The sequence below is a fragment of the Lissotriton helveticus genome, chromosome 1_1 (genome assembly GCF_964261635.1).
Source record: "Lissotriton helveticus chromosome 1_1, aLisHel1.1, whole genome shotgun sequence".
NCBI classification, from domain to species: domain Eukaryota; kingdom Metazoa; phylum Chordata; class Amphibia; order Caudata; family Salamandridae; genus Lissotriton; species Lissotriton helveticus.
The window spans coordinates 275,591,292-275,663,380 of record NC_136057.1 but is presented as its reverse complement, the minus strand read 5'-3'; the positions used below and the strand labels follow the sequence as shown (position 1 = coordinate 275,663,380).

At 41.0% G+C, this 72,089-nt stretch overlaps 1 protein-coding gene across 1 annotated transcript; it reads left to right on the top strand.

Moving 5' to 3' along the window:
• Positions 1–33,840: 33,840 nt before the first annotated feature.
• LOC144792578 (interferon-induced protein with tetratricopeptide repeats 5-like) lies at positions 33,841–64,444 on the top strand. The gene is made up of 3 exons (XM_078667719.1): positions 33,841–33,879; positions 60,358–61,692; positions 63,054–64,444. Exon 2 carries the CDS (start codon positions 60,362–60,364, stop codon positions 61,685–61,687), a length of 1,326 nt encoding a protein of 441 aa, XP_078523845.1. The 5' UTR covers positions 33,841–33,879; positions 60,358–60,361; the 3' UTR covers positions 61,688–61,692; positions 63,054–64,444.
• The last annotated feature ends 7,645 nt before the right edge of the window (positions 64,445–72,089 follow it).

Genomic DNA, 72,089 nt, shown 5'->3' with positions numbered 1-72,089 from the left:
TGGTAGGATTCTACTTCAGAAGGTGAAATTTCCGTGACTCCAGTAAGAATCACTACATAAGGGCAGGCATCAGGGGGAAGATGGATGTTTCTTCGGGCCGCTGCCTTGACTCTTGGGGCCGGGTCCGGGTTTGGAGTCGGGGGTGTGGGATCATTAGATTTGACTTGGGGAGTTGTCTTAGGTTGAGTTGAGTTCACTGTTTGTTTAAGATCAGGGATCTTTATTTTAGCGTCTCCCAAGTTTGAGGTATTGCTAGGGTTCTTGGGAACGTTATTATTAACCACAGTGACGCTTTTACCAGCCAAAGATGGCTTATTAGCTGTATTTGCCCGATGTGGTGCCTTGGTGTTCAGGTTAAAGCTTGGGGCACTTATATCCTTGTGAATGTTTTTCAATACAGTTTCTAAGCAACGTAGCCTAACCTCTATGGGTTAAAGATGTTATTATTTACCATTCTTAGCCCACTCCTATCCTGGCTACATTTGGCTAAATATTGACTTCCCCACTTAGTTCCAGAATTTCCTCCAGACTATTGTCTATGATGGTATCATCTGGGAGACTTAGTGGCAAGCCAATTTGTGTCGAATGCACCCCCCCCCCCATGTCATTTGCACAGACTGCTAAGTTATTATTCACAGTTACCGGTTCTAAGATGGTTTCGTCCCGGGTGTGAGCAGTTTGTGCTTTCTTCTCTTTATCGGTGGTGGATTTACTAGCCCTTTGTTTAGGGATTGCCCCCTCTTTCAAACCCCTTTGATTTGTGGCACTGACCAGAGATTGATTATCTAGCTCATTACTATCTGAGCCACTCTCTATCATAAGGTTAAGATTAGGGGTGGCCTCCAAGTCCTGTTGTAAGTTTGAGACGTCAAGATCCCCAGCATTATGTATCATCGCAAGAGTATTGGGACGGGACTCGCTATTGGGCATACGTGCCTGGGCAATGAGACCTAAAGAAGATCTCTTAGCCCTTGCTAGGTCTTGGGACACCCTCCTGTCCATTAATACAATCCCCTCGTCAATTAAAGCATTTGTGCGAACGATAAAATCGTCCAGAGTACCAGTTAATTTTTTCGCTCCTGCAACAGCCATGCTTCTGGTCTCCCAACGATTCATAACAGACCCCACTGGTAATCACAAATAACAGTTACAAACAGTTACAAATATTAACACTGTGATAACAGGCCCACAGAATGCACAGAGATTATCAATGGGCTCCAGTGAGCCGCCACTCCTGCAGAGGGAGACGCATGCCTCTCTCCTCCATCGGGTGAGCGTAGGAGCCGTCCCACAGACACAAACGGCTACTGCATCCAATGGAGCTCAAAACATCGCTACAATCTTGGTTGACACTGAAACCACGCCCCAAGGCTGATTTTTTTACGATATGTCTTATGACAAGCTTTTTGAGCACTGATGATACCTCGTCAGCACTAATTGAGGTGCTCATGATTTACCTAGCTATAGTAGTAGCACATCCAGTGGAGAAACAGAGGGCCTGCTGATTGTTCCAAGATTGTAACCTTCCTCTTCAGAAATGGGAGCAAATTAGAAAAGACTATCTCTTTATGTAATGAGTGGTTCTGATCAACATCCCTGTTGTGCCATAAGGGCAATCACAGTGCAGGCCATCCTTTACATTTATAATATTTTCATGGCAATAATTAGACAAGGAATCCCCCAGTTGTGTATGGGGTAAAGCTGCTGGTTTATAAAGAGTCTCACCAATATTGAATAATTCATGAAAATTATGCCTACGATGCAGGATTTTGTGGGAATAGTACCTTTTCTTTTCTTTTTTTTCTTATATATTTGCCCTCTTTATAATTGATGGACTTAGGCTGTTGATGTTCATTTTCTTAATACGCTTTGGGAGTTGGAGAAGAATACGGCTGCTCCGCCTGTCGCAGGTATGTTATGGCTCTGATTATACTACGAGAAACCAACGCGGTGCCCGTTTATACATTATAACTGACACGTTCGTTGTTGTCAACTTTTTGTTTTAGAGCTAAATTTACGTGATTGAGATCACAGCACTCGTAAGGGAGCTGCGTCTTCACGAAAGGCTCCATGGCGTTCACTCATAAGTAAGTAGGATGTGGTTCAATGTGCATTTTTAGAAAGAGATATTCGGGTGCTAGATTGACTTATAGCGATTTCTCATTTGTTTTGTGAACAGATATTACAAATAAAAGGTTTTCCGGATATTGTGGAGAATCTGAGTGGTTACGAGTAAGTGTCTTCAAAAGGCTAGCAATGTTGTACAGGCAGTGGCCACCTTTAAGGAAAGTTGATTAAGCATTCTATAAAATTTGTCTTTGCAGCCCCCGTACAAAGCCCACAATAGTGAAATAGATTGGCTGATCTATTTTGAATTAAACGAGGTAAGTGGGACATCCGTGGTGGTGGCTAAAGAGAGGGATGGGTGGTTTTTGTTCAATTTATATGGAGAGTAATCACAATTTTTTCCTTTTGTTGATGTCATTACAGCTTTTAGGTCCTGAGGAGAACACCATATATATTGAAGGTGTTCGAAACGCATCGACCTTCTTTTTTTTTTACCTATTGAGTGTTTTCAATTATCGGAATAGTTCTTTGAATTGGATAAGATTTATGTAAATTATGCACCTTAGGTCTTGTGATTTTTTTAAATAACTTGTGTTGAACCTTAAATTGTAAATGTGGTATTGAGTGTATTGGGATGAATGAGTGTTTTTGTAGCTCACAGTGTGTAAATATGAGTGTGATAGTGTGCCTGTAATTTAATGCAATTGGTAGAATGTGATAATCATTGAGGAATGTGCTTTTTTGTATTTTGTAATCATGTTAAATGTTGAAAAAATCCAATTAAACAAAATTATGGTTTAATGAATTTTGCAAAATAGAAAAAACGAAGGATTAAAAAACTAAAAGGTCACGTTTGTTTAGGTCTAGGTGACTCTGTAAAAATAAGTGAAATTAACGATCAGTGTTGGCACTCTATTGTTTTGTTCTTTCTTTGGGAGTTGGAGAGACATCTAGGGCCATATTTATGGCCAAGTCACACGCTGCAGGGCGGTAAGTCACCTTAGTGTGCTGCACTGCATGATTGAGAAAGGTTAGGAATATTTCAGTCAATACGGAGCATTCCTGCCTTTTCCCCTCCACTGGTGCCTTGGTGCAAGGGTGCCTGTGATGTAAGGAGCATTGGGGCACATGCATCAAGGCAATCATTTGGGATTACCAAATAGAGAATTTTAAGGATTAGCTATTTGGTAATCACAAAGGCCTATGCATGAAGGATTCGCAAATAATCTTGCAAATGCAACCCAAAAAAGGTAAGTATGCACGTGTGGCATACACATGTCCTAAAGGCGTGTGTGCGCTAAATAGCGCATTAGAAAAATTCTGTTTTATGTATATTCAAATGTATGCACAAATTGCCATCAACTTGAAGTTGATGGTAATTAGCGTTTCTTAAATGCACATTCGCATTTAGAAAATTCTACATGCATCTCAAAAAGGGAATCGCAAATTACGATTCCCTAAATGCATTCGCAATTTAGGTAATCGAAAAAAATTGTGATTACTTCTTTTGCGAATGCAAAAAGGTACATGCAGCGGAAAAGGCGTTTTACCAGTCGCAAACGGGCCCGACTGGTAAAATTCTTGATGCATGTTCCCCATTGTTTTTGTGCACCATCCTGCACAAAAACAATCCCTTGAGGTTTTTCCTTTTTTATGTATGCTGCAGAATGCAGCACACATGGAAAGAGGAATAAACAGGGAGGGGAGAAGTAAAGATACTTCTCGTTACGCCTCACCTGGGTAGGCATAGGTTTGTGGTGGTGCCCATGCCTATCACTTCTGGTAAATCTTGAAATGCATCAAAGTACATGGATATTGCATGGGAACATCCATGGAAACGCCTCCCTGGTGCAGAGTAATGCAACACAGCGATTTTCTCTGAGTAGCATTATTAGACATTTATGAAGCCATTCAGGGCCACACAAGGTGGCCTTGAGTGGCTTCATTAATCTGATTTTTAAGTTGCGTCACTCCTGCACCACATTGCTTAGGGCAAGAACGACTCAAGGGGGCTCATAAATATGCCCCTTAGTTTTGTGGGCAAGGGTGTAGGTTAGAATTATATTGAATGCTTGCAAGATGCTCTCAGGATCTTTTTTGGGCTCAGGCTACTGGGGTAATACATTTCCAGTGTATTTAACATGATTCACAACTGCATCTTTTTTTTAACCTTATTTATATCAAAGATTACTAGGGTGTCATCAATCCAATGCAGGTCCAGGGTTAGTCAAAATTCTATTGATTTTGAAAGCGAGAATGTAAAGTCAACCACATGACCTGCCTTGTGTTTAGGAAGATTAAGTAATTATGCTAGGCCAAGAGCAGTAAGGGAACTGAGGGGCATATTATCAAGAACGGGCGTTACATTATCGCCGCTTTTATCAGCAGGAAACTGCCGATAAAGCGGCGATAATGGGCTTGATAATATGCTCTATGAATTCCAATCGAAGCCCATGTTAGATGTCTTCACATCTAACATGGGCTTCGATTGGAATTCGTAGAGCATATTATCAAGTTTGTGGATTGCCTTGGAGGAGACCCAGAAATAAACCAAAATACTGCTAAATTCAGTTTGTTTTTTTACAAAATGTGAAAAAATTGCTGCAGATGAACGCGTCTGTTTTTTTCCTTGCAAAGGACCTCAACAAAGGGTGTGTGGTGCTGAAATAACCATCTTCTCAGCCTTCAGGGACAGGCAGACTTTTGTCAGAAAACCAACATTTTCGTCATGGGTTTGGCATTTTACTGGGACATAGCCTATTTTTTGTGCTCTTAAACTCCTTCCAGTTAGTGGAAGAAATGGGTGTGAAACCAATAATGTATCCCAGAAATCTATACATTTCTCAAAACTAGAAAAAATTCTGAATTCAGCAAGGGGTCATTCATGTAGATCTTTCAAGTATTTTTAATAGATGAAAAATATTGAAATTTAGATTAAAAAAAACAGCCATTTGTGCTAACGTTTTCACCTGTAACTTCTCATCAGTATGACAGATTTTTGAAAGCAATCTACTGTTACATCTGTTGGACCCTTCTGGTTGTGGAGATACATAGAATTTGTAGGTTCACCAAGAACCCGAGTAACCCAGAGGCAATAACTGAGCTGCATCTTGCAATGGTTTTTCATTGTGTATCGGGTAGGAAACATATTCGGTAAAATATAAAGAGTGAAAATAGGTATCAAGGACACCTATGTGTTTGCGAAATGGGAAAAAATATAGAGGGGCAGATTTATGATAACTGGCGCATCCCCAGGCATGCGCTAGTTATTTTGCGCTGCTGCTCCGCCTCCCATGGTGCGCCGCATTTACAATGCGGCGCACCATGGGGCAAAAACAGCACAGATGCGTGACGCATCTGTGCCGTAAAGGTGGCGCATTGCTGGAGTTGGGTCGCAAGCGCGACGCAGCTCCAGCAAGGCTCGGGGGTGCCCCATCTATACAATGCTGCGTTCAAGCAGGCGCAGGGTTTTGATGCAGCATTGGCCTGAAAGTGACTGAGTGAAATCTTATAGATTTCACTCAGCCACTTTTGCGAGGCGCACGTGCCCCGGAACGCCCATCCTGCGCCGGAACGCCCACAAGTGGCGCAGGGCTTTACAACGTGACGCATCTGCCTAGATGCGTCACATTGTAAATGGGTCGTAGGGATGCGCCACGTTTACGCCGCAGTTGCGTGACACAAACGTGGCGCATTCCCATCATAAATCTGCCCCAGAGTTTAAAAGCAGTAGTTATTTGGACATTCCCAAAATTGTGGGTACCCATGCTAGCATGTGAATTATAGGACATTTTTCAAAGTGACTTCTTTTTTACACATTGTCTTACATTTGGAAGGCAATTCTGTATTCCCCTAAGTCTCCCAATAAATATGGTACCTCAATTGTGTGGGAAGGCAATGTGGAAACATCAAATTTTTACAGCTGCGTCTAGCTGTGGATTTTGAGCCCTAGCTCAGCCGGCACTTAGGAAAGCCTACCAAACCTATACATTTTTTTAAAACTAAACACCAGGAGCCATCCAGGATGGGGTGTCTTGTGTGGCACTCACCAGGTTCTGTTACCGAGAATCCCATCCAAACCTCAAACTTGTAAAAAAAACACATTTTTCTCACATTTCTGTGATGGAAAGTTCTGGAATCTGCGTGGATCCACAAACTTCCACCTATCCCACATTTCCCAACATCTCCCAATAAAAATGGTACCAAACTTGTGTGGGTAGGCCTAGTGCCAATGACAGGAAACAGGCCAAATCACAACGTGGACACACCACACTTTTACAATGAAAACTGACCCTTTTTTTTAGCAAAGTGCCTACATGTGGATTATGAACCCTACCTCAGCCGGCACCTAGGAAAACCTAGCAAACCTATCGATTTTTAAAAACTAGACACCCAGGGAAATCCAGGGTGGGGCGACTTGTGTAGCTCTCACCAGGTTCTGTTACCCAGAATCCCTTGCAAACCTCAAACTTAGTTAAAAAAAAACACATTTTCCTCACATTTCTGTGATAGAAAGTTCTGGAATCTCCATAATCCACAAAAGTCCACCCACCCGGCATTCCCCAAAGTCTCTCAATAAAAATGGTACCTCACTTGTATGGGTAGGCCTAGTGCCTGTGACAGGAAACGGGCCGAAATGCAACGTGGACACACCACATTTTTACAGTGAAAATTGGCCCTTTTTTTGCAAAGTACCTAGCTGCGGAATTTGAAACCTAACTCTGGCAGGACCTAGGGAAACCTAGAAAACCTAAACATTTGTGAAAACTAGACACCCAGGGGAATTCAGGATCGGATGACTTGTTTGGCTCTCACTAGATTCTGTTACCCAGAATCCCTTGCAAACCTCAAACTTTCTAAAAAACACATTTCCTCACGTTTCTGTGATGGAGATTTCTGGAGTCTGTGTGGATCCACAAACTTTCACTCACCCCGCATTCCCCAATGTTTCCAGATATAAATGGTACATCACTTGTGTGGTCAGGCCCAGTAACCGTGACAGGAAACAGCCCACAACGCAACATGGACACATCACATTTTTCCACTAAAAACTGACCTTTTTTTTTTGCAGACTGTCTAGCTGTGGATTTTGAACCCTATCTCAGCCGGCCCCTATGGAAATCTAGCAAACCTGTATATTTTTTAAAACTAAACACCCAGAGGAATCCAGGATGGGGTGACATTTCTGTGATGGAAAATTCTGGAATTTGCCTGGATCCACAAACTTCCACCTATCCCACATTTCCCAAAGTCTCCCGATAAAAATGGTACCACACTTGTGTGAGTAGGCCTAGTGCCTGCAACAGAAAATGGGCCAAAACGCAACGTGGACACAGCACACATTTACAGTGAAAATGTACCCTTTTTTTGCAAAGTGCCTAGCTGTGAATTTTAAACCCTAACAGAGTCGGCACCTAAGGAATCCTAGCAAACCTATACATTTTTTAAAACTAGACACCATGGGGAATCCAGGATGGGGTGACTTGTGTGGCCTTCACCTGGTTCTGTTACTGAGAATACATTGCAAACCTCAAACTTTGTAAAAATAAAAACATTTTCCTCACGTTTTCGTGATGGAAATTTCTGGAGTACGCGTGGATCCACAAACTTCCACTCACCCCGCATTCCCCAAAGTTTCCAGATAAATGGTACCTCACTTGTGTGGTTAGGCCCAATGCCCGTGGCAGGAAGCAGCCCACAATGCAATGTGGACACATCACATTTTTCCAGTGAAAACTGACCTTTTTTTTGCAAATTGTCTAGCTGTGGATTTTTAACCCTAGCTCGGCCGGCTCCTAAGTAAACCTAGCAAACCTGTAAATTCTTTTAAACTAAACACCAGGAGCAATCCAGAATGGGGTGACTTGTGTGGTTCTCACCATGTTCTGTTATCCAGAATCCCTTGCAAACCTCAGACTTTGTAAAATACAACACATTTTTCTCTCATTTCTGTGATGGAAAGTTCTGGAATCTGCATGGATCCACAAATGTCCACCTACCTCCACATTTCCCTGAATCTTCTGTTAACTATGGTACCTCACTTGTGTGGGTAGGCCTAGTGCCTGAGACAGGAAAAAGGCCAAAACGCAACGAGGACACACCACATTTTTACAGTGAAAACTGACTCTTTTTTTTGCAAAGTGCCTAGCTGTGGATTTTTAACCCTAGCTCACGCGGCACCCATGGAAACCTAGCAAACCTATACATTTTTGAAAACTAGATACCCAGGGAAATCCAGGATGGGGTGGCTTGTGTGACTCTCACCAGATTCTGTTACCCAGAATCGTTTGCAAACCTCAAACTTTCTAAAATAAAACACATTTTCCTCACATTCCTGTGATGGAAAGTTCCGGAATCTGCGTGGATCCACAAATGTCCACCTACCCCCGCATTCCCCTGAATCTTCCGTTAAATATGGTATCTCACTTGTGTGGGTAGGCCTAGTGCCTGAGAAAGCAAAAAGGTCAAAACGCAAGGAGGAGACACCGCATTTTTACAGTGAAAACGGACTCTTTTTTTTTGCAAAGTGCCTAGCTGTGGATTTTGAACCCTAGCTCACGCGGCACCCATGGAAACCTAGCAAACCTATACATTTTTGAAAACTAGATACCCAGGGAAATCCAGGATGGGGTGGCTTGTGTGACTCTCACCATATCCTGTTACCCAGAATCCTTTGCAAACCTCCAACTTTCTAAAACAAAACACATTTTCCTCACATTCCTGTGATGGAAAGTTCCGGAATCTGCGTGGATCCACAAACTTCCTCTAACCCACCATTCCCCAAAGTTTGCCAACACAAACTGTACATCACTTGTGTGGGTAGGACAAGTGCTTAATGCAGGTAAGGGCCCAAAACGTATAGTGGAGACAAATTTACCTATCACAAAATTACCTGATTTTGCAAATTGGGGCACCTGGTTTTGTGGCCCGGGCTTGGCGGCCATCTAGGGAAACCTACCAAAATCACACACTTCTGGCAACTAGACACCCAAGGTAGTCAAGGGAGGTATGGCTTGCATGCACCTCTCAACATTTTCCTACCAACAATCCCCTGCAAAACCCCAGTGCCAAGGCGATGCGGCATCCGAGCGCTTTAAAAATGACTATCCTAAACCTCAAATTTAGCTGAAAAATCAAATGTTTCTTGAATTTCTGTGTAGGAATGTTGTGGGATCACTGGGCTGACATAAAGTTCGTACCACCCAGCATTCCCCAGGGTCTCCCAATAAAAATGATACCTCACTTGTGTGGGTGGGCCAAGTGCCCGCAGCAGGGAAGCGCCCAAAACATATAGTGGAGACATCAAAAATAACTATCATTAAACTACCTGATTTTGCCACGGGTGGCACCTGGGTTTTTGGTCCCAGGCTCGACAGCCATCTAGGGAAACCTACAAAACCCACACATTTCTGAAAACTAGACACCCAGAGAAGTCCTGGGAGGTATGGCTTGCATGGATCCTCCAATGATTTCCTACCCAGAATCCCCTGCAAACCTCAAAGTTAGCTGAAAGAAATCATATTTTCCACATATTTCTTGGTGGGATCACCGTGCCGGCACAAACACTGCGTTCCCCCAAGTCTCCTGAGTAAAATGATACCTCACTTGTGTGGGTGGGCCAAGGGCCTGTTACTGGGAAGGGCCAAAAACATAGGGATTAAAGGGGTAGCACAGTGAATTCTAAGCTTTTAAAAAATCAGTTTTTAGCCGATTCTGCATTGGACAGTCACACAAGTAAGGTATAATTTTACTCATGAGCATGGTGGCGCAGGACGGCTGCCAGCCATCCTGCGCATGGAACAGGTTAAAAGCCCAACTCAATGGTGGATTCAGATGTTTAATACATATGGAAATAAATAACTTTTAGATAGATAGACTTTTCCTATCTGAAGCTCCTGGTGAGTGAATTATATTAGCTCCCCAGCAGTAACCCAATGAGTGATTAGCCGGGATGATGTCCAAAAACTGCTCGCAGAGCAGAGACAAAGGCTTGGGTGTGGGGAGGTGTTTTTGTTACTCTGGCAGGTAGTGTAGTTAGCGTGGGCCAGCAACTGATTTTACTGCAATGGGCCTGCTCTGTCACAAGCAAATGTTAGGTGAGATCTGGAAAGTCACAGCCTTTGTCCTCCAAGTCAGGCAGGTTCCAAACCAAGTTGTGGGAGAGCTGCTCTCTCCCCCCACAGGGTTTGGTGAACTGGCTTTGAGTGACCACGGAATAGGGGACTGCTCATTGCCCTGGCCGCATCTCTAGGTGGGAACATAGGCTCTACTTAAGGGGATCCCCATCTTGGAGTTTGAGAGTGAAGGGCACTATGGGAGTGTTTGCAGTAGGGTAAATAGGAGCACCTGCAAAAGATGGTAGGGCTACTCTTGGGAACCATTACCCTATTGGTTAGGGAGGGGTCAGAAGTCAATTCAAACCATTAGCTAGTGCCAGGAATTAATGTGCCTTTGGGGTACCCACTTCAGATCACTTTCTAAACCTGTGGAAGAACAAAAGGGGACTGGTCCTGCCTTCTTGTGACTTGAGAGGAGCACTGAAGGACCTGATCTGCTACGCCCATTACCCAGGAGAAAGAAGTGAACTCCAAGGATCACTTGGCTTACCTCCTGTGCAGCTATAGGGCCACAACAAGCTGCCAGATGAACTGGATTGCCCGGAAGATGAGCAACAGGATGGCCAGGCCCAGAAGGACCAGCTAAAGGAGGACTGTGATGAGTTTGTGCAGAAGCATGAGGATAAGGAGCAGGAGCAGGAAGACCAGGACCAGAAGGATCAGGACCAGATTTAAGCCAATAGGACCAGGGGGCAGTTTAAGCAAGGAAGATGAGGGACTCAGTACCAGAAATACTAGGAGGTTTAAAGCCATTAGAACCAGGACCAGAGCAAGAAGGATTAAAAGGATGAGCACCAAGAAGACAGGAAACAGGTCTAGGAGTGCCAAGGGGACCATGACCATAGAACCAGAGCTCAAAGTACAAAGTGGAGCAGAAAGACCAGGACCTGGAGGTAGCAGAACCAAGGGGAAGAAGATTAGGAGGAGCAGAACAGCCAGATCCAGGAAGACTAAGGGGACTGGACCAGGATGTCCAGGAGTAGCAGCACCAAAATGACGAGGATCAGAAGAACGCAAACAAATAGATCCAGGACCAAGAGAGCCAAGACTATTGGATACAGTTCCAGAAGGACATGTGGATAAGGCACAATGCCAAGAGGGCAAGGATGATACATACTTGGATTACAATGACACAGAGGGCAATGTCTAAGAAGGTAAGGACGCAAGAGGCCAGCTAGATTTAGGGTACCAGCAGAACCAGGAACTGAAGTTCTAGGAGTCAGATGAGGAGGGGGAGAAGGATCAGAAGGACCAGGTCAAATGGACGAAGGTCAAGAGGATGAGCAAAGAAAAGGAAGAGCTACAACAAGGGGGGGGCTGAAAGGGCTAGGATGGCCAGGAAGACCAGTGCCACGTGGATTAGGCATGCAAAGGCAGAAACAAGGAGGGCAAGAAACAAAAGAATCAAGTCTAGTGCTTACTAAACAAGGAAAGGAACACAGACTGTGATGACTTAAAGTTGGAAAAACCATAAATAGGCAAACCAGCCTGAGGGTGGGGAATAGTAGGAGAACAGGGCCTTATGAATGAAGAGGAGATGGTCATGCAACCAAAGCCAGCAGAACAAGAACTAAGAGGACAATGACTAGGAGAATCAGTGGGACCACAAACAAGCAGAAAAGGAAGCTCAAGCCACAGAGGGCCTGGCATAATAGGACAAAGAGGGGAAGGAGGACCAGGACAAGGAAAGCTAGGATGGCAGGAGCCTTAAAGATTCAAACCAGGTGACAAAGATCAGGACAAAGTGGACAAGTTAGTCCAGCATGACAACGTGGAAAAGAACCACGGCCAAATGTATCATGGCATGTTGGAGGAGGACTGCACTGTGAACGGGGGGCAGGATGCACACCTCTTAATCCAAACTCTCAAAATGTATTTCTTTTTTCTAAAGCTTGCGTGCTGATTGAATGTTGTGCCATGCCCTAACGGCACTAAAATTAACAATTTCACTGTAGTGGGAGCTACATCTAGCCCCAAAACAATCGCACAGCTGAATGCGCACTATTGCATTATTATTTAACGATTTTTTCAAAGTTCATCCGTTTTATTCCAAGGTTTTCCAATTTTATAATTCTTATTCTTCTGTCTCAGTCTGAGTCCACACGCATAAGTGTATATGCTGTTTACGAGTTTTTACTGTTCAAACCATGTCTATCCAGACTTTAAGAATGAGCAGGACTAGAGCATAAATTCATTTCAGGCAGCGTTTATTAAACAAATACCCAATGCATTTCGGGCTTGACGCCCTTCTTCGGGGGTCTCTGTGAACAAATGAAAATAGCCACAATCACAAACTGAATTATCCACTTCAGTATAGCATTACCACTGCTAACCCAATTTGACTAATACTGTTGCGTGATCCCAGAAAACATTTATACATTTGAAACACTTTCCGCCATAAATCTCTACATTACGAGAGTTCCTAAGTAACATACAGTTTCATTAATTTAATTTTCCCTCTTTAAATCCTTGCCACATGCCTATTTTACGAGCAGTCAAAAACCTCCCCGTCGCCCAGTTCCTTAAATTCGATTTTACAAGCAGTTAATCCTCCCCGTCACCCAATACCTTACGTGCAAGTTTTTCACAATGCCTCTCAAATGTTCCCTCGTAGTATATTGCCAATATGCCCCTTTGAGACCTTTCCATGTTCAAAACCCTCAGCATACACCCTTAAGTGATAAACCATATACAAACAGCCGAGGCTTATCCCTCTCATTTACTTCCCTATCGTAGCTATTTTACAATTTCACCGCTCTCTGTAACAACACTACACCATTTATGTTCTATCCCCCGAACCATGCCTCTGCAGTGCGCCAAACTAGTCACGTACCTGCCTGCTGTTTGTTAAAAACCGTGCGTTCTTCCTCCGTTTAGACTTCCCATTACTCTCCCTCCCTACATCGCGCTCTTATAAGCCCATGGTTTCAACTTCCCAATGAGACTCGCGGTTCAGATTTCCCGCCCACCCGGTGTCAGTTGTTAAGTGTTATTCATGAAACACTGCTACTCCCATAATGCAATTCAAATCAATTTAAACATTCAATACAATTCACGGTAATGTTACCGAATGTGAAACAAAGGTTTGCCAAATGGTATGCTACTTATCAAAAGTGAATGTTAAATGTTATTTCCGTCTGTTAACAAATCCATGGATGTCTCTGCCACTGTCCTTAATGAACCACGTTGATGTTCCCGACGTGCAGACTCATGCTTCGTTACCTTCATTTCGTCTATATTCTTTGTCTTCATCCTTGGGTGCTATCCTGGTGTAGGGCATTTTTGGTTAACTGCACTGTGAACGGGGGGCAGGATGCACACCTCTTAATCCAAACTCTCAAAATGTATTTCTTTTTTCTAAAGCTTGTGTGCTGATTGAATGTTGTGCCATGCCCTAACGGCACTAAAATTAACAATTTCACTGTAGTGGGAGCTACATCTAGCCCCAAAACAATCGCACAGCTGAATGCGCACAATTGCATTATTATTTAACGATTTTTTCAAAGTTCATCCGTTTTATTCCAAGGTTTTCCAATTTTATAATTCTTATTCTTCTGTCTCAGTCTGAGTCCACACGCATAAGTGTATATGCTGTTTACGAGTTTTTACTGTTCAAACCATGTCTATCCAGACTTTAAGAATGAGCAGGACTAGAGCATAAATTCATTTCAGGCAGCGTTTATTAAACAAATACCCAATGCATTTCGGGCTTGACGCCCTTCTTCGGGGGTCTCTGTGAACAAATGAAAATAGCCACAATCACAAACTGAATTATCCACTTCAGTATAGCATTACCACTGCTAACCCAATTTGACTAATACTGTTGCGTGATCCCAGAAAACATTTATACATTTGAAACACTTTCCGCCATAAATCTCTACATTACGAGAGTTCCTAAGTAACATACAGTTTCATTAATTTAATTTTCCCTCTTTAAATCCTTGCCACATGCCTATTTTACGAGCAGTCAAAAACCTCCCCGTCGCCCAGTTCCTTAAATTCGATTTTACAAGCAGTTAATCCTCCCCGTCACCCAATACCTTATGTGCAAGTTTTTCACAATGCCTCTCAAATGTTCCCTCGTAGTATATTGCCAATATGCCCCTTCGAGACCTTTCCATGTTCAAAACCCTCAGCATACACCCTTAAGTGATAAACCATATACAAACAGCCGAGGCTTATCCCTCTCATTTACTTCCCTATCGTAGCTATTTTACAATTTCACCGCTCTCTGTAACAACACTACACCATTTATGTTCTATCCCCCGAACCATGCCTCTGCAGTGCGCCAAACTAGTCACGTACCTGCCTGCTGTTTGTTAAAAACCGTGCGTTCTTCCTCCGTTTAGGCTTCCCATTACTCTCCCTCCCTACATCGCGCTCTTATAAGCCCATGGTTTCAACTTCCCAATGAGACTCGCGGTTCAGATTTCCCGCCCACCCGGTGTCAGTTGTTAAGTGTTATTCATGAAACACTGCTACTCCCATAATGCAATTCAAATCAATTTAAACATTCAATACAATTCACGGTAATGTTACCGAATGTGAAACAAAGGTTTGCCAAATGGTATGCTACTTATCAAAAGTGAATGTTAAATGTTATTTCCGTCTGTTAACAAATCCATGGATGTCTCTGCCACTGTCCTTAATGAACCACGTTGATGTTCCCGACGTGCAGACTCATGCTTCGTTACCTTCATTTCGTCTATATTCTTTGTCTTCATCCTTGGGTGCTATCCTGGTGTAGGGCATTTTTGGTTAACTGCACTGTGAACGGGGGGCAGGATGCACACCTCTTAATCCAAACTCTCAAAATGTATTTCTTTTTTCTAAAGCTTGCGTGCTGATTGAATGTTGTGCCATGCCCTAACGGCACTAAAATTAACAATTTCACTGTAGTGGGAGCTACATCTAGCCCCAAAACAATCGCACAGCTGAATGCGCACAATTGCATTATTATTTAATGATTTTTTCAAAGTTCATCCGTTTTATTCCAAGGTTTTCCAATTTTATAATTCTTATTCTTCTGTCTCAGTCTGAGTCCACACGCATAAGTGTATATGCTGTTTACGAGTTTTTACTGTTCAAACCATGTCTATCCAGACTTTAAGAATGAGCAGGACTAGAGCATAAATTCATTTCAGGCAGCGTTTATTAAACAAATACCCAATGCATTTCGGGCTTGACGCCCTTCTTCGGGGGTCTCTGTGAACAAATGAAAATAGCCACAATCACAAACTGAATTATCCACTTCAGTATAGCATTACCACTGCTAACCCAATTTGACTAATACTGTTGCGTGATCCCAGAAAACATTTATACATTTGAAACACTTTCCGCCATAAATCTCTACATTACGAGAGTTCCTAAGTAACATACAGTTTCATTAATTTAATTTTCCCTCTTTAAATCCTTGCCACATGCCTATTTTACGAGCAGTCAAAAACCTCCCCGTCGCCCAGTTCCTTAAATTCGATTTTACAAGCAGTTAATCCTCCCCGTCACCCAATACCTTACGTGCAAGTTTTTCACAATGCCTCTCAAATGTTCCCTCGTAGTATATTGCCAATATGCCCCTTCGAGACCTTTCCATGTTCAAAACCCTCAGCATAATTAAAATAAAAAATTAATTAATTAATTAATTGCAGGTTTATATAGCGCTAGGAATCGACTCCCGGAGGAGTATCTCCACGCTTCGACCGCTGGGGAACCCGTCCTGGCTCACCCTGAGAGATGGTCCCAGATGGGTATCTCTAAGGTGTGACCAAGCATCCCCGGCGATCTGGGGGGGCCGTTGTGAAGATGAGGCAAGCTGATGCCCAGAGTTGCCGCGTGTGGTCTCTGACTAGAGTAGGCACCGAGGCGAGAATTATCGAGTCCGCTGACCCTGGTCCATGACCCTGCCGCGTCGGGAATCGAACCCTGGTCCCGGGCCGTTCTCTGCTTACGGGTCTGCCGCCTCTAACCAGTGAGCCACACTTCTCCCTTAAGTGATAAACCATATACAAACAGCCGAGGCTTATCCCTCTCATTTACTTCCCTATCGTAGCTATTTTACAATTTCACCGCTCTCTGTAACAACACTACACCATTTATGTTCTATCCCCCGAACCATGCCTCTGCAGTGCGCCAAACTAGTCACGTACCTGCCTGCTGTTTGTTAAAAACCGTGCATGTTGGAGGAGGACACAGATAAGTATTCAGGTCAGGGATGGTTGGACTAGGGCCATTAGGACCAGGGACTAAAAAGAGGAGGATTAGGTGGACTAAAAGTATCAGAATAAGCAGGACCAGGAACAGGGATAGGAGGACCAAAGAGGTGAGAACCAAGGAAACAAATAACAGATGTACCAAGTGGAGAAGGAACTAGATCCTGTGATATTAGGGCCAGGCTTTTGAGAACAGGGGAACCAGGGCAACCAGAGGCACAGGACCAATAGGAAAACAATAACCTGGTCCAGCCCAAGACCTAATAAAGAGGACAAGGATCAGTGAATGCAGTACCAGGTGGACCACGGGGACCTGGGCAAGTAGAATCGGAATGACCCAAATGGGAAGACAAGGAGTGCCACCCTTGGAAAACCAGGATAACAGGGTTACGTGGATAATGTCGAAGCAGACGTGCAGAATCAGGATCAGGATCAGTAGTACGAGGATCAGGAATCCCAGGAAGGGCTAATATAAGGATGAGTAAGCAGCAGGGCCAGGTAGCCCAGATCCAACAAGCCCAGGGTGAGAAAGGACTAAAATCAGGAGAACCAGAAGTGACCAGAACTTAGTTGGACAACGGCCTAAATGAGAATCAGGAGGACCAAAAAAACCATAAAAGAGGATTAGGAGGTGGATGAATGCTTAAAGGAACAGAAGGACCTGGAACAGACGGAAGAAGACCGGGAGCAGGAGGACACATATGTGTTCCAGGCCACATCCACTAGTGAACCTTTTTGGTAAATGGTTCATGTCCATGCTTTTTATGCTGCCAGTTCCTACAAAACCCGACCTCTATAGCCCATGTATAGAACTGGTAAGCATTTGCAGAAAAATCAGAGCATGTAAAATGAATAAAATGCTGGGACAGTTATACTCTGACCTCTGAGTGATAGAAGACTTTGTCTGATGCCGGCACAGTAGTCCGGGTGAGGATCTGAGGTCATAGGGACTGAAACTTGGCAGGCAAAATTAAAGGTGGGTGGGTGAAAATGTGCATGTTCTTTGAAGGATTGCAGACAGAGTTTGAGAAACTCAGATGGCTGAAGTCAGGAAAATGGTCTACTGGATAATAAAGAGGTCTAAGGGCTCTGGCAATCAGCAAAGGGGAGTTCAAGATAATAAGAAGGGTCTTATATGGAAATAAGGGTTGATGGAGGCGTCAGCTATATCATCTCAGATAGCTCAAAGAGGGATTCTGTGTGACCCCCAGATATTTGCACTAACTTTCCATGTGTGTGTATGTACGGTGAATATGTAGGAAGGGTGTAGTAGTAAGACTCCTTGTGTGGTGAAAGTTTAAGTGTATGGACTAGTGGGATGCATTTTGCATGATATGAAGGAGAGTAGATACAGCTTCCCTACACAGTGGCCGTGTATTGAATGCCTCCTTGTGTATGGAGGGTGGAGAACCTGAACTAAAGAAAGAGAGAATGGAGAAAAGCCTACCCAGAGAAATTATGTGTGGTTCTTTTTATTAAAGGGCTACAGATTATTTATTTCTGAGTGACGATGTAGGGTAGATATTAGGAGTGAAGGGTAAATCAGAATTTTCTCTTATTATTGATGCTTACAATTCTAAGCAGGGCTGCCCTTTTGTCCATGCCTGATGACTGCTCAGGAAGGCTGAAGAAAGCCAGGTGCCTAGATCATAGGCTTCATTGTGACCTTGTTTTGTATACTTTTGCTTGAAGCCGGCCCCAATGCTACTGCTGTGAGAGCCATCACCTAGCACAAAGGCTGTGTCTGAGCTACAGCCAGAACAAGATATTTTAAAGAGAATCATCCCGTATCAGTTTTGAAACCTCACTAGTGGATCCACATCCCCTCTTTGGAAAATGAGTATTAAACTGGAACTGTGAAAAGATTGATCCATAGGTTACAAGAATGGAGGTAACAAAATATCTCTGTATATTCAGTGGTTTTATTGTTTCAATATTTGTAATAAAGTCTATGAATAAAATGTGCTTGTGAGTTTTGTTTCTTCTGTGTTTTTGATGCTTTTATGTGTTTTTCTAATTTACTGGGAACATTCATTCATAGGGGTCAACAAAAAGAGTGGTAGGGAGAATGTGGAAACACTCTTAGTCCCCGGTTATACTTGTTTCAACAAAGGAAGAGTGTCCAAAGGTCAATCAGAAATAACAGAAGGAGCAACCGTATAGAGTAGATACACGACCCCACTCAGGTTTGTATAAAAAGCCCTCACTCACCTACCTGGTAGGTGACATGCTTCATCATTGGGCCCCACTGGAGAGGCTGAGTGCCTCCCCAGTGTGCTTCAACGCCAGAACTACTGCGGAGCAGGTATTTTGTGGATAGACGTGAAAGTGAGTGATTTAAGGTGATAGTGATATTAGAAATGTCTACAGTGTATCAAAAAAAGGATTTAATGTTTGATTACTTAGACATATTAAAAGTTAAGGTGTGGGAAATTCGGCCAAATAAATTGATTGGTTATTTCCACTATAAATAGTCAGTCAACATGTTTCTGCCGTGAAACGGTGTCAATTTACCAGGCATTCATCAGGACAAAAGTGGACTAAACCCCGGCGGTGTGGACACGCTAAGGACCACCCTAACCAAGGGACGTGAAAGTAAAAACAGTGTAAAAAAGTGCAAGTGGGAGGAGGACCAGCCTCCTAAAGTACTCCCTGTTTGGGAGACTTAAAAATAAGTGTGCAATGCACCTGTGGAAGAAAAAAGGACAAAGACATACATTTAAGAGATAAAACAGACAATTAAAATCTTATTATGCTCATGAGTATGTCCACAGTGCTCCAGTTGTTGTGAAAGGACGGTGAGTGGCGAAATAGCATTATTGTTAACACCCCACTAGGTCCAGGAGAATGTACCATATCGCCAAAAGATGGGGTGGGCTATTGGTGGAAATGCAGTGAAAATCACATGCTAAAAAGCCCCTATATGAATATCGGCGCATGTGGTTCGGAGGATCAATGGACCAGCATTCATTCATATTCCAATGACATTCAGTTCAATTAATTATGGTCCCATTCCTTTACTTGTGGCTCCTCAAATGAATACTTTCTCGGATGGCCCAACAGAGTAGGAGCCATTGATGAAAAGAGTGTATACCATCTACCCTATTTAAAGTTACACTTGGCTGTAAGGGAATAGGAAAAAAAAATAATGACTGCGTCACCCTGGGAGGAAACTCTTAGCGTGAGGGACCATTCATTTTTTCTGTTTTTCAAAAACAAACTCCTTCTTTTAAAGGTTTGTTGGCCAACGATCACATCGGACCCTTCTGTCCTTCAAATGTTTCATGCATAAACCGGTATACATCCATTACAACGCATTTTTTACCACGCAATACCATTACCACGCATCTTTTACCACGCAAATACTTTTACCACGCATACATTTACAACGCATACTTTTACAACGCAAGTATCATTACAACGCATGTACTTTACAACGCATTAATTGACATTTTTTTATTAATAATAAAATAATTTTTTAATGTGTAATATTTATTTTTGTTTATTAATATTTATATAATTTTGATAAATAATTGAGTTGTATTTTTAATACTCGAGTATTAATTTAATAATATTACTTATTATATTATTTTTAAATATAATTTTATTTTTTTAATATTTATATTTATTTATTTATATTAATATTTTTAAATTTTTAATACTCGAATATTAATTTTGCAAACATGTATTAATTAAAATTATAATTATTTAAATAATAATTTAATTATTAAAAACTCAAGTATTAATAATTTATTTATTTAATATTTATAATAATTTATTTATATTAATATATTTATGTATTAAAATTATACTTATTTAATTAATAATTTAATTATTAAAAACTCAAGTATTAATAATTTATTTATTTAATATTTATAATTATTTATTTATATTAATATATTTATATTTTTAATACTCGAGTATTAATTTTGGAAACATGTATTAATTACAATTATATTTATTTAAATAATAAATTAATTATTTAAAACTCAAGTATTAATAATTTATTTATTTAATATTTATATTTATTTATTTAAATTAATATATTTAAATTTTTAATACTCGAGTATTAATTTTGCTAACATGTATTAATTTAAAATATATTTATTTAAATACTAATTTAATTATTTAAAACTTTATTAATAATTTATTTATTTAAAATTTATAATTAATTATTTATATTAATATATATTTATTTATTTAAATTAGATTTATTTAAATAATAATTTAATTAATAAAATTTATATTAATATATTTAAATTTTTAATACTTGCGTATTAATTTTGCAAACATGTATTAATTAAAATTATATTTATTTAAATAATAAATTACTTATTTAAAACTCAAGTATTAATAATTTATTTATTTAATATTTATATTTATTTATTTAAATTAATATATTTAAATTTTTAATACTCGTGTATTAATTTTGCAAACATGTATTAATTAAAAATAAATTTATTTAAATAATAATTTAATTATTTAAAACTCAAGTATTATTAATTTATTTATTTAATATTTATATTTATTTATTTAAATTAATATATTTTAATTTTTTATATTTATTTAGTTCATTTAATTATTTTATTTAGAAATAATAGAATATTTTAAAAAAATCAATATGAAATAAGTTAATATATTTTGGTATTAATTTATGTAATTTTATTGATATTATATTTAATTTTTAAGCATTTAAATGTAATTTTTAAAAAATAATTAAAAATAAATTTTAAATTTGTTTAAAAAAATAATGTTTATAATTTAAAATTAAAAAGTAAATGTTTGTATTATTGAGCAATATTTTATGAAAATGTAACATTAATAAATTGATTAGAAATATATTTGAAGTTTTGGTTCCCACGGTTTAACATTGTTTCCTATGGTAGGAATTGTCCTTCATTTATTTCAATGACATTGCATATAGGTCCCGCGATACAGTTAAAGGATGATTAAATGAAGAGGATAGAGTGAGAAAAGAAAGAAAATGAAGCAAGAAAACAGGTAAGGAGACATTATAGTTAATATATATACAATGTAGTTAATTAATAATAAACAGTAACAATAAATTTATACAAACAACAGAGGCAGAAATTTATTTGGAAATTTTTTATTTTAAAAAATATATTTTTTAATGAAAGTACTTTTTTTATTACATTTAATACATATTTTTTGAATATTTTACACCACTCGTAAAATTTATTAAAAACAAAACAAAGTAATAATATTTTGCAAATAAAGTAGTCCCTTGTTGATCGTTGTAGGCATCCATGACGTCATGACGTTAAAGTGTGCGTTGGCGGCCATTTTGAAGAGCATCGTTGGAGGAAGCAGCAGGAAGCAGATCTGCGTCCAGGTAGGAAACTTTTTAAACTTTATAATAAACTAAAATATTTATAATGGAATACATTTAATGTAAGGAAAGAATAAGTCGAGGTTGCTCTTTAAAAAAAATGTAAATTAACTTAAAAATGCATGTCGCTAATCATATAACGAGAATATGTCTAAGTCGGGTTCCGTGTTAAATAAAACGATATGTATATTCAGTACATTACATTTTAAATATGTAAGTAGATGTTTACGTTTATGCAACTTGTATATGCTTTATATTTGTGCTGCATTTATTTTTGAACAAATGTTTGTATAAAAATGCATTTTTGAATGTACCAAAACATTTCAGAAAATCAAAGAGAGTAAATCGAGGTTAATTTATTGTTTTCAAAAGCTTCATTGACAAAGTATGATTGATATTGTTTTGATTTAGGCAAATGGATTGTGTATTTGGTTCGTGTTCTTTGAAAACGGAAAAATAGATTAGTAAACGTTGTTGGAGTTTGGATGATTTCGGTGCTTAAAGTTGGAAGATAGAAAGTTATGTTTCTTTGTCTTGGATTTATTTTTGGAGAGCGTTTATGATTGAAATATTTGAGAGATGTAATTATCAGAATGAGATTGATTTTGGAAAATATGTGTCTGTGATTTTATAAATGATTTGGAATAGTTATCGATTTAAGACAATATTTGTTAACTATTATGCATATTATTATTTTTGTAATGCGATAATATTTTACAATAATATGCAAGCATTGTCATCATCTGAATAATATAGAATACTATGTGTATAATTTGTTTGAAAAATTGTAGTTTCCAATTGTTAAAAAATTACATTTCCAATATGTTGAGAAAAAAATGTTTAGCCAATGTTAGAAAAAAATGCCTTCGATAATTTCGCACATCTTTGAATATAATACCCTTTTTAAGAATATATTCCATTTGCCATTACAAAAAGGATCTTTGTAGAAGCTTTATTAAAACAATTTTTGGAGAAATAGGAAAGAAAAGAAGAGTTTACAGATTTTATCAAGAATGCATTTTTAAAAAATCCAATAGTAAAAAAAAAACACTTTTTTCCTAACTAAATGGAATCTTCACTAAATAGAAGAAAAACACTCAAAAAAATTGTATTATAGAGTGTAAAAAAAATGTGAGTAATAGAAAGAACCCCGACTTCTTTTTGGAAAAAATTGATTTTTAAAAAAATTAAAAGGCCAATTTCAATTTTTATGAGGAATTAATTTTGGGGCAAAGCAGGAAAGTAATGTCTTAATAACAACTAAAAAGAGAGAATGTTTGCAAGATTTTCCAAGTAATCCAAAGCCACGCACAACGAAAACTGTTGCAGTACTGCCAATTGTCGTTCAGACATTTCCTTTGTTTTTTGAGTAATCCGTGAGTTTAGTTTACATGTGAGAGTTTGAGAAATTCTCATTTCTTGGAAACTTTGCTCCTTCTTCAAAGTTTCCAAAAAAGAGTAGAAATTAGGGTGGTGTTTGCCAATTACATGGTTGAAGGAGTTATGCCATCCCTCTATGGCATTATTTGTTTTAGCCTCTCCCTGTAAGCAACTCGAATAACAGTTCCACCACTCCACATGAAAACGTGGCTTCCTCCTGCGACCCGATCTGCTTAGGTGTCCAATCCATGTGTCTTCCATATAATTTAGAATAGGTGCCAATATTTCTTCATTTCTTAAATAATACTCAGATTCTATAATGGCAGTGTAGTATTCGTCTACACTTTCGGGAGGGACAAAACAAAGAGCAGTTAATTTTTTTATTTCGACTTGTAGTTTGCTGTTTGATGAATATTCTGTAACAAGGGGTGTTTTTTGTACTTTACGCCAGAATGCCTGGGAAAAATGGAAAAAACACCCCCGAATTTGGGTATCCGTGTACATTTTGGAGATCACATTGATCATGCTCAATTCAAAATCAATAATTATTTTCCTAGGACTTTGGTGAGTTTTGGATTTAATAACAGACAAAAATTCTGTGTATGTTGCAGAAGTTTTATCAGGCAGCAAACTATATACTAGGGGGATTACACTATTGTTAATTTTAGCATGTATAGTATAAATTTGGGTGAATAGATGGGGTGTGCTTTTAAACGTCCCATCCATCATCCAAATTTCACTGCTTTCTAGTTTTACAAGGTTACGGGGAGTACTAAATATTAATACACGTTTCTGAGGGTTTTCATTGTCGTGCAAAAGAAAAGGTTCATCAGAAAAAGATATAGTAAGCTCATGAGGTATAACTATGTCTGAAAAGGTATGTGGTGTATTAGTTTGGGTATTACTTGCCTGCTTTTGACGTTGAATTATTCTACGCAAATAATGGATGGTAGGCATATTACTTGCTATATGTGTAGGGACATTTTGAGCAACCTCTCTTAAAATTGTTCCTGTGGAATCATTGGAGGTGCTTGCCATTACTTTCATCTCATTTACCGTTTCCCTTACATCAACCTCCGTTGCAGAGGCAGAGTGGTTATGGTCAGTTGTTCTTACAATAATATCATCAACCGTTACCGCTCTGCCACTGCAACGGGTTGAAAAGTAATTCACGCACCTCCAATGATTCCTTGTTAAACTTATTCTTTCCCTACAATAAATGTATCCTCCATGATTTAAGAGTCGGTTTCCTTTTCGGGACATAATAAAATTTGCCGTTGGATGAGTAGTCATGTTCTAAAAGAGAAAAAAAAGAGTTTCTATGAAATTTTGTGTATTTATAAAAATTATAATTATTTTTACAACATTTAGCTTTCAAACTACAGCATTTTATGAGAAGTATGAATGGTGAGTAATATGTTTAGAGATTGTTGCTAATTTACAAATGCATTATTTACTCAGTGTTAGAATATTTACTCAATTATTTTTAAGATTCAAGACTTTCTAAAATGTTGCACTTTTCCAAAAAATTGAATACTATCTAATACATATTCACTTTTAACCACTTTAATGACTGGATTACTTACTTGGAGTATTATTAGTAATTGATACCCTCAGACTATCCAGCACTTTCCCTACTGCGGCACTTACTTGGAGTTGGAATAGTATTTAATACCCTTACACTATCCAGCACTTTCTCTACTGCAGCACTTACCTGGAGTTGGAATAGTAATTAATACCCTTACACTATCCAGCACTTTCCCTACTGCAGCACTTATCTGGTGTTGGAATAGTAATTAATACCTTTAGACTATCCAGCACTTTCTCTACTGCAGCACTTACTTGGAGTTGGAATAGTAATTAATACCCTTACACTATCCAGCACTTTCTCTACTGCAGCACTTACTTGGAGTTGGAATAGTAATTAATACCCTTACACTATCCAGCACTTTCTCTACTGCAGCACTTACTTGGAGTTGGAATAGTAATTAATACCTTTAGACTATCCAGCACTTTCCCTACTGCAGCACTTACCTGATGTTGGAATAGTAATTAATACACTTACACTATCCAGCACTTTCCCTACTGCAGCACTTACCTAGTGTTGGAATAGTAATTAATACCCTTACTCTATCCAGCACTTTCCCCACTGCAACACTTACTTGAAGTTGGAAAAGCAATTAATATCCTTGGAATAGTAATTAATACCCTTACACTATCTAGCACTTTCCCTACTGCAGCACTTATCTGGAGTTGGAATAGTAATTAATACCCTTACACTATCCAGCACTTTCCCTACTGCAGCACTAATCTGGAGTTGGAATAGTAAATAATACCCTTACACTATCCAGCACTTTCCCTACTGCAGCACTTACCTGGAGTTGGAATAGTAACTAATACCCTTACACTATCCAGCACTTTCCCTACTGCAGCACTTACCTGGTGTTGGAATAGTAATTAATTCCCTTACACTATCCAGCACTTTCCCTACTGCAGCACTTATCTGGTGTTGGAATAGTAATTGATACCCTTACACTATCCAGCACTTTCCCTACTGCAGCACTTACCTGGTGTTGGAATAGTAATTAATACCCTTACACTATCCAGCACTTTCCCTACTGCAGCACTTACCTGGTGTTGGAATAGTAATTAATACCCTTACACTATCCAGCACTTTCTCTACTGCAGCACTTACTTGGAGTTGGAATAGTAATTAATACCTTTAGACTATCCAGCACTTTCCCTACTGCAGCACTTACTTGGAGTTGGAATAGTAATTAATACCTTTAGACTATCCAGCACTTTCCCTACTGCAGCACTTACCTGGTGTAGGAATAGTAATTAATACCCTTAGGTTATCCAGCACTTTAACTACAATAGCACTTTAAGAATTGATTTACCTTATTGGTAGCTGTTTGTTTGTGATGAAAAATGTAGTCAGATTCTTCTTTGGTTTATTGTTATTTGGTTGGCGGAATATAAGTTGGTTTCTTTTTCTAAAATAAGGGAGAGAAATGTTGATGATTATTATTCAGTTATTGCATTGGTTTTTAAAATATTGTGTCTGTTATTTTGAAAATGAAAACTAATTCTTCTTTGCAATTGTACAATATTTCAATGTATATTTGTGGAAAATTGACATGTTTGCACTATCTGGCACTTTCTCTGATGCAGCACTTACCTGGAGTTGGATTACTAATTAATACCCTCACACTATCCAGCACTTTCCCTACTGCAGCACTTACCTGGTGTTGGAATAGTAATTAATACCCTTACACTATCCAGCACTTTCCCTACTGCAGCACTTACCTGGTGTTGGAATAGTAATTAATACCCTTACACTATCCAGCACTTTCCCTACTGCAGCACTTACCTAGTGTTGGAATAGTAATTAATACCCTTACACTATCCAGCACTTTCCCTACTGCATCACTTACCTGGTGTTGGAATAGTAATTAATACCCTTACACTATCCAGCACTTTCCCTACTGCAGCACTTACCTGGTGTTGGAATAGTAATTAATACCCTTACACTATCCAGCACTTTCCCTACTGCAGCACTTACCTGGTGTTGGAATAGTAATTAATACCCTTACACTATCCAGCACTTTCTCTACTGCAGCACTTACTTGGAGTTGGAATAGTAATTAATACCCTTACACTATCCAGCACTTTGTTTACTGCAGCACTTACCTGGTGTTGGAATAATAAAGAATACCCTTACACTATTCAGCACTTTAACTACAATAGCACTTTAAGAATTGATTTACCTTATTGGTAGCTGTTTGTTTGTGATGAAAAATGTAGTCAGATTCTTCTTTGGTTTGTTGTTATTTGGTTGGCGGAATATAAGTTGGTTTCTTTTTCTAAAATAAGAGAGAGAAATGTTGATGATTATTATTCAGTTATTTCATTGGTGTTTAAAACATTGTGTTGGTTAATTTGAAATGGAAAAATAATTATTGTTTGCAGTTGTACAACATACATAGAACAGGTACTGCAGAAGCAGAAGCAGTGCAAACTTCCCTCACACACGGAGCAGCTACAGCACAGGTAGCAGCAGTGCAAGCTTCCCTCACACACGGAGCAGGTACAGCACAGGCAACAGCAGTGCAAGCTTCCTTCACACATACAACAGGTACATCACAGGCAGCAGCAGTGCAAGCTTCCCTCACACATAGAACAGGTACAGCACAGGCAGCAGAAGTGCAAGCTTCCCTTACACATAGAACAGGTACAGCACAGGCAACAGCAGTGCAAGCTTCCCTCATACACAGAGCAAGTACAACACACACAGCAGCAGTGCAAGCTTCTCTCACACACGGAGCAGGTACAGTATAGGGAACAGTAGTGCAAGCTTCTCTCACGCATGGATCAGGTACAGCACAGGTAGCAACAGTGCAAGCTTCCTACACATATAGAATAGGTACAGCACAGGCAGCAACAGTACAAGCTTATCTCACGCATGGAGCAGGTACAGCACAGTCAGCAACAGAGTAAGCTTCCAACACACATAGAATAGGTACAGCGCAGGCAGCAACAGTACAAAATTCCTTTACGTATGGAGTAGGTACAGTACAGGTAGCAACAGTGCAAGCTTCCAACACACATAGAATAGGTACAGCACAGGCAGCAACAGTGCAAGCTTCTCTCACGCATGGAGCAGGTACAGCACAGTTAGCAACAGTGTAAGATTCCAACACACATAGAATAGGTACAGCACAGGCAGCAACAGAACAAGCTTATCTCACGCATGGAGCAGGTACAGCACAGTCAGCAACAGAGTAAGCTTCCAACACACATAGAATAGGTACAGCGCAGGCAGCAACAGTGCAAGCTTCTCTCACGCATGGAGCAGGTACAGCACAGTCAGTAACAGTGTAAGCTTCCAACACACATAGAATAGGTAAAGCACAGGTAGCAACAGTGCAAGATTCTTTCACGCATGGAGCAGGTACTGCACCAAAATATTCTTATATCACTTATACAAAATTTTTCCTTATTCTACATTAAAATATTACTACGCTATTAATAATTCTGTTTACTCTAATTTTATTAAACATTAATACAATAATATATTTTTTTATTTTACCTTATAAGGTGAAGACCTTGAAAATGTCGATGTTTGTAAAAACTTATATTTTCGGTCAAATATTGTACCTGAATAAAATTTGAAAAATATTTTAATTAACAATTTTATTTGCGTTTCCCAACATTAGAAATTATGTATAAAAATATTTCTTTTTTACCTCGTAATTTTTTTAGCACAGTTTGGTAGCTGTAATTCTTTGCGTCAATGTTTTCAGTTGTTCAACTAATGGGAAAAATAAAGTGTGAGGAAAAATGTTTGAACTTAAAAAATTAATATTAATTTTGAGTGATTTAATTAATTATTTTATTGGATAGTTTTATATCTTGTCCTTAAATATCTAGTAATTTAAAAAATAATAAATAATATAATTATTAAATTTTACGCTTTAATTGATTATATATATATATATATATAAACTATATTATTTTGGGATTATATCAACAATTAATTGTTTGAATATGTTGTTAGCTATTTCATTTACTTACTTTTAAATCGCACAAATATACTCCGTAGATTTGATTTTTCTTTTGAAGAGGTGAAAAGGTGAGAGAGTCAAATTTGGCGTCTGGTCACTCTGATAGTTGCGGATCAACTGGTCTTAAAATGGTGTCTGTCTCCTATTTATATGTTTTGGGTTATTATTTCGGTTTTTTCACATAAACACAACGTTGTAATGTAAAAATTAAAACAAATACATTTCTGTGTAAACATATAGTTTTTATTTTTATTTCAAGAAACGTAAATCGGGTTACTGGTGCCGTTTTGGCATCCATTGTGTAAGTACTGTTATGATTTTACTGTCATTGAAATTGTTGTAGGACTACTTTTTGATTTACTGACTTAAAATGGCGATAGCTTTTCGAAACGTAAACAATGAAATATGTTAACTTAATTATTATTATTCTTCATAAATCAAAATATTTAAATGAGTACATTAATTAATTTATTTCTGCATGCGTTGTTTTAGTAATAAAGTATATCCTTTTGTTGAAATGAGTATTGAAATATATTATGCTTTTGAATAATCGAGTATTATTTTTTATACTCGATTACAAATGTTGGTAAATAAACACATATTTTGATTAATTAATTTTATTTTTTTTTACCAATTTTTAAAGCAATTCACCACCCAAAAACTCTAGTTTTACTGTATTTCGTTCATTATTTTAAAAAAATTAAATAAAAAATTGTAATTTTGGTTCACTGTATATTTCTAATTTTTTACATTATTTAAATTATTTTAATGTATTTAATTTAATATAATTTCATTTAATTAATTTATTTTAATTTACATTATTTTAATATTTTGATATATAATTTTTAAATCTTTGAGTGTTAATTTTAATACTCGAGTATTAATTTTAATACCCGAGTATAAATGTTGCTGAAATTACACATTTTTTCATTAATGCGTTGTAGTTTTTTTAACATTTTTTAAAACACTTCCCCACCCAAAACCCCTATTTTCCCTACATCCCGTCCCAGTGGTTATTGTACTAAAAAAAAAAAAAATTATATTTCATTTGCGTTGTAATGGTATGCGTTTTAATCGTATTCGTTGTAATAGTACTTTTCTTTATATTACATTATATTGCGTTGTAAAAGTACTCGTGGTAATTACATGCGTTGTAATAGTATTAGCGTGGTAAAAAATGCGTTGTAAAAGTATGCGTGGTAAAAGTATGCGTGGTAACATCATATATCCGCATAAACCACCATGACCAGAGTTCCTATAAAGGTAGAGAGTTGTTCACACAGCCAGCGGACAAGTCAAAAATGTGTTGGGGGGAAGGTCCCTCAGGTTGCAGGATGGCAGAGGTATTGCTCTTTGCCATCCTGCCGGAGTTAACTCCATTCTTGATACTCTAAATCAGGACCATAGTTTTATTCCCTACTGTCATGAGATTGGAATAAAGTCTCTCATTTCTATTGTGTAGATCACATAATTAGGGGTCCTATGCAATTGTTTCTATTTTAATAAAATCACCCTATGTATTAGATGTCACTATGTTACTGGGATACAACATTTTCATTTCTTGTTTTTTCTTTTCAAAATCACAATTTCTAGGCGTTGTTTCATTGAACCGAACCAGAATTAATATTTCCAGAATGCACTGATTTACTGCAGAAAAAGGTGCCCTGATAACATGGAGCCTTTTGATAATCCTATATCTCGCCCTGGTACATTACTGTGGCTTTGTGAGTTACAGTGAGTTCATAGCTTTAGAGAAGTTAACAGCCTTAACAAGTTTTGCAAAGGTTCTAATCATCTTTATCATAAGTCACCTCTGCTGGTAAGAGTAAAGGAATAAGAGCATTTGTGGAGCACAATACAACTACACTAAGGGTCTTCCACGTAGGTATGTCTTGTCCAATGGTGTTGGAGTTGCATACTGTACCAAATCTGTCCAAACACTTTGCAACATTTGGGACCTTTCCACCAATAACTTAGTGCCTGCATCTCGGCCACTTTTAGAACTAAGGGCCTCATGTTACAAAATCACATGGATCAGGACCACAAAAGTGCCAATCATTATGTACAAAACTCTTTTTAAGATTTGAAAAAATTATTTTGATTCGTAAAGGGACGTTTATGATTGTATTCGAATTGCAAAAAATAAATTTAAAATTTGGAAAGGATATTTTTGAAAGTGTGTGACTGCACTTGGTGGTGCAAACCAATAATGAGCTAACCACACTCTAGTTGAGCTGGTAACTAATTTGCAAAGGAGAAAGAGTCTACTTAGGACTCCTTTTCCTTTCACTATCATGCTGGTACTATCAGGGGGAGACGTTTCCCAAAACAAAACAAGGAACATGAGTTGCTGTAAAAAAAAAAAATTTCAATTTTGGAATGCAGTCATAGAGAACGTGGTTTGCTGTCCCTTACAGGCCACCATCCCTATGATTACAGCCGCAGCTTGCAAATTGGCACCTGCCTAATAAATAATTATTATGCATGTTATTCTACATCCTTCTGCAATATAATAGGTTTTGAACAGACAACACAGTACATAGGTTGGTTTACAAAATACTATTCCATTCTCAAAAAGTGCAGAATTTGCAACCACGTTTTCTAAGGAACTTTCATAAAATTGATGCCAATTGTGTTCATTCCTTGTTTGCAATTCTACCTGGTGTAAGTACATGTTGAAATCTGCACAAAGCATAATAAACACAATTATGGGGCATATGTATCAAAAAAGTCTTTTGCGATTCTCAATTTGCAATTTTTAGAGAATCGCAATTAGAGAATTGCAAAATGCAATGGTTGTAGGAGTTGCTAAATATTTTGCGAATCCAACATATTCCTTATTTGCGAATTGAGATTCGCAAATAAGGAATACCTTCCCATTCATTCCCATGGACTAGGAGGCCCATAGGAATGAATGGGAAGACATTCTCAATTTGCAATTACCAATTAGAGAATCGCAAATTGAGAATGCAATTTCAAGGTTGCAAGGGTGTCCGAAAGGACACCCAGTTGCGCCCCTGAAATATGTATGTGTGCAGATGTGGCGCACATACATGTCCTGGGGCATGTATGTGCGCCTCATGGCACTTTGAAAAATGCACAAAAAAGCATTTTCCACAGAAATCGCAAATTACCACCAACTTGAAGTTGGGGGTAATTCCTTAAGGCCAAATTGCAATTTTTCTGTGCTTCCTACATTGCATTTAAGGAATCGCAATTTGCGATTCCTTAAATGCAATCGTAAAAAAGAGAATCGCAAATTTTGCGACTCCCTAATTTCTGATGGCCTTTTGGGATGTTACATCCCAAAATGCCTTTTCCCATTCGCAAACGGGCCCATTCTGAGAATCGGCCTGTTTGGGAACAGGAAAAGTGCTTGATACATATGCCCCTAAGCTGTTTAGAAGCAGTCGGATAAATAGTTTTCTGCTATTTGCATAGCTATTGGCAAGGTTGTGCATACTCTCTACTACTTGGCCAGACACCAAGAGAATAATTAAGTTTAGTTTCAAGATATTTACATGGCCACCTGCAAAACATTACATCATTTCTACTATTTATCCAGCTGCCTGGTAATATTGATATTTCTTTGGTACTTGCCAGGCTAAGGGCCAAATAATAGATAATTTCTGCTATTCAACCAACAGCCACACAATTATGTTAATTTGCTATTTGTGTGGCTGCTGGCCTAATTGTACATGGTTGCTTCTTTGCCAGCAGCTGAGTCATGAGTGAATTGTTTTGTCAAATAATACAAAACCTCTGCTATCTAGCCAGTGGCCAGGTAAACAGTTAAGTTTCCTTGTTATTTGCGTGGCTCCCGGCTAAACAGAGCAGAATGTAATATTTAGCCACGGCCAGGTGAATAGTTGTTTTTTTCTGCTATTGTCAATACTGCCTGCCAAATAGTAAACCATTTTCACTATTTAACTGGGGGCCATGTAGATAGCAGTGAAAATTCACTACTTACGTGGTAGCGGGTAAATAGCCACTACCAACTGAAAATGCAGGCGAATGAGGGTTGTAAGAGTGGAACTAACTTTAGCTCCGAAGTGGTGTATTTTAAATGTATGCGGAGGCTCTGATCTGGGACAAGCAGACCGGACCTGGTGTACTCTGGGACTGATCGTAACGAAATGAAATATGGTCCATAAATGGGGATCGGGTGAAATACCGACCCAAAGTGAATAGAAGCAAGATATGGACTGGTGTATGATAGCTGAAAAAGCAGTTTATATTAGCAGGGGGTGTCCAAAGAAATGGGGGAAAGTTAGGGACAAATGGAATAAGTGTAGAGGGTACCCCTGCAAGGCCCCCACTTTAGAGAAGACAACCCAGCCTGGAGTCAACCTCGCAACAAGGAAGAGGACTAGGGAAAAGAAAGGAGACTTAACTCGACATAACAAAGTATATGTAAAAGATTATAGCAGATCATATGAAGTAACAAAGTAATGACGAATAATGTATAAATGGTAATGTAATGCTACTGTTCTGCTGGACATCATTAATAAAAAGATGGTGTAAAGAAGAATAAAAAAGAAAATGCAAGTGAATGTCTGGAGCACTCTCACGATGGGCTGTGGTAGCCCAGCGCAGAACAAATCACCTGTTTACTGCATTCCCGGTGTGTAAAGTGAATTCATATGATCCGCTATTTCTTTGAGTTTTTGCTTTACTTGCAGCCAGTACAGCCTGGAAAATAATTCACTTCACACAATGCAGGCGCATAAAGAGACAGCTAAGGGCCCTTGGTTTCATAACAAAGTGTATTTGTAAGGCTCATGTTCACTGCAAGTGGTATCTTGGCGCTGAATAATAGGATGTTTATTGATATCCAATTTTATCAACCTCAGTAGGATGAAAGACACGTTGGGATTTGAACCTGTGACCATGAGGTCAAGCACAGGCGCGTGCAGTGGATGCATTCGTCCCCTAAGCCACCAGACCGGACTGGGGTCTGGGAATGACAACTTTCTGTTTCCCAGGAATAGAAACCATGAATGAAGTTAAGGAAAGTCACTGTGTGATTTCCACTACATTTGAGACAATTGAATGCAAATATGAACTTTCAACCAAGGGGAGGAGTCTGAGCAATTCCCCAACCTTTAACAAACATATATATACAGGTCACAGGCGATACTTCTATCATCTGTAAAAAGAAAAGCGGCTGCAAAGAGTTGCAAAGAGAGGTAAGCTTCAAATGTTATTTTGATTTTTCTTGCTTAATTTTTGTACCGTTTCACCTTTGATACTCCACTAGTTTCAGGACTCCAAAACAAGAATTGGACTAGGAGGGAACTTTAAAATCTGTCAAGATCCAAGGAAGCAGCCACGGGCTTCAAAGAATAGATCAAAACTCAACAAAGCACAGGTGGTATGTTAAACTTCCACCTTTGTTGACATACGGAGACTTCCATCACTGTCACCTGGTAAACTCCAGGGCAGTGTGAGCTAAAAACTTTCCATATAACAAGAGTTTTCTTCATGCAAGGTCCGTGGTACACAGCACTGTTGAATAAAAGACTTCCTACGTTTCCCTATGTCTGAATGTCAGCTGCACCAGCCGCAATGTTCATGTATGTTGTTAGTAAAGTGGAACATTGGCATCACTCATGCTGCATTCCTTCAGGAGTAATCAGCTTAATAAGTAAAGGTTATATCCCCTGCAGAGGCTGCACTCATACCTCGCAATTAACACCTTCATGATACACAGCACAAGTCGGAAGAACTGTGCAGTGATTGCTCCCGCAGTTTCCAAGCTGTGCTGCCTGCAGTTCCTGTATTTATTCTGACACATTCCAAGTTATAGAATCACAGTTGAATTAATCTGGGATGCTCTGGTACATCACAGTGTCTGAAATGGCTCTTGCACTGGTGATGGTTCTAATATGTTTGTCACACATGGAATGCATACAAAACGCAGCAGCCAGACTTACACTCAGGCTCCCACCCTGCACACACATCACCTCAGACCTCAAAGAGCTCCACTGGCTCCCTGTCCACAATCACACTCTCTTACTTTAACAGCTGTATCAGTTTCCAATCCCCGACCACGAACCTGTCTTAGGCCGACCTTCTGCCCACTGACATGCTCTGCACTCACAGAGTCAGGGCCGGCAGCCACACCTTCTTGTCACTCACACCCAAATAATAGCCTGGAACAACCTCCCCCTGCACATCAGAGCCACCTCTCCAGTCCCTGGATTTCACAAGAAGCTGAAGACATGACTCTTCACCTCGACCTCTGACTCAGCCAGCCCAGTGCCCTTTCATCTAAAGCCTAGATACAATCCTGAGTGAGATGTGGGCTCTACAAATGGTCAAACCATAACCTGTGATGATATAGTTCACATAATGACTGAAATTCTGAAAAAAAAGAAAACAGCTTGAGCTTGTTTATGGACTTGCTTTGAATCAGTTTTTACCAAAGAATCAGTGCACTACTAGGTTTGGTGTGCAAGCAATTGTTTGGATATGTTATGGAATATTAGTGTTCCAACTTGGAGGTAGCTGTTTTCCATATAAGTTTGGCACACATTTAAATATATAAAGTTGTGTGAGGCCTTACAAATTTATTTTTTTCTGTTTAACTTGTTTTGGGTGTGTACCCCTAATTCCACCTGGTACTCAAACAATTTATATTGTGAATTATATCAATCCAGTAGTGACACTGATGATCCATCAAATGTTTGGACTTTCGAAATATTTAGGGTTATTGGCTGCCCCAGACTATAAAATATCTGCAGTAGGTGGGTGAAACCTGACTATCATGCCAGTCACACTGTGAATATATTCTCGTCAGCTCATTTCTCTGACCTTCTCTACCCAGCTCCATAAAAAGATTGCTTTCTGTTCTGTTATCATCATTTGTATAGTGCACACACTGCAGTTGAAGCAGCATTGATATAGTTTACGCTTTTTCAGTTTCCCACTCTTCTCAACCCACCTCTTGAATGAATGAATGAATTCGTTTTTTAAAGCACGACAGTTACTACTAGAGTGTTCTGTCACTGAGGCAAAGGACCAGTGCGGGTAAATATTAACAGCCTTGCTGACTGAGAACATAGAGTCTTTTGGGCGTTGGATCCTCTTGCCCTGCCACACTCTCCCGGTGACCCTTACTTTCTCAATACCCAAACCGAACCCCCATCTTCCATTGCTTGAGCAATTAAGCCTTTAAGCGTCATTAAGCCTCTGTCTAAGCTCTCTTCTGCCTAAACATCTAGCTGTGCCAATTTGACCTGTGCAACCCATCGGCCCTCCCCATTCCCATTCTCAGTCTGTACTTTCTCCAAGAAAACTCTTATTTCCCCACAATTTTCTGATGCCCTATTGATCTTCTTTCCTGCTTTCCTAGCATACTACATAACCCTACTCTCTGTCTATGTATGTGTGTAGGTATGTATATGTCTGTGCATTTGAAAATATGGAAATAGTTGAAAGGGAGCTGTTAAAAATCATACTTTTGCTCTGTTCCCCCCATTTCTTTTCTGAATGATACTGGTGTTAACTGACTCTGACTGCACCCTGGGCTCTTCTAACCAGGCCCAGGGCCAGTGCTATGTGTAAAAGGGTACATGTAATAGGGTACCCTTACAATTGGTATTGACAGACCCTATGAGTCTTTAGTATATAGTAGGGATAGGGGGTTCAAACTACCTATAAGTCCCTAATATGTAATAAAGCATGGAAGGGTAGAGGTGAGCAGATTGCCTGCTCTTGCATGTGTGCACTGCTGAGTGCATGGTGTCATTCTAAAGACAGCCTGGCTTTGCAGGCTGTCTTTAAAAGTAAAATTGTGTGCAAACTCTACTTTGGTGGAATTTGCAGAGGTCAAGGGAGGTGAACTAAAGGAAATGAGCCACACTGTGGGTTGGTTTAGCTACCTCTTACTCCTCTGAAGAGAATTTATCCAGGTTGGATTTTGGAAGTTCAATGCTTTGTGGGACAAGAAGAGGCCACACTTCGGAGGAGGTTGTCATGCTTTTGGGTGGCACCCGTTGCTAATACTGAGGGTCAACAAATCGCTAGAAACGACTGCACACTGGTGCACCTGAATGTATCACAGAGGCACCTGCTTTATGAATTGCAAACAATACTTTTTAATTCCTTTTTTTCGTAATTCTCATAAATTTTTACATGAACACAATTTTAGTACATGGGAATACAAAAACATATATATACACAATATTTACAAAAGGCAGAGCAAAGCAACACAATTATCACACAATATTTACATATGAAACACTCTTGGCCAAACCAATCACACAGCACATCTTTCACACAACAACAACACTCATATGGGAAATTAAACAAAAAGGGGAAATTAAACAAAAAGGGTAGTGGGTGGGTCTCGATGTCAAAATGTGGCTTTCAATGATGTAAAACAAAGCCAAGTATAACTAAGTGAAAAATTGTCTTTAAAGCAACGTAAACTCGGGGTCAAACTAAGATCCCCTATGAATTTAATGGATGTCCTTAGAGTTGCTTTCACTCCAATGACCCGAGACCACGTGGGTCGACGCGTTTCGAATCTCGTGAATGTCGAGATTCTCCTCAGGACCAGAACTGTAAACAAAATAAAACATGATTTTGAGAATTGGGACCTAGAATACGGGCATCTCCCTATTTTACACCAAGCAGACGCAAGTACCTGTAGTTTCTCACGCTTGGAAGCCACTGGGGCAGTATTCCCTGCCGGAGTTATTTTGCTGGAGCTGAAGAGAGATAGAATAAAAATAGCGAAAGGTCTCAGTGGGTGCGGATTCATACTTCAACAGCATACACACACTCTCTCGAGCAACCACTCTTACCCGCTATAATTCAATTGCGGTTCTTCTCTGTCCGTTTCAAGCGAGCTGCCCGGCATGCGCCCGCTGAAAAAAACAGAGTAGCGCGTTCAAACACTGAACGGATGCATCTACTGGAAAAGGTTGCTAGGGGCACATACGAGGGCCAGCACCTACCTTGGCGGGTAGCTTACAATTTCTTACGCCTCGTCTCACTCGGGGTTTGCGTGTGACTGGAAAATTGCTTCCTGGATGTGTCAGTTGAGGCCACTCCCTCGTAGGAATTCTGGGGGATGTAGTTTGGAACAGACGTTCCTCCGTAGTTCCTTCGCAACTGGTCCCGGAGACCGTGGTGGCTTCGCCCTGGTGTTACATGGCGTCTACCCACTTGGTTTATAGATCTCAGAGATCTCATTGAGTCCGCTGAAGGCACTGTTATATTTCATAATTAGCAGCGCTTCGCGCTGACTTAGCTTAGCCTCCACATCTCCTCCTCGCGCATCTTTTTCGATTTTGGACAGGACAGTCCATCTGATGTCGGTATTCGTGTGATTTTGAGTTTGCCAATGATTGACTAGTGGCGCGTTCTCGATCTTGCGATGGATCCTTGATTTATGCTGTGTTATCCGTTGCCTTATCTCCTGTGAGGTTTTTCCAATGTAGACCTTAGGGCAAGGGCATACTATAGCATAGACTACATTACGTGTTTTACAATTAGTAAAAACATCATGCCTCCAATGGATGTTGTTAAAGGAAAACACAGATTCCTCCATTGTTGTGTCACAACAGGTACACGTCCCGCACTTGTGATGTCCTTTAATTGGTGGTAGACCAAAAAGGCTCCTCACTGTGGGTGCTTTGCTACTAGGGAGAGCCGCTCTCACTATGTGGTTGGCCACGCTTTTGTCTTTTTTATAGGCAAATAGCGGAGGAGTCTTGAAATCTTCATGGAGATCCTTCAGTAGGTGCCAATTAGAAATGATCAGTTTCCTGTGTTGGTTGACTGCTGGACCAAAGGTGGTAACACAAACTATCCTTTTTAAATCTTGTTTGGCTTTTTTCTGGAGAAGTGTTTCCCGCGGGGTCCACCACGCTCTTTTGATGGAATTTTTCAATAATTTTTTCGGGTAGCCTCTCTGGATTAAGCGGTCTTTCAGTTGGTTGGCGTGCTCAAAATATTCCTCTTTGTTTGAACAGTTTCGACGTATCCTTAGAAACTGCCCAAAGGGTAGGTTCTGTCTTAGGCTGCGGGGATGGTTACTGGTGAAGTGTAGCGCTTTATTCCTGTCTGACGGCTTTCTAAAAAGGGTGGTACATAGACTGCCTTCCATAGGTATTATTTTGACATCCAGGAATGTCATGGACTCGTTAGAGGCTGTGCACGTGAACTTGATGTCATTAGTTCTTGTATTCACCAAGTCGACAAATTTGTTAAGTTCTTCACGTTTTCCTGTCCAAATGAGGAACACATCATCAATGTAGCGCATATAACTAGATATGCAATTGCTGAATGGATTATTATTATAGATGAATTTGTCCTCAAATAGTCGCATAAACATGACCGCTAATTCCGGAGCGAAAGGGCACCCCATCGCTACGCCCTTTATTTGAAAAAAGAACTCGGAATCAAATGAAAAATAGTTTTTTGAAGAGCGAAGCTTGCCAATTCAATGATGAATTCTGTCGGGACTCTCATTGGTCTTTCCCTGGTTTCGAGAAACACGTATAGTGTCTCCAAGGCCTGGTCTTGCGGGATTTGAGTATAAAGTGATACCACGTCCAGGGTAACTAGCAATTGGTTATCACAGTCAAACTGAATTGTTTCAATCCTGTTGAGGAAGGCAGTTGTATCTTTTAGATGTGCAGGAATGGTTTCAATAAAGGGTTTCAGGAAGAAGTCGATATATTTTGCCACTGGCTCTATGAGGGAATCGCAGCCTGAAACTATCGGGCGGCCTGGTGGGTTGACTTCATCCTTGTGCATTTTGGGCAGCACGTAAAAAACTGGAATCCGAGGATTTTTATTTTGTAGGAATATCATTTCCTTTTTGCCTACAAATCCTTGATCGTAGCCCTTTTGTATTATATCAAAGAGTTTATCCTTTAGTTCAAGCGTAGGGTCCTTGCCTATCCGTCTATAACACTGGTTGTCATTTAATTGCCGATGAACTTCAATCTTATACTTGTTGATGTCCCAGATGACAATCGCTCCTCCCTTGTCCGCTTGTTTCACCACAACTGTAGTGTCATTCTTGATAGACATTAATGCATCCTTTTCCGTTTTGGGGAGATTATATTTGGTATAGCTTTTCTTTTTTTCCATTGCCGAGATACCTGATAGAATTGTACGTTCAAATGTGAGAACTTCCTTCAGGACTTTGGAGCCCATAGGGCAGAATGTAGACTTCCTTTTAAGGCCTGTTACTTCCATAGGTTGTTCTATTTGGGAGTATTGAAAAAAGGTTTTTAACCTAATTTTGCGACAAAACTCGAGCGTTTCGAGTTTCATCTTGACAAAATCAGTAGGTCTTGTAGGTACTAAATTAAGGCCTTTAGTTAGGATGGCTGTCTCCGCTGTAGTCAAGCTTCTATCCGATAGGTTGAATATGGGCGATTTACTTAGCTCCTGTAATATTGTCGGCGGGTTCTCATTTCCCATGGCTGTGGCTGTGCAAAACGGACCCGTCCCCTGCCTCTCTGCTGGCCTCGTCCTAAAAAAGGTTGTTGATTTTGTTGCTGTTGTTGTTGGTCTGGTTGGTAGCCCTTTTTATTTGGTTGTCCCCTGGAGGTATTGTCGGTGTCACTTCCCGAGGAAGAGGATGTGTCTGAAAACGTCAAGAAGTTACGGCGTGATCTGCCTTGATTGTCCTGTAGAAATCTCCTTGACTCAGACCGTTGGTAGAAGTCTCTGTTTAGATACGGATACACGGATTCAAGGGAAAAGTTATTTTTGTCCGAGTCAAATTTATTTGTTTTTTGTGTCACCGTATAGTCTTTAAAGTCTAAGATTTCTTTTTCAATTTTCTCCAGTAATGTTTTTGAGTCCGTGATCAATTGATTATTCTCAATCTCTCTTTGAAGGGTTGTGATCTCTTCCAATTCTTTGATTGATGTCCTATGCGCTGTCTCTATTGTAAGGACCATTAGATCCCTGCTGCACTTGGTTTCGATTCCACTGAAACCTTTCTTGTAATCTGGGTCGTCTGTAAAAACCACAGGAATATTACGGATTTGAAGGCCTGATGGAATGGTCCCTGCCTTTAGATGTTGTAGTAAGAAATGGCCATGCAGGTCAGTTCTAATTTGTTTCTTGCGTAGGCGAAGTAATTTATCTGACTCGTTTTGAGTGTTCGCAGTCAGGCTAAGCGCTGCTGATGCAAAAATAGGGGGGTCTCGTATCAAATTCTGGATGTGTTCCTCGCTGAATGCATGGGTGTCTCTTTCAGCCATCACACAACGTGCATTCAAAACTGCAAACAAACTCACAGTGAAATAAGTAAAAAAAGAAAAAGTGAAGAAAAAAGGCTTACCACCATATACAGTTGTCCATCAATGGACCACACTACTACCACCGTGGAACAATAAACCCTGTGGCAGCCACTTTTCTGCCCACCAGGACCTCGCGAGTAAGCTACCCGCACCAAAGTCAAAAAACAAACGAGGGTCTTGACTCAAAACTCAGCAAAGCTGAGTCAATCTGGATTTGTAAAGAACAAAAACAATTGCTAATACTGAGGGTCAACAAATCGCTAGAAACGACTGCACACTGGTGCACCTGAATGTATCACAGAGGCACCTGCTTTATGAATTGCAAACAATACTTTTTAATTCCTTTTTTTCGTAATTCTCATAAATTTTTACATGAACACAATTTTAGTACATGGGAATACAAAAACATATATATACACAATATTTACAAAAGGCAGAGCAAAGCAACACAATTATCACACAATATTTACATATGAAACACTCTTGGCCAAACCAATCACACAGCACATCTTTCACACAACAACAACACTCATATGGGAAATTAAACAAAAAGGGGAAATTAAACAAAAAGGGTAGTGGGTGGGTCTCGATGTCAAAATGTGGCTTTCAATGATGTAAAACAAAGCCAAGTATAACTAAGTGAAAAATTGTCTTTAAAGCAACGTAAACTCGGGGTCAAACTAAGATCCCCTATGAATTTAATGGATGTCCTTAGAGTTGCTTTCACTCCAATGACCCGAGACCACGTGGGTCGACGCGTTTCGAATCTTGTGAATGTCGAGATTCTCCTCAGGACCAGAACTGTAAACAAAATAAAACATGATTTTGAGAATTGGGACCTAGAATACGGGCATCTCCCTATTTTACACCAAGCAGACGCAAGTACCTGTAGTTTCTCACGCTTGGAAGCCACTGGGGCAGTATTCCCTGCCGGAGTTATTTTGCTGGAGCTGAAGAGAGATAGAATAAAAATAGCGAAAGGTCTCAGTGGGTGCGGATTCATACTTCAACAGCATACACACACTCTCTCGAGCAACCACTCTTACCCGCTATAATTCAATTGCGGTTCTTCTCTGTCCGTTTCAAGCGAGCTGCCCGGCATGCGCCCGCTGAAAAAAACAGAGTAGCGCGTTCAAACACTGAACGGATGCATCTACTGGAAAAGGTTGCTAGGGGCACATACGAGGGCCAGCACCTACCTTGGCGGGTAGCTTACAATTTCTTACGCCTCGTCTCACTCGGGGTTTGCGTGTGACTGGAAAATTGCTTCCTGGATGTGTCAGTTGAGGCCACTCCCTCGTAGGAATTCTGGGGGATGTAGTTTGGAACAGACGTTCCTCCGTAGTTCCTTCGCAACTGGTCCCGGAGACCGTGGTGGCTTCGCCCTGGTGTTACATGGCGTCTACCCACTTGGTTTATAGATCTCAGAGATCTCATTGAGTCCGCTGAAGGCACTGTTATATTTCATAATTAGCAGCGCTTCGCGCTGACTTAGCTTAGCCTCCACATCTCCTCCTCGCGCATCTTTTTCGATTTTGGACAGGACAGTCCATCTGATGTCGGTATTCGTGTGATTTTGAGTTTGCCAATGATTGACTAGTGGCGCGTTCTCGATCTTGCGATGGATCCTTGATTTATGCTGTGTTATCCGTTGCCTTATCTCCTGTGAGGTTTTTCCAATGTAGACCTTAGGGCAAGGGCATACTATAGCATAGACTACATTACGTGTTTTACAATTAGTAAAAACATCATGCCTCCAATGGATGTTGTTAAAGGAAAACACAGATTCCTCCATTGTTGTGTCACAACAGGTACACGTCCCGCACTTGTGATGTCCTTTAATTGGTGGTAGACCAAAAAGGCTCCTCACTGTGGGTGCTTTGCTACTAGGGAGAGCCGCTCTCACTATGTGGTTGGCCACGCTTTTGTCTTTTTTATAGGCAAATAGCGGAGGAGTCTTGAAATCTTCATGGAGATCCTTCAGTAGGTGCCAATTAGAAATGATCAGTTTCCTGTGTTGGTTGACTGCTGGACCAAAGGTGGTAACACAAACTATCCTTTTTAAATCTTGTTTGGCTTTTTTCTGGAGAAGTGTTTCCCGCGGGGTCCACCACGCTCTTTTGATGGAATTTTTCAATAATTTTTTCGGGTAGCCTCTCTGGATTAAGCGGTCTTTCAGTTGGTTGGCGTGCTCAAAATATTCCTCTTTGTTTGAACAGTTTCGACGTATCCTTAGAAACTGCCCAAAGGGTAGGTTCTGTCTTAGGCTGCGGGGATGGTTACTGGTGAAGTGTAGCGCTTTATTCCTGTCTGACGGCTTTCTAAAAAGGGTGGTACATAGACTGCCTTCCATAGGTATTATTTTGACATCCAGGAATGTCATGGACTCGTTAGAGGCTGTGCACGTGAACTTGATGTCATTAGTTCTTGTATTCACCCAGTCGACAAATTTGTTAAGTTCTTCACGTTTTCAATGTAGCGCATATAACTAGATATAACTAGATATGCAATTGCTGAATGGATTATTATTATAGATGAATTTGTCCTGCTAGTTACCCTGGACGTGGTATCACTTTATACTCAAATCCCGCAAGACCAGGCCTTGGAGACACTATACGTGTTTCTCGAAACCAGGGAAAGACCAATGAGAGTCCCGACAGAATTCATCATTGAATTGGCAAGCTTCGCTCTTCAAAAAAACTATTTTTCATTTGATTCCGAGTTCTTTTTTCAAATAAAGGGCGTAGCGATGGGGTGCCCTTTCGCTCCGGAATTAGCGGTCATGTTTATGGGACTATTTGAGGACAAATTCATCTATAATAATAATCCATTCAGCAATTGCATATCTAGTTATATGCGCTACATTGATGATGTGTTCCTCATTTGGACAGGAAAACGTGAAGAACTTAACAAATTTGTCGACGGGGTGAATACAAGAACTAATGACATCAAGTTCACGTGCACAGCCTCTAACGAGTCCATGTCATTCCTGGATGTCAAAATAATACCTATGGAAGGCAGTCTATGTACCACCCTTTTTAGAAAGCCGTCAGACAGGAATAAAGCGCTACACTTCACCAGTAACCATCCCCGCAGCCTAAGACAGAACCTACCCTTTGGGCAGTTTCTAAGGATACGTCGAAACTGTTCAAACAAAGAGGAATATTTTGAACACGCCAACCAACTGAAAGACCGCTTAATCCAGAGAGGCTACCCGAAAAAATTATTGAAAAATTCCATCAAAAGAGCGTGGTGGACCCCGCGGGAAACACTTCTCCAGAAAAAAGCCAAACAAGATTTAAAAAGGATAGTTTGTGTTACCACCTTTGGTCCAGCAGTCAACCAACACAGGAAACTGATCATTTCTAATTGGCACCTACTGAAGGATCTCCATGAAGATTTCAAGACTCCTCCGCTATTTGCCTATAAAAAAGACAAAAGCGTGGCCAACCACATAGTGAGAGCGGCTCTCCCTAGTAGCAAAGCACCCACAGTGAGGAGCCTTTTTGGTCTACCACCAATTAAAGGACATCACAAGTGCGGGACGTGTACCTGTTGTGACACAACAATGGAGGAATCTGTGTTTTCCTTTAACAACATCCATTGGAGGCATGATGTTTTTACTAATTGTAAAACACGTAATGTAGTCTATGCTATAGTATGCCCTTGCCCTAAGGTCTACATTGGAAAAACCTCACAGGAGATAAGGCAACGGATAACACAGCATAAATCAAGGATCCATCGCAAGATCGAGAACGCGCCACTAGTCAATCATTGGCAAACTCAAAATCACACGAATACCGACATCAGATGGACTGTCCTGTCCAAAATCGAAAAAGATGCGCGAGGAGGAGATGTGGAGGCTAAGCTAAGTCAGCGCGAAGCGCTGCTAATTATGAAATATAACAGTGCCTTCAGCGGACTCAATGAGATCTCTGAGATCTATAAACCAAGTGGGTAGACGCCATGTAACACCAGGGCGAAGCCACCACGGTCTCCGGGACCAGTTGCGAAGGAACTACGGAGGAACGTCTGTTCCAAACTACATCCCCCAGAATTCCTACGAGGGAGTGGCCTCAACTGACACATCCAGGAAGCAATTTTCCAGTCACACGCAAACCCCGAGTGAGACGAGGCGTAAGAAATTGTAAGCTACCCGCCAAGGTAGGTGCTGGCCCTCGTATGTGCCCCTAGCAACCTTTTCCAGTAGATGCATCCGTTCAGTGTTTGAACGCGCTACTCTGTTTTTTTCAGCGGGCGCATGCCGGGCAGCTCGCTTGAAACGGACAGAGAAGAACCGCAATTGAATTATAGCGGGTAAGAGTGGTTGCTCGAGAGAGTGTGTGTATGCTGTTGAAGTATGAATCCGCACCCACTGAGACCTTTCGCTATTTTTATTCTATCTCTCTTCAGCTCCAGCAAAATAACTCCGGCAGGGAATACTGCCCCAGTGGCTTCCAAGCGTGAGAAACTACAGGTACTTGCGTCTGCTTGGTGTAAAATAGGGAGATGCCCGTATTCTAGGTCCCAATTCTCAAAATCATGTTTTATTTTGTTTACAGTTCTGGTCCTGAGGAGAATCTCGACATTCACGAGATTCGAAACGCGTCGACCCACGTGGTCTCGGGTCATTGGAGTGAAAGCAACTCTAAGGACATCCATTAAATTCATAGGGGATCTTAGTTTGACCCCGAGTTTACGTTGCTTTAAAGACAATTTTTCACTTAGTTATACTTGGCTTTGTTTTACATCATTGAAAGCCACATTTTGACATCGAGACCCACCCACTACCCTTTTTGTTTAATTTCCCCTTTTTGTTTAATTTCCCATATGAGTGTTGTTGTTGTGTGAAAGATGTGCTGTGTGATTGGTTTGGCCAAGAGTGTTTCATATGTAAATATTGTGTGATAATTGTGTTGCTTTGCTCTGCCTTTTGTAAATATTGTGTATATATATGTTTTTGTATTCCCATGTACTAAAATTGTGTTCATGTAAAAATTTATGAGAATTACGAAAAAAAGGAATTAAAAAGTATTGTTTGCAATTCATAAAGCAGGTGCCTCTGTGATACATTCAGGTGCACCAGTGTGCAGTCGTTTCTAGCGATTTGTTGACCCTCAGTATTAGCAATTGTTTTTGTTCTTTACAAATCCAGATTGACTCAGCTTTGCTGAGTTTTGAGTCAAGACCCTCGTTTGTTTTTTGACTTTGGTGCGGGTAGCTTACTCGCGAGGTCCTGGTGGGCAGAAAAGTGGCTGCCACAGGGTTTATTGTTCCACGGTGGTAGTAGTGTGGTCCATTGATGGACAACTGTATATGGTGGTAAGCCTTTTTTCTTCACTTTTTCTTTTTTTACTTATTTCACTGTGAGTTTGTTTGCAGTTTTGAATGCACGTTGTGTGATGGCTGAAAGAGACACCCTTGCATTCAGCGAGGAACACATCCAGAATTTGATACGAGACCCCCCTATTTTTGCATCAGCAGCGCTTAGCCTGACTGCGAACACTCAAAACGAGTCAGATAAATTACTTCGCCTACGCAAGAAACAAATTAGAACTGACCTGCATGGCCATTTCTTACTACAACATCTAAAGGCAGGGACCATTCCATCAGGCCTTCAAATCCGTAATATTCCTGTGGTTTTTACAGACGACCCAGATTACAAGAAAGGTTTCAGTGGAATCGAAACCAAGTGCAGCAGGGATCTAATGGTCCTTACAATAGAGACAGCGCATAGGACATCAATCAAAGAATTGGAAGAGATCACAACCCTTCAAAGAGAGATTGAGAATAATCAATTGATCACGGACTCAAAAACATTACTGGAGAAAATTGAAAAAGAAATCTTAGACTTTAAAGACTATACGGTGACACAAAAAACAAATAAATTTGACTCGGACAAAAAGAACTTTTCCCTTGAATCCGTGTATCCGTATCTAAACAGAGACTTCTACCAACGGTCTGAGTCAAGGAGATTTCTACAGGACAATCAAGGCAGATCACGCCGTAACTTCTTGACGTTTTCAGACACATCCTCTTCCTCGGGAAGTGACACCGACAATACCTCCAGGGGACAACCAAATAAAAAGGGCTACCAACCAGACCAACAACAACAGCAACAAAATCAACAACCTTTTTTAGGACGAGGCCAGCAGAGAGGCAGGGGACGGGTCCGTTTTGCACAGCCACAGCCATGGGAAATGAGAACCCGACGACAATATTACAGGAGCTAAGTAAATCGCCCATATTCAACCTATCGGATAGAAGCTTGACTACAGCGGAGACAGCCATCCTAACTAAAGGCCTTAATTTTGTACCTACAAGACCTACTGATTTTGTCAAGATGAAACTCGAAACGCTCGAGTTTTGTCGCAAAATTAGGTTAAAAACCTTTTTTCAAGACTCCCAAATAGAACAACCTATGGAAGTAACAGGCCTTAAAAGGAAGTCTACATTCTGCCCTATGGGCTCCAAAGTCCCGAAGGAAGTTCTCACATTTGAACGTACAATTCTATCAGGTATCTCGGCAATGAAAAAAAGAAAAGCTATACCAAATATAATATCCCCAAAACGGAAAAGGATGCATTAATGTCTATCAAGAATGACACTACAGTTGTGGTGAAACAAGCGGACAAGGGAGGAGCGATTGTCATCTGGGACATCAACAAGTATAAGATTGAAGTTCATCGGCAATTAAATGACAACCAGTGTTATAGACGGATAGGCAAGGACCCTACGCTTGAACTAAAGGATAAACTCTTTGATATAATACAAAAGGGCTACGATCAAGGATTTGTAGGCAAAAAGGAAATGATATTCCTACAAAATAAAAATCCTCGGATTCCAGTTTTTTACGTGCTGCCCAAAATGCACAAGGATGAAGTCAACCCACCAGGCCGCCCGATAGTTTCAGGCTGCGATTCCCTCATAGAGCCAGTGGCAAAATATATCGACTTCTTCCTGAAACCCTTTATTGAAACCATTCCTGCACATCTAAAAGATACAACTGCCTTCCTCAACAGGATTGAAACAATTCAGTTTGACTGTGATAACCAATTGCTAGTTACCCTGGACGTGGTATCACTTTATACTCAAATCCCGCAAGACCAGGCCTTGGAGACACTATACGTGTTTCTCGAAACCAGGGAAAGACCAATGAGAGTCCCGACAGAATTCATCATTGAATTGGCAAGCTTCGCTCTTCAAAAAAACTATTTTTCATTTGATTCCGAGTTCTTTTTTCAAATAAAGGGCGTAGCGATGGGGTGCCCTTTCGCTCCGGAATTAGCGGTCATGTTTATGGGACTATTTGAGGACAAATTCATCTATAATAATAATCCATTCAGCAATTGCATATCTAGTTATATGCGCTACATTGATGATGTGTTCCTCATTTGGACAGGAAAACGTGAAGAACTTAACAAATTTGTCGACTGGGTGAATACAAGAACTAATGACATCAAGTTCACGTGCACAGCCTCTAACGAGTCCATGACATTCCTGGATGTCAAAATAATACCTATGGAAGGCAGTCTATGTACCACCCTTTTTAGAAAGCCGTCAGACAGGAATAAAGCGCTACACTTCACCAGTAACCATCCCCGCAGCCTAAGACAGAACCTACCCTTTGGGCAGTTTCTAAGGATACGTCGAAACTGTTCAAACAAAGAGGAATATTTTGAGCACGCCAACCAACTGAAAGACCGCTTAATCCAGAGAGGCTACCCGAAAAAATGATTGAAAAATTCCATCAAAAGAGCGTGGTGGACCCCGCGGGAAACACTTCTCCAGAAAAAAGCCAAACAAGATTTAAAAAGGATAGTTTGTGTTACCACCTTTGGTCCAGCAGTCAACCAACACAGGAAACTGATCATTTCTAATTGGCACCTACTGAAGGATCTCCATGAAGATTTCAAGACTCCTCCGCTATTTGCCTATAAAAAAGACAAAAGCGTGGCCAACCACATAGTGAGAGCGGCTCTCCCTAGTAGCAAAGCACCCACAGTGAGGAGCCTTTTTGGTCTACCACCAATTAAAGGACATCACAAGTGCGGGACGTGTACCTGTTGTGACACAACAATGGAGGAATCTGTGTTTTCCTTTAACAACATCCATTGGAGGCATGATGTTTTTACTAATTGTAAAACACGTAATGTAGTCTATGCTATAGTATGCCCTTGCCCTAAGGTCTACATTGGAAAAACCTCACAGGAGATAAGGCAACGGATAACACAGCATAAATCAAGGATCCATCGCAAGATCGAGAACGCGCCACTAGTCAATCATTGGCAAACTCAAAATCACACGAATACCGACATCAGATGGACTGTCCTGTCCAAAATCGAAAAAGATGCGCGAGGAGGAGATGTGGAGGCTAAGCTAAGTCAGCGCGAAGCGCTGCTAATTATGAAATATAACAGTGCCTTCAGCGGACTCAATGAGATCTCTGAGATCTATAAACCAAGTGGGTAGACGCCATGTAACACCAGGGCGAAGCCACCACGGTCTCCGGGACCAGTTGCGAAGGAACTACGGAGGAACGTCTGTTCCAAACTACATCCCCCAGAATTCCTACGAGGGAGTGGCCTCAACTGACACATCCAGGAAGCAATTTTCCAGTCACACGCAAACCCCGAGTGAGACGAGGCGTAAGAAATTGTAAGCTACCCGCCAAGGTAGGTGCTGGCCCTCGTATGTGCCCCTAGCAACCTTTTCCAGTAGATGCATCCGTTCAGTGTTTGAACGCGCTACTCTGTTTTTTTCAGCGGGCGCATGCCGGGCAGCTCGCTTGAAACGGACAGAGAAGAACCGCAATTGAATTATAGCGGGTAAGAGTGGTTGCTCGAGAGAGTGTGTGTATGCTGTTGAAGTATGAATCCGCACCCACTGAGACCTTTCGCTATTTTTATTCTATCTCTCTTCAGCTCCAGCAAAGTAACTCCGGCAGGGAATACTGCCCCAGTGGCTTCCAAGCGTGAGAAACTACAGGTACTTGCGTCTGCTTGGTGTAAAATAGGGAGATGCCCGTATTCTAGGTCCCAATTCTCAAAATCATGTTTTATTTTGTTTACAGTTCTGGTCCTGAGGAGAATCTCGACATTCACGAGATTCGAAACGCGTCGACCCACGTGGTCTCGGGTCATTGGAGTGAAAGCAACTCTAAGGACATCCATTAAATTCATAGGGGATCTTAGTTTGACCCCGAGTTTACGTTGCTTTAAAGACAATTTTTCACTTAGTTATACTTGGCTTTGTTTTACATCATTGAAAGCCACATTTTGACATCGAGACCCACCCACTACCCTTTTTGTTTAATTTCCCCTTTTTGTTTAATTTCCCATATGAGTGTTGTTGTTGTGTGAAAGATGTGCTGTGTGATTGGTTTGGCCAAGAGTGTTTCATATGTAAATATTGTGTGATAATTGTGTTGCTTTGCTCTGCCTTTTGTAAATATTGTGTATATATATGTTTTTGTATTCCCATGTACTAAAATTGTGTTCATGTAAAAATTTATGAGAATTACGAAAAAAAGGAATTAAAAAGTATTGTTTGCAATTCATAAAGCAGGTGCCTCTGTGATACATTCAGGTGCACCAGTGTGCAGTCGTTTCTAGCGATTTGTTGACCCTCAGTATTAGCAATTGTTTTTGTTCTTTACAAATCCAGATTGACTCAGCTTTGCTGAGTTTTGAGTCAAGACCCTCGTTTGTTTTTTGACTTTGGGTGGCACCCAGCACCTCAATATAATTAGAGCTGCATAGTCTCTCAGATCTGCTGCCTGAAACTACAAGGAAAAGCAGGACTGCCATGCTGGAACCTGGATTTGCACCCCAAGGCCTGCACTCTGAATGACTGTGTCAGCTGTACAATTCGGTACTACAGCCCTGGGGACTGTGCCTTGCTTCAAGAAGGATTAAGGGGTGGACTCCCTGCAAGCTATAGGTTAACAGAACCACACCTACATCATCTCCACCAAAAATCCCCATCCTCGAGTGCCTCCGCTGGACTGTTAAGTATTTGGCCACGTGCATTTTGGAGTTTGTAGTTGAGGCATCCAAAGGACCATCTAGGAGATTCCTGACATTTGGATAGAAGTTTTGGGCACTTTGAGCCTGCAGGGAGACCTTTAGGAAGCACCTCCTCAAGTCTGGAGAACTTCTGAGAACTTTTGTGAAACAGCTCGATGAGGTGACAGGTCTGACCTCGAGATTGAAGCCGACTACCTTGAACCTCAGCCAGGACCGGATTTCAGGTTTGTCCCGCTGAAATCTTCCAAGCTCCAGTCTTCCAGGATTTGACCAGGGCCCTGCAAAAAGTCAAGCTGTCGAACCCTCACCAAATCCAGCCTGCTGCGGAGGCTTGAGCAACATTGGAAGAAAAAGCTCCAGAAAAGTTTCTATGTGTGAAGGTAACATTTTTACGGGCCTCCCGCTTTGTGTATCCAAACAGGGCTACATCGCGGTCAGCCTCAAACTTTTGACTTTGTCCCCGTCAAGCACGACTAAATGACCCAGAGTGCACTATGTATTTGTAAGCACTATAAAGTGGTAAATTTTTTTAAATTCATATCTCCTGTTCCATCCATTGGATTTTGGCTGTTTAGCTGTCTATTTGTTCATAAAAATATTTATATAATTTGGTGAGGGATTTTTTATTTTGTGTTGTGTCTTACTTATGTGATTAATTGATTTTTTTAAATAAATCTACACTCATGTCTCCTACGTTAGGCCTGACTGTTCGTTGGTATGTGCATACGTACCACTACCAATAACCCACTTTCCAACATTTGAGGTCCCGTTTAAGCACAAACAGATGTTTTTAAGCACTATAAAGTGGTTAATCTTTAAAAATTCATATCTCCGGTTCCCTACATGGGGTTTGTGTTGTTTTGGTGTATATATGTTCATAAAATATTTCCTTTTTCTGTTAATTGTTGTAGGATTTTTATTGTGTGTTGTGTCTTACTTATGTGATTTATTGATTTTTAAAATACATGTACACTCCTGTCTCCTATGCTAGGCCTGACTGCTCGTTGTCACCTACCAAGGGATTAGCAAGGGGCTAATTTACAGAGAACTTTACTGGGCCCAATACCGTGCTAGTGGCCTTGTTGCTAGTGGTAGGGGCATACTTACCTGAGTGGGGCTTTACTTGGTTGAAGGCAATGACACAGCCCACAAGTCATTGGAAGGGCTGGTGCAGAGAGCAGAAGTAGATTGTTACTGCAGTGTGATGTAGTGGTCTTTAAAAGTTGTGTCTTCAGCTCTTTATAAAGTTGGAGAAGGCTTGGGAGCAGTTTTGATGTATAGAGCAGTGTCTTTGCAGAATCTGAGTGCACAAATGGAGAAGCCCTGATTTTCTTGTGCACACTTTTCCGTCTCCAGTCTGATGGTGTCCTGGCAGAGAGCATGCATGCAGTGAACTATCAGAGATGGTGAGCTTGTCTTCAAGATAAGCAGGGCTGCAAGGTGGTTTTGTAGATGGTGATGGTGCAGGTTTGCAAGGTTAGCCTGGAGAAGTGCATTGGAGTGGAATACACTTGATCAGACATGCTGCAGAGTACAGGATGCCCCACAAAGGGCCAATGAGGATTCTGGATAAAGAGGAGTATGATGTTTACCCCATCAAGGTGCAACAGAAGGAGGACTTGAATGGCAGTTATTAAATCACTTTCTTTTTTTTTAGTTTAGATTGGTGGTACCTGGCTGTCTGTCTTCTTCCTGATGATGCCATGGGAGTAAACTTGTCCATTTTTTTGAGCGAGGTTTGGACTAGTTGTTGCTTTTTGTTCTTGACAAATAAAATAAATTCTATTTTGGTGAATAGAATTTATTTCAAGTGAATTCTGGACATTAAGCTACGGATGAAATGCAAGCAGTGTCTGAGAAGCTGAATGTTTGGAGAGAGGAGACTTTTCAGTGGAGTTGTGCGTCATTGGCATGTACTGAAATCTTTCTTCCCTTTGTAAATAGCAATCCTCTTTAAATTCCATACTTTTCCATCGCTTAAAAGAACAGCATTTCGCAAAACTTTCTTTATCATCAAAGGTTTTGAAAATTGAGATTCACCTTTGCGAACTTTCCATGGTAATTTGACTTTAACTGTCATGCCAGCTTCAACATTCGTAGATCCAGAGGCACATTTATTGTCAAAATTCTTTTTATATTGGAGATGTTTCTCAAGAATATTGTCCTTGATTTTACTCATACGAATGTCCACACAATCTTTCTTATGTAACCAATCAGGATTGTACTTAGTCCTAGCAACACGACCTCTCATAATTTCAAAGGGTGACATCTTCAAAGCGTCATGAATGTTGGTTCTGTAGGACCAAACAGCTAGTGAACACAAATTTCCCAATCCCATCCTCGTCGCCAAAATTGTAGTATTGAGTCCACTCAATAATATATATAAAGTAGGGTTTATTAGTAGGAAAAACACAGGAGCAAGGTAGGGCACAACCTACACAGGACTTCTCCCCTAGCAACTGTCCACACAGAGGCTGGAAGAGAATCCTGTGACAACAAGGAATGTTACAGTAAAAGAAGTCTAAGCATTACATTAAAGGGCCAACATGACAAGGAGGCATTGTGAGTAGAGATGAGAGAGCTTCTCCAGAGAGGACTTTGATGAAGGACAAGGGTAAGACATCATCTTCATACACTGAGTGACTCAGAGTGCCAGCAAGATCTGTGAGAAACCCGCCCTCTGTTTTTCCTCAATCATGTCTCAGACATCTCCTCCCAAACTTCTTCTCAACATTCTTCTTTACCAAACATCAGAATAAACCCTCTTGAGCACCTTTTACTCATCCTTTCATTACCCAATCCCTGTCTCCTTCCTTCTATACCAAACCTGTCAGATTATCTGTACCCTACCTCACCCTTCATCTCACAGATTACCCGTCACAGCATTTATGACTCATCTTACTCCTATCCCTAGCATCTACTAGCCTGCTTAGCTTAGCTTGTGCATCGTTGTGATGATTGACCTGTCGTAGCACCAAGGATCCTCCACACTCCTATTCTGACAGAGCTTAAGGGAAAACTGTCAAGAATTTGCAACAGTGGAGGAGGAGATTCATACCGGGCCCTTAGACAGTGAAAGATGGAGGTTCTATATGTCTCAGTGGCAGTGGAGGATGCAGGGCTGCTTTGGCTACATTTACTATGAATGAGCCAATCATCTTATGCTGTGCTCTGCATCCGAGCTAAAAGCCCTCTGCTGCATTCTACACATAGATGAAAAACATTTTACTGTGTCCTGACCCAATAAAAACACATTCTTCCATCTAATTACTATGGCCCTTTACTTACCTTTATGGCAGGCTAGTGATCTCTGCTCCATTTCCGCTCTATATTGGTCCAGTTTTAATTCCATGGAACCTGTCTGAATTGTCAGGAGACTCTTATTCCAATTTCAGCACGTACGCCATGGCTGAGATGGAGGTGCAGAGGGGCGGAAATGGGCAAATGTGTCAGAATGGTAAACTTCTCTGATGACCCAATTTCAGGGCATTTGAATGGCTTGCCTGGGTTCTAAATCAGACCCTCAGTGTGAACTTACTAGGATACTAAATGGTCATTTCTAATTCCCTTATTCAAGAATGTTGAGGTAATTCCAATTTGCCTGGAAACCAGATGTATGCAAATTTGCATTGATCATGCCCCAATAGGAACAGTCCAGTCCAAAATGCCAGCTCATGTCCCTTCTGAGCAACAGCACAAGCAACAATGTACTAGTTTTGACCGAGCTGTACCTCGTCAGTGAGGTATAGTTTGAGTCCAGTGGCACAAAGGAGCACAGGACCCAAGCCATGGCATAGCTGTAGCACTCAGTATACCACACTTAACAAAACACAGAGCTGATGGTGGAATTCTTGCAAATATCTCATCCATTTTCAGTTACTCAGGTCGAATTCCAGTCCATCATTTTTTACCCACTATCCCACAGCAGACTGTAGGAAGATGGCCATGCCTGCTTATGGTCACGAGGGGGGTCTCATATCTGTACTCACCTTTATGTGATGTGTGGGTTGTGGCACACTAGCAATATTTCTGGACACACTAATATTAAAGCAACATATCTATGTCACCTCAACTGCATTTATTTTCTGTTGAATTTTTCCCCAGACAACTTTCTTGGTACTTTGGTCGCACGCAGTGCCCAATTTCCAAAAAGCTCATCAGTGTCACTATAGGGAACAAAATCAGGGACCACAATACAAATAGATATTCAGAGAGAGGGGCTAGAATGTAGCAATGGCACTGGTGTAGCCACATTTCTGACAGAGCAGGAACCATCCTCATCAAAAAATGAGCTAGTTGGTATATATGTAGCTTGTCAGGAATCAAACTTTTACAAAATGTGAAATTAGTGAATACAATTGCTTTTACAGCATGTATACAAATAAAAGCTCTTTACAAATTGTGTTTATTTGCTTCTTGAATAGCAAGTGCCTGAACCTGTAAGAACTGTCTAACCTAAGGGATAAGCTGACGTTTAAAACCTGTCATTGAACAAACTGTGTAACTTCATTTTCTCATCTTTCCCTTCCAAGTAGATTAGCTGTCTTGGAATGCTGACATTAACTCCTATTCTTTGCCTGCAATCTGCATGAAGATAAAATCTCAAGCAAAGAAATGAAACATGTATGCCAGCAATGGGAGGAACTGGGGCTCAGATGGACTAGTCGTCCCTTTTGCCAGATCTCACCACCAAGTGTCATAGCCCCTCATCATCACATCCTTGACTCCAGACCATAATTGTTTTGCAAGCAATTACCACCTTACAACCCTACATCCTGAATAGAGAGCAATTGTGGTTACCATTGTGACGGGTGGTGTTAAAGGGGTAGGTATGGTGGAGGATATACAGCCCTGCCAAGTACCAAGCATCAGGCATTAGACGCATTTCAGTGTGGTTGTCTGCATCACCACACTGAAACAGTGCCTCCTCAGCGCTAAGTAATCATGCTCCAATACTGCCTGATTGAAACAAAAGCTGGTGTGGTCTGGAGTGGCAGCGTGCTGTGGGTAGGAAGCTGGCACTGCACATACTATTCCAAAGTAAGGTATAGTGTGCACAGAGTCCAGGGAGTCCCCAGAGGTATAGCAGAGGCTAAATTAGACCAGTACTAACAGCTCTCTTTGTGGTAATGTGGGCAAGCAGTTAGTCATATCCAGAGGGTGTGTTACGCAGTTATTGTATTCACTCAATCCAGGCTGATGGTACAAACTCAGAGACTGAATCCAGAACTAATTGGGTTAGTATGAAAAGGTATACTCAGATTTTATTTTTTTGTCGAACCAAGCAGGACTTGGCACAGGCAAGTAAGAAATACTTTCAAATGCAAAGCTGTACACAGAAATACAACTGAAGATTGTATTAGAATCATTTACGGGTTTGTGTTACTTTTAAAACAGTGTAAAATACAGTCAGATTACTTTTGATTATTCTTGGACTACTTTTCAGTTCCTTTCAGGACTAGTTGTGATATGCCGAGATATCACACACTGGATGTGTCACTTGCAGGTAAGTACAACAATTCTTAAGTTAAGACACAGTTACTTTCTTTTCATGCAAAACAGTAGGGCAACAGAAAGTTGTTAGATACTAAACTTGTAACATTGGTTCCTATGGGAAAAATAGTGTTATCGGTTCTCATGTAAGCAAACAATTTATGAGTAGGAGTTTTGGAGATTAGGACTAAGACTAGGACTAGGACTTGTCCAGTTGGGCACTCAGTTGGCACCACCAGCGGCATTAAGGGGGCCGGGTGGGGCATCGGGTGCAGGGGTTTTCTTTCGGCGCCGGGTCATTTTACCAGCTCCGGTCTCTGTCAGACGGACCCTTCAGGTTGAGACTGCAGGCATTGGCTTGATGCTTGGGGAAGGTCGGGAATCACCAGATTCCAGGTCAGGACCGCTGGGGAGACATCTTGTGGTGTTATGTCACATGAACTTGGGCTGTAGGCATCGGGTGCAGAGTGGTGCAAAATCGCAGGGCTACCTGGATCTGGATTCTTGGGCAAATTCTGTGCTCACAGGAGACAAAGTCTTTATGATGGGTACATAGCAGGTCCTCCAGGCTCTGGGGACTGCTGGCTGCTGGACAAGCTGGGGTTCCGCTGTACAGTATGTATTAGAGTGGTCCCAATGCATTAGCAACAATAGTGTGGGGTAGGAAAAACATTCAAAACAACATTAAAGATTAGGTAAACAGAAAGCAGATTACATCTCAATGGTATTTAATCACAATGAAACTATGCCTCTGTGCAACAAACACATTTGGAATCATATATAAGTATGTCAAAATTCAGTATGATAGTGCCCGAAAAGGGGAAGAGAAGGAGAGAGGTTGTGATTTAAGTGTGGTAGTGAAATATAGTAAACGGTGGTGACATGAAATCACAAGCAGTTCTGGCATATATTCTTCATATGCCAAATAGTCAAGGCCATTTTCATTAAAGTACACAGTGTATATACAAAATCACCATGTAGCACAAGATTTCACAGTACAATCATTACTGTTGAACGAACTGGCAAATGTTCAAGTGTTGACGTTTAGACCCCATCAGATGTGTAGGTATTTTGAACGTTACTCGCGGGGTCTTCCTCAGGACAAGTGGAAAGTCATGTGGAGTGAGGGGGCACCGTAAATGCAGGGGCGGGGGACCCCTCACTAGTCACTCGTGGAGGAACAAGGGGCTCTGTGGCTCACAAGGGAAACTCAAAGGTAGGAGTGGGAAGACACTCTGAACGAATTGGTACAATAAGTGGTCCCATCAAGGGAAAGAGTCCATCATATGTTGGGTTGTAAAATCCCAAGTATATTGAAGAAGCGTCTGGTACCCCGACTCAATGAAGGAAGGAGACCGGATTCAATCCAACAAAAGCCCACAGGCACTCACGAGACGGGGTTCCGCTCTAGGCAGGTCTGAGTTGGGACCAGACGATAGGGCTGGGGCCAAAGTAGTTGGTGTCCTCTTCTTTCTTCCTCAAATCTGAGTAGGTAATTTTCAGGGTTGCCTCTAAATACTAAATTTAATGGGGTTCAAAGGGGTGTGTAGGTTGGGAGTAATCGGTGCCTTCCCTGGTGTGAGTGCACCACCTCTTATGCTACCCGGGGCAGGAGCCTTTTCCTAATTGGTTGGTTCCTCACCTTCAAGATGGTGAGGACTGAGATGTGTGCTTCACCTCACCCCCCCAACCTGAAGGGTGGGGTTGGGCAAAGGTGTGCACCCTTCTCCTCCAAATATAGTTTTCCTGCCAATTCTCCTGCCAAAAGTGGGGGTCAGATTCGGTGGGAGCCAGTTGCTGGGGGCAGTAAAAGGAGGGGACAGCTTACAAAGGCGGCAGACCTTTGAAGCTTCCCTTTCATGGATCCAGCCCATCCTGGGGGAGAAGGCATGACATCTCTGCCCAGGATGAGCTTTGTTTTGGACCCAGAGAATGGAGGCTCTCTACCCAGGGGTCCAGAAACCTGTCTGGTGGTGGCGTATGGCGGAAAGCTATTCAGCGTTCCTGAATACCTGGGCTGGTCGTTTTTCATGGGGCATCTCTAAAATGCTCTCTTTGTGCATTTTACATTAAATCAGTGTGGGTTTAGTGTGCTGAGATGTTTTATACTAAAATTCCCTGTGTTCAGTAAACCCATTATGGAGCTGTGGAATTCGTAATGGCCAACTTCCAGACCATATACTCTTTATGGGTTTACTGCACTTACAATGTCTAAGAATGGACTTAGACACTGTAGAGGTACAGTGCTCATGCAACTGTACCCTCACCTGTGGTCTAGTTCACCCTGTTAGAGGGGTGGCTTACCTAGGCCACAGGCAGTGGATTGCTGGCATGGCACACATGGTCAAGACTGATTGGCATATGGCTGGATCTAAATTGTGTTCGCATGGAGACCAAAAGATTGATGGATTTAACCCAGATCTATTGACTGGGGGTAAATGTTTGATTTGCTCTGCAGTCCGTCCATCATCTGTGTGTCTTTTGCTTTCTCACCCTAAGTGCACCAGGTAAGCACAGACATAGGTCCCAGGCTCCCTGTGTTACTGGATTCAAGCTAGCCTGGTAGATAAGGGGTGATGCCCCGAAATAGTTCCGAGGATGCTTGTTTCCGGTCCAGGGAGGGTCTGCTTAGCAGTTCGGGCTGGACTGTTCCCATGAGGCACAGGGTCAAGATGGATTTGCATATGGCTGGGTCTAAACTGGGGTGGCATGGTGAGTAAAGAAAGATGGATTGAGCCCAGATCTATTGACTAGGGGTGAATGTTTGATTTGCTCTGCATTCTGTCCATCCTCTGCGTGTCTTTTGCTTTCTCGCCCTAAGAGCGCCGGGTATGCCCCGACGTGGCCCCCCGGCTCACTGGATTCAAGCTAGCCTGGCTGATGAGGGGTGATGGCCCGAAACCGGTCCCAGGATGCTTGTATCCGGTCCATGGAGGACCTGGCTTGGTAGTTCGGACTAGACTGTCCCCAGGAGGCAAAGAGTCAAGACTGAATTGCATATGGCTGGGTCTAAACTGGAGCGGCATGGTGAGCAAAAGAACGATGGATTTAACCCAGATCTTTTGAATGGAGGTGAATGTTTGATTTACTCTGCATTCTGCCCTTCATCTGTGAGTCTTTCACTCATAATTACACTGCCATTATGAAAATGTTACGTATAGCAATCTGAAACCTTGGCACCTATGAGGTTTCAGGATCCTTCAAGATGCTATGCGCGAAGACACTTTGTTCAAGAAGTAGCAGTTTTTTGTATGCACTGAATATAAATGCCATTTCGTTCATTCATTCTTCATATATTTTAAAAATTGGCAAACTCAGAGTATGTCAACCAATTGCGTTTTAGTCTCTGTCTTTAAGATGTCACGCAGTGGAAGGTACTGACTGGGTCCAAAGTTTTTCCCTCCCATTGAGGCAAATCTCTAAACACTGCTGGATAGGGTTGAGTTTACTTGATGTTTTAGAATATTCCATTAAGGTCCTGTTATTACTGCCTGGAAAATGCAGTGATTGTTAACCGAATTATGTGTGTATTTGTGAAGTAAAATGCACAATTTGGCGCATATTTTTCTTCTTTACATTTCATATTCCTCACTGGCTCCATACAATTGTGTCAGGTATTTCCGCCCCCCCCCCACTCTCCCCCACCATCTGTTTTAAACTTCCCCACCTGCCACTGCCCCAAGCAACTGAAACCATCCTTCTTAACACCCATTCTCCTACTCACAGTCACTTACACTTGAAGGCAAAAAGAATGCCGCACACAGATTGTGGAAAAGAAATGAAGCACTGCAACGCTGACATGTCCAGCTGACTGATCCCAAGAAGTGATAAATGTATAACGTTCTCTCTGACTCTCTTTTCATTTCAGCACCATGTCTTTGAAGGAGAGATTGGAGAAGCTTCAGTGTCACTTCACCTGGAGTCTTGAGGAGCAAGACGAAACTGATATAGAACACGTGAAACAAGGTCTCAACCTCAGAATTCAACACACGCCTTACAACAACCATTCCACCTTTTACGCACTCCAAGCCTATTTACACCAGCGGGAAGGAAGATACCAGGAGGCCCTTCAAAGTCTTAGGACAGCTGAAGAGTCTTTGGGAGAAGGTCAACAAGCCAGCTTGATAGGGCCTAAGTTGGTCATCTCTGGTAACTACGCCTGGATCTACTATTATTTGTGCAACTATGAAATGGTAGAGCAATACCTCGAGAAATCTGACACAATAAGTCAGTTCCTTTCTCATCGCTCTCAATCTACAGCAACTATTCCTGATATTAGTGGAATGATTGGTTGGTCCCTAATGGCAATTGGTTTTCGATACGGAGAGCGGGCAGCAAGCTGTTTCCAGGCAGCATTGTCAGAAAACCCCAAAAATGTGGAATTCTGTGCTGGGCTGGCAATAGCACTTTATGCAGCGGCCACACGCAACGGTGCAGGCACAGAACTGAAAAAAGAAGCAATTTCCAAACTTAAGGAAGTCATCCACCAAGAGCCAATCAATTATGAGTGTAAGACCTACCTGGCTCTGCTGCTTGAGGATTCAGACTTCGATCGAGCACAAGAACTTGCAGAAGATGTGGTGAAGAACAGTCGTGATCCTGAGGTCCTGAGGAATGTGGCACAAGTCTTTCAGGAACAACATGTTAACAGATGCTGGGACATCCTAAAGCAAGCCATTTCCATAGTTGGAGATTACTCTCTTCTTCATAGAGACCTGGGCTTCTCCTACCAATGGCAACTCATAAAGAATGTAAACATTTTGTCAATGCCATCAGAAAACGCTATAGCAGCAGCGATCCAGGCTTACAAACATGCCATTCAATTGGATCCACTTTGCATCTTTGCAAAAATTGCCCTAGCAGAAGTATATGGGTTGAATAACCAACAGGCCTACCAGCAAGAGATATATGATAATCTAGAGAGGGAGCTACCTAATGCCAGTGAGAAATGTCAACAAGCTTTTTATGTCAGCCTCGGGAAATTTCTACTCTATAAGAAACATTTGCTAAATGATGCTGCCTACGTATTTGTAAAGTGCTTCAAAATCTCTACTGAAACAAAGAGCGGAAATAAATGCAAATCTGAGTTGTTAAAGATAGTTCGTTGGTTTGAGCGAGATGGCAGAACAGAAAAGGCCAGGGATCTCTCGCAACTCATCCAAGATTCCAAAAAGGTAGCGATATTTTGTAGAACATGAGGCCTGTTTATCTTTGGAAGGCGGGGGCTAGTCCCCCGGCCGTATTTATTAAGATATGAAATTAAAAAAGGTTTTAATTGCATGGTCAACAATTTATACAAAAATCAGCAAGACATTAGATACAATATCGTCAACAAGTTTGAGAGGCTAACCTTAACAAAAACTCTAATACATGTTGTTTCCTAACCGAATCTAACATCCTCATCTAGATTTCTGTACATTTCTGGCCATATGGCAAGGTCGCTAACCGGTGTCAGGTCCTACAAGCTGCGCCTCACCTAGAGATGTGCGCATGCGCCGCCGTGCCCGGTAATTGCCCGGTCTACGCCGTGAACTCCATTTACCCACTAAAGGAGGGCCCTTACTCTGCGCCATCCGGTGACGTCATGAGTATGCGCGCGCGGGGTGGCTACCAGCCTAAGGAAAGCGTGACTACTCCGACCCGCGCCCCTTTGAAGCATCAATTACCTTGCCCCTGGAGTTCTAGGAGTGGCCAATGGCCCCTCCCCCTGGGCGGGAACCTCCATAGGATGATGCCCGCCCCCTCAGACCTTAAAATTATGTGCTCACCGGTCATGACCTTACCGCATGCCCCATACCTAATAAATACGACGACCTATGGAAAAAAATTCTAAAGGACAACTACACTGGCTAATTAATAACACGCATCAACGCAAAGCTACAAAGGGAAAAAAGGCCTAAACACAATTGGCATCAAAGCACTTTTACGCACAGTTCGCTAAAAAGGGGAAAAAATTCCTAAACAAAGTAACATCAGCAAAATATACAGTCCAGATAAAGTTCAATTACGCATGCAAGACACGTTAACAATACACTAGCAAAATTACGCCTAAACAAGACTAGTGAAGCAACAACATTTTTTGGTTCCAGGGATGGTGGGTGGGAAAACAAAGAAGCCCCGAGCGCGGGGCACAACGTGCTGTGGGGGAGCGTCCAGGGACGAGGGGGTCTCCCGGGCGCTCCCCGCCTCTTTATTCCCAAGGAGGCCGGGCGGGGTGGCGACCCCCCCCCCCGTCCCGCCCCTCCAGTAGCACGCCCCCCCCCTGACCCGGACATCCTACCTGGTATCCGGGTCAGGGAGGCCGCCGGCCAATCGGTGGTGGGTCGGCCCCACCACCGAGAGGCACAAAGGGGGGAAGGGGGGAAGCGGTCGCCGCGCCGCCATGCAGGCGGGGGGGCCGAGGGCCCCCCCTTTTCATTAGAGTTAGTTATGGCCTCAGCAGATCAGAGTGCAGGGAATCGAGGGGCATATTATCAACACAGGCGATAAAATTATCGCTGCTTTTATCGGCAGAAAACTGCCGCAAAAGCGGCTTTAGCGGCAGTTTTCTGCCGATAAAAGCAGCGATAATTTTATCGCCTGTTTTTATAATAAGCCCCCGAATTCTTAATGGAGCTTTCATTGGAAAAGAAAACCAAAACTGTGGATAAATAGAGCAGAATCATTTTTTTCTGAAATAGTTGACCAATGAGAATAAGCCTGATTGAGAAAGTGACCTAGTGTGAGCTAATAGCACCGGGGCCAATACATCGTATATTTGTGCACCTAAATTGTACTTTGGTGCGCTAACAGGTTAATTTATTACTGCCAGTCCTCATTACAGGTTCACAGAATATGAGTTCACACTAATAAATACTTACATTTGCGAATACAGAAATCTCTACCAGCAAGCCAGTGCACTGAACTTTCTGTGTGAGCAAATCCGCTAAGAGGGGTGCCTATGTGGGCTACTCTGTGCGGACTAACGTGCATAAGATGGCGATCGTCCACAAATGTATGGGCTTCTGCTATTCACAACCCTTTCACAAATGCTTTGCTGGTAGATTCTGTACCTGAACATTGAGGACAGGAGTGAATAGGTTTTCTGGTTGGAAAGGGAATGACATCCCAAAATTGGTGGTCGAGTACAAGGAATCATATCTCATCTCCACTGGAAAATGACTTTTCCTGTACAAAAACATAGATACATTAGTAAAAAAATTTTTTTTTAAGTATGACATGTCTATATGTGAAAATGTTTACCCATGTAAATACTAGTGTGAATCGGCCACAGTCACAGGTTACCAGAAGTACTCTTGGAATTCTTTGAATTTTACAGAAAAGTAAAAAATGCAATCACTACATTAGCTTAATCCAATGGAACTACATTTCCAGTTTCATTTATGAATGAAACCCACCGATACCACATAAAACATACAAAAATGATATCATATTAAAATATTATTGGGTTGTAGGAGGTCGATGACAATACTTGCCATTGAAAGTGCTGCACCACGAATTATATTGTTATACAAGGAGATGTACTGAATACATTTACATCCGTGGAAACTCAGATTAATTCACACTGAACATTTGAGGAGAAAAAATGTGTAGTGAGACAATGTAAATTTTGAAACTCTACTGTCATGGGAGGATGTATTGTATGTTGTGTATTTTCCTACGGTGTGATTTGTAATTTTATATATACACAATGTTTTACTACAGTGCGCTGATAAGTTTAGCATGAAGGATGTAAAATAGCATAAACAAAATTATATTAGAAATTTAAGTTAATGTATCTGGTATTAAGACATACAATTAAACTGACACAACATAAAGGTAAAGGTTAATACATGACTTAAGCATATTAGAATAATAAATTGCACACTACTTAATTATTACAATTATTTATGAAAAATGATTGAAAATAAACAGAAACATGTTGACAGTTCCAGATTTAGTAATAAACTACAATAGGAAATTTCTCGACTACAGTACACTTTAAAGCATGTGAAAACAGCAAATATTTCCTATTACTTTCCGCGGCATTGCGTGTTTGTATGCACAGCTGCCACTGATACAATAAAACATTTTCGCTACAGGTGATGCAGCCGCTCCTATAAACAAGCATTTACAATGCAATGGTCTCGGCATTGTTAAAGATAGAGCTATTGGCATTGCTCATGACATTATTTTTATTTATGTTTTGGCAACATAAGGAAAGACAAATAGATAGGCAACTATAAAGGTTGTCCTGCTTGGGATAAGATTTGCATCAAGTGCAAAAAGAAAGGACATTTTGGCAATGTGTGCAGATCTGGTCAAAGAATTAATTATATCTCTCCTGAAGAAGAAGAAGTTCTAAATAGTCTAAATTGCATACTGTCTATTGATGAATGTATTCAAAATAATTTCCCTTCTTGCACCATTTTTATGGACAACAAACCTATTGAAATTTTTGTTGACTCGTGTGCTTGGTATAGTATTATTAGTAAAGATATTTTTGAACGTCTTTGGCAAAAAAGGGAACTCTTAAGTCCTGACATATACCCTGGTGGGTATACAGAAAAAAAAAATTGCATTAGAGGGTTTCTTTTGGACCAAATTGTTTTTTAAGAACTGGGATGTCAGAGCAAAGGTTTATGTTGCCACCAAAGGTGTCTCCATTCTGGGTTGGCCTCATCAACGCATTCTAGGGATCAAATTAGATCCAAATTCTGTTCCACCAGTTTATGTTGAAGAGCCCCGGTTTGAAAAGCACATCACTGATTCTCTAGTTAATTTAACTTTGAATACAGCTAGTAATTCTGATTTTACTAAAAGCATACATAAGAATTTTCCAGAAATTTTTAATGATAAGCTGGGAAAATACATTGATTTCAAGCACAAAATAGTTTTAAATAATAACGCTATTCCCGTCAGGCATAAAGTGAGAAATGTTCCTTTAGCTTACAGATCCAAATTAAAAGATATTCTTGACGATTTAGTAAAAAGGAATATAATAGAGCCAATTGAATCTTCACCTTGGGTTTCGCCCATTGTAATTTCAATTAAAAGTTCAGGCGAACTCCGTTTATGTGCGGATTTGCGCAGTCTCAATAAGGAAATATGGATAGACAAACATCCTTTGCCTAATATACATGAACTGATTTCCGCTTTGGCAGGTGCTACTGTGTTCTCCTCAATTGATTTAGCTAGTACCTACCACCAGGTGGAGTTAGATGAAGACTCAAGGAAACTTACTGCTTTTGTCACCCCAGAGGGCATGTTTCAGTACTTACGCATGCCTTTCGGGTTGGCAAGTGCGGCCTCCGTCTTCCAGCGCCTTATGAAAGAACTATTAACAGATTGCAAGGGAGCTATAGCTTTCCAAGACGACATTTTGATTTTTGGAAAAGACTATACTGAACATGATGAGAATTTAGCTTTCGTCTTGGGAAGAGTTCGGTCCAAGGGTCTTACCTTGAAATTTAACAAATGCAAATTCAGGCAAGACAAAGTGGAGTACCTTGGCCATGAAATATCTAGTTACGGAATCAAACCCAAACTTAACCATGTTCAAAACATTGTCAATGCACCTTCCCCCAAATCAAAAGAACAGCTACTTTCTTTTTTAGGATTGACCGAATTTTATGGCAAATTTGTTAAAAACTATTCTGATATTGTGCATCCTTTGAGAGTTCTTTTAAAAAAAAATGCAAAATTTATTTGGGGCAAAGAACAAGAAAATTCTTTTGATATTCTGAAACAAAAAATTGTTGAAGCTCCATTTTTAAAACCTTACTCAGTGGGCAAAGAATGTATTGTTTATGTTGATGCAAGCAATATTGGATTAGGGGCTGTTTTAATGCAAAAGGATAAATCTCGTATGCCTCTCGAACTCTACGTGACGCTGAGAAAAACTATTCAACCATTGAGCGAGAGTTACTTGCCTGTACGTGGGCAGCTCAGCACTTCAGACAATTCTTGTGGGGGACAAAATTCCTTTTGAAAACTGATCATAAGCCTCTTATCACTATGTTAGCTGCCGGTGGTGGAAGAGTTCTTACTGCTAGGTTAGCGAGACTTGCAGCCAAATTACAGGAATACCGTTGCGAGGTGTGTACATTCCAGGACGTATGAACGTTCATGCGGATTGCATGTCGCGTTTCCCAGCTAGTGTAGAAGTTGGTGACAGTGTTGATTGTGATGTTGCCTATTCACTTGCAGATGTCAACATTATTTCAGATCAAGAAAGTTCTTTAATCCTTACAGAGAAGGACTGGACAGAAGCCATGGAGAATGACTCTGTTTTGACTCAAGTTAAACAATTTTTGATTAGAGGTTGGCCCGAGGAAAGGAAACTTTCTGGAGAGTTGGGGTCGTTTTATAAAGTTAAGGATGATCTTATGTTATGTCGAGACGTTATTGTCAGATCAGATAAAATCGTACCTCCTTTTAGTTTAAGAGAAAGAATCTGCACATTGGCACATGAAGGGCACATGGGGATGTCCACCACCAAAAGAAGGATCAGGGAACACTACTGGTGGCCTGGTATTGATGCCATGGTAGACAGTTGGGTCAGGAATTGTTCTCCGTGTTCTTTGAGCGACAAGTCTGCAAAGGGCATTTCTGTTGATATTACTCCCATTGAGTATGCTAATGGTCCTTGGAGAAGGTTAGCAATTGACATCATTGGACCGTTTAGCTATCAGTCCGGTAAGGTTATGTTTGCATTAGTTCTGATTGACTACTTCTCCAAGTGGCCTGAATTAAAGATTGTTGAGAAAGTTTCTTCTGAGCATGTTATTGAGTTTCTTGATGAGATATTTGCTAGAGAAGGCTTACCGGAGGAACTTATTTCAGACAATGGTCCACAGTTCATCAGCAATGAATTTGAGTGTTTTCTTAGGAATTGTGGTATTACCCACAAAAGGACCTCTAATTATTTTCCCCAAGCCAACGGCCAGGTTGAAAGGTTCAACAGAGTCATTAAAGAATCTTGCCAATTAGCTATTAAAAGCGGTTTGAAGTGGAAGAAAGCTCTTCAAGCAACCTTGTTAACCTACCGCTTATCTCCCAATTCAGTCACTGGTCTATCACCTTTTGAATTATTGCGAGGGAGGAAACCAGGTTCTCGTCTTTTACCTTGGTGGTTAAAAGACGATACCCCCTATGAAGTAGACTTTAAGGTATTAAGAGATAAAATTCAGAAACACCAGGGAAGTATGATTCAACACTCTTCTAAAAAGAAAACAATACCTGCAATGTCAAAATTGGCGATCTTGTTCGTGTAAAAATGGGTGGATTATTTCATAAGAATGTGTCTAGATGGTCTGATCCTATCAGAGTCATTGAAATTTTCAGCAAAGCTGTCAGAGTCGAAGGTGGGAAAATTTGGAATCTGAGAAGGGTCTCCTTATGCAAACCCTGTATTTCTTCTTCACAAAAGACTACTTTCTCAGAGAAATTTGTCTCAGACAAGCTAGTTTCAAACTTTGACTCAGACCATAAACCAGAGGGTTTTTCTGGTATGCATGAAGTCTATGACAATTTAGAAAAAGTGATTGTAAATAATTCTGATGTTGTTATTAATTCTGATTCTCCACCTGCTCCATGCGTTTCTGTAGACAACCAATCTAATGTAGAATGTGAAGATACCTTGTTAAGACGCAGTGAGCGTGTGAAATATGCTCCTTCAAAGTTTAGAGATTACATTAGATCTTAAGTGTTTTTTTTTTCATTCTTCGAGAGTAATTTTGTTTTTGCTTAAACTTTAGTTTTTTTTTTTAAGGGGAGGAGGTGTGTGGTATTCCATCTTTAGCCTATGTCATCAAGAACCTTGCTATGTCACTCAGTAGAGTGTTTGGTTCTTGGAATGTTTTCCCTTGACCGGCGTCTGTTACTACCCAGCTGATGTTGAGGTGATGACTTGCTACCTGTGGTTGTTAAGCTGTCTCACTCATGAATAAACCTACTGAACCGAAAATGAGGTGGTGCTGCAATATTAGACATTAGTAACTGAAAATAAGAACAATGTAAGTAATTAAACGAGTATGAAACTTGAAAAGTAAAGATATTAATGTAGAAGGTGTGCAAATCACCGTAGAAAAGGATTTGCTGAAATGAATTTTCAAGTTTCTTTTTTTTTTTTTTTTTTTTTTCTTTTTTAAGTTCAGAATTTAAAATATTTATTTCTCTTTAAGTCGCTTTAAACCGCTGAGAAAATTGTGAAGGTAGCGCTGTAAAACTGAGAAGGTAGTACATAGAAGTGAAATCTTCGAGAGATTTGCTTAAAAACGAACATATCGCTTCAACCTTTGGTAAGATGGCCGCCGATAGCGTCGAAGCTGCGTGATGACATGCGCAGTGACGCGTGTGACCCAGAATGCAATTCCGTATGCTCGATGACAAAGGAGTAAGGCAGACTCGAGCAATGTCTCGCGAAAGGTTCGGAAGATGAAGGAACTGCCAGGCGCTCGAGAGAAGCTCGAGGTGGGTCTTTTTAAATGTAAACAAGCAGCGAAGAAGGTTGTGAATGCGCAAAATCAGCGATTTTCAGATTAAAGTTTGTAATGCCCATACACCGCTCGATAATGCGGTCGGAAAGTAAGAGCACAGAGTATAAGTAATTAAATCCAGAAAATAACTCACGTTTGGCTGAAATGCGAAAAGTACAATTGATGATGATAAAATTAGTTCTGTTAGTTGAAGATGATAGCAGAAGTTTCTCACGAGTAAGAAGTGGGAAAACACCTTCTTTAAAGTCGGCAAAAAAACGGGTTTTGCACGAAACAGGAACCGTAGTAAGCGAGTGAACGCTGTCTTCATGAACTTCACTGCTCCCAACGTCGCCAGTAATTGTGTAGTAACGAGGCTCCACAGGAAGTAGGTTCAGTAGGTTTATTCATGAGTGAGACAGCTTAACAACCACAGGTAGCAAGTCATCACCTCAACATCAGCTGGGTAGTAACAGACGCCGGTCAAGGGAAAACATTCCAAGAACCAAACACTCTACTGAGTGACATAGCAAGGTTCTTGATGACATAGGCTAAAGATGGAATACCACACACTCGCCGTCTATTTGTCCACAGTGACTTTAGAAAACCTGGAAATCGCTGCTTTGCCGCCCAAACTGCTTGAGCTCAGTCAGACACGCTCCATCTTCCAAAACGTTTTCTTTCTCACCTATGCCCACCAGAGCCCCCTCCCCCCTTCCAGGCCAAAACCCTAGCGGTACCAACCACCTTGCTTAATTGTATTTAATGTACCCCCATTTTTTGCTCCATAATAATCCGGACCAAAAAAACGCACCTTCCAACTATCCGGCATTAAAATTAACCTCTTATCGCCGCCCAAATTCACCCACCTCTCCAATAGGTATATGTCAGCGCCCTGCCTGCCTCAATATTTCCACATGCTGAGAGAGAGACCCCTTGGAAATCCACACCCTGTCCCTGCGTGCCCAAACCTGTGTGATCCTGAGCAGATCTCATCATTATGTCGCACCTCTCTGGGCCGTTCTATAGTGTAATGTATTATTCTCAGGGCTTTCCACACATCAAAGAAATACCGTTTTGCGTTCATATTGCATTCCGTGCAGCGCATACCAGACAGCCTTTCAAGGCGCATCCTCAAGCTGTGTTCTGGGTACAATCTCCTGATACACGAAGCCAAGGTAGTCATTTCAATTAAACATTTAAAAGAGGGAGCCCCTTTAGAGTGGGAGGGGAGCCTTTTCATGTTATTGGATGTATTAAACACCTATATTGAAAGGCAGAAGCGGTAAAACACCAGCCAGGCGGCTTTTATGCTAACACACATTTAGTTTACCTGTGTTCCCAGCCGTACCCTTTATTACATCGACCACGCCCCTTTGACAGCCCCAACCCCCTTTTTACTGTACCGTCCATGCTCCCTTCACATCTCTAGCATTGTACAATGTTAGTTTCACTATTTGGATGAGCAAAACCCTTTCGTTGGCCATTTTCTTTCTAGTTTAAGTAACCATGTTCGTTTTGTGAAACGTCATTTTATATGCCCTTGAATTGTGTATAATTATGCAATGGAGCTCTATAGGTACATTTCGTCCACAGTTATGCCACCATTACACCAATTGGTGCCTCGTTGTTGAGGGTGCTTTACCGGTTAGTGTCTTCCCCAGTCATTTCGTTCGCCATTAACCAATGCGTGCCCGTGGTTGCAACGGAAATAAACTCCCAGTCACGACATCAACACGTGTGGTTTTTTTGGGGGATGGGGTGTGGGTGAGCTCTGCCTGCTTTCCATGCTCATGATGGCCACGGGCAGCCTTTCAGACGAGCACTGCCATCCCCTCATCAAAACAATTTATAGCACAGCACGTGCCCTTGCACTGAACCCCACTCCCCTCCCGGAGGACCGAAAAAGGGGGGCGTCCCTGAATGGTAAACAACATCCGGGAAGTCCATAGAAGCAGCGCCGACTAGTGCCAGGCAGCACCCTCCCATCCTCCCTAATGGTGCAGGAATGCCAAGGGAGACCCTGCCCTTCCTCCTCTTCCGCTGCCAAATTTCGAACCCGTCGACAAAACATCCCCCTCTACCCCTCGCGCCCCAAGCAAGCATGGTCCTTACTCAGGCACCTTTTCACTGCCACTTCAACGGCTTCAGAGGCCCAGGTAGGGGATGATATTGTACTTGCTCTGTCCCGTTGATCATCTCTCGCTTTTCCTAGTTGTGGTAAATAAATAAATAATACCCTATTTTTGACTAGACTTATAGCATAACAGATAGCTCAATAAATAAGAGTCAAGATTCGAGGTAGTAGGAGTTTCTGCAGGTTTATTACAGCATAAGGACAGGATCAGGACAACCTGCATAGGAACAAAATGACAGGGCCCAGCAGGACAACTGGGGCCCAGCAGGGGAAAAGAGGCCCAGCAGCTGCTGGGGCTAGGTCTGGGATGAGCGCGCTAACATTTAATAACAAAACATTGACTTATATACATAGCGCAAACACATAGCATTACATTGCAGTGGGCGTAACAGTAGGTGGAGTAGAAGGCGTGACGCGTAGCATAGGAATGCATACTGGGGAATCCATTGTCTACAATAAGAAGTAAGGCCGATAAAGGCACGTACCTCCTTCTGGGTCCTTGGCTGGGGAAGACTCGCTATTAACTGGATACGGTCGGGTGTCAACTGCCTACCCCTCTTGGACAGCAAGTGTCCTAAGTATACCACTTGCTGGACACAGAATTGAAGCTTCGAAGGTGACACCTTGTGCCCCATCTCGGCTAGAAAATACAGAACTGTAAGTGATGCTCGCTCGCAGTCACGTTCAGAACGGGCTGTGATCAGTAGATCATCGACATACTGGAGCAGGGCAGTGTCAGTTGGCATGTGAATGTTGTCTAGTTGTCTCTTGAGTGCTTGACTGTAAATACTAGGGCTTTCTGTGAAACCTTGAGGAGCGCGTGTAAACATATAGCTCCTTCCATTTAAACAGAATCCGAAAAGAAACTGGCTGTCTGGATGAATTGGAACACTAAAAAATGCATTCTTGAGGTCAATAACAGTGAAAAACATGGCTTCGGAATCAATGGCTGTTAACAGGGAAGAAATGTCTGGGACAACTGGGTACTGAGGAATAATACATTTA

Bases quoted from the DNA above. Each gene is read 5' to 3' on its own strand.
- LOC144792578 (XM_078667719.1), top strand. From the start codon at position 60,362: ATGTCTTTGAAGGAGAGATTGGAGAAGCTTCAGTGTCACTTCACCTGG.